The sequence below is a fragment of the Dromiciops gliroides genome, chromosome 5 (genome assembly GCF_019393635.1).
Source record: "Dromiciops gliroides isolate mDroGli1 chromosome 5, mDroGli1.pri, whole genome shotgun sequence".
In the NCBI taxonomy this organism is placed as follows: Eukaryota; Metazoa; Chordata; class Mammalia; order Microbiotheria; family Microbiotheriidae; genus Dromiciops; species Dromiciops gliroides.
In genome coordinates this window covers 87,323,971-87,386,787 of record NC_057865.1, presented here as the reverse complement: position 1 = coordinate 87,386,787, position 62,817 = coordinate 87,323,971, and the positions used below count along the sequence as shown (strand labels likewise).

The 62,817-nt window shown below is 39.1% G+C and overlaps 1 protein-coding gene across 1 annotated transcript; it reads right to left on the bottom strand.

Annotated features, from left to right (window-relative positions):
- Nucleotides 1-37,411: 37,411 nt before the first annotated feature.
- On the bottom strand, nucleotides 37,412-45,262 carry CNPY1 (canopy FGF signaling regulator 1). The gene is made up of 4 exons (XM_043968589.1): nucleotides 45,023-45,262; nucleotides 44,202-44,402; nucleotides 42,308-42,404; nucleotides 37,412-38,169 (listed from the first exon to the last, which is right to left on the bottom strand). Exons 2-4 carry the CDS (start codon nucleotides 44,340-44,342, stop codon nucleotides 38,129-38,131), a joined length of 279 nt encoding a protein of 92 aa, XP_043824524.1. The 5' UTR covers nucleotides 44,343-44,402; nucleotides 45,023-45,262; the 3' UTR covers nucleotides 37,412-38,128.
- Between the last annotated feature and the right edge of the window lie 17,555 nt (nucleotides 45,263-62,817).

Below are 62,817 nucleotides of genomic sequence, written 5' to 3'. Positions count from 1 at the left end.
CTCAAGCCCATCTCTAAGGCACAAAAGGAATTTAATATTAAAGTTTGCCTGGATTCTTTTGTGAGATGTTTCCTAGGGTGGCTTCTATTTCCAACAATGGGTGTGTGGAGAAGAGAAATTAAGAATTGTTCTTTCTTTTCAGTTTGTTAGACATTTGATGTTACATTAAGTGAATGTTTCCTGCCTGGGGATTTTGAGAAAAGGTGTTCTTTTTACAATTTCATTATAGACTTGAAGATATTCCTTGTTAGATTTGTGACTCATCCCAGGATCAGGCAAGGATGAATGGCAGGTTGTGTTCCCATAACATATTGAAGATATTAAAACATGCCTCCTCCTTGCCCCTCATCCCCCACCTCCCCAAGTCAGTTTCTCTTGAACTTTACATAGATGATTCATTCATTTGGCTCTAGAGGAAATCTCAGGGATGGTTGGAGAAATGTGAATAAAATATGGGTTGGAAGATCAGGACTCCCAAATAGCAAGTTTATAGCTACTCCTAAAGGCAGATTCCTTTTATCCTAAAGCCAGGAGTACTGGGGCTCTATATTTAATAAAACTATTGGTAGTAGGGATCCCTTTCTTTACAATAAGATTTACAGAAAATTTGATATTCTTTACCTAGGAGGGTATATCTAGTTGCAAAGAAAACCCCTAATTAAAATAACCAATATGATGACTTCTCAATACAGTGCTTTGAATGTTGTAGGACTCTAATAAATACTCATTAAATTAATGAAGATCAGAAGGGCTTCAGAATATTTTGTTTCTCAGTTTTCCATCAAGAGGGATGGCTCATCTATGAGATGAGTATGAATAAATGATCTTTCCCCAAATTTATACAGAGTTTCTCAACAAGCTGCCACCACACAATGCAAAAGAAAAGGGAGATATGGCAGTGATCTAGTTAATTTGATCAATGTGCACAGCCAAACCCCATAATCCAGGCCATAGCCTTGATCCAATTAACCAGATAATTGCCAAATCTCTACTTCCATTTGAGCTGGGCAGATATTGTCATAGAAAAAACGAAAGTAGGCTATTTGACTGATGGATAGTGAGCAAAGGAGTAAGTGACCAAGCTCTATGCTGCCCACCCTTCCCCTTACATATACTGGCCTCTCTGGGAACTTAGTGGGAATTGTGCCTGTATGAGCAAGATGGAATCAAGCCCAGACAGCAGAGATGCAAAAGAGTGGAAAAGAAAAGGAAAAAAGAGGGGAGGGGATGTATTGGTGGGAAGCAACTCTCTGCAATGAATAACATCTTAATTCATAAAAAAAATCATTTTCAAGGATGGTGCACACATTGAATATTTACGTTTAGCTGTGTAAGGGTGGATGCTGTGCTCTATGTTTCATTTCAAAAGGAAAATGGAAATTTACATGATCAAGAAGGAATAGGTAGAGAGGGATTGATTTCTGTCTTTAAGTCTGCATTCATCAAATATGACATGGCAGGACTCTTACTTCTGATTCTCCCAAATGGTTGCTCATGTGGACACTATTTGAAAGTATGCTGAATCACACTCTATAGGAGAGATCATCCTGAATTGTTTTCCCATGGAAAGGAACTAATAGTCTTTCTCTCCATCCTTTGTCACCACTCTACCCTCACCTTAGAGCAACAAACTAAGTGCTCTTCTCATTTCCATTTTTTACATAGAAGGACTTTAAAATGAGAGAATCTTTAAAAAATCATCTGGAACTAATCATTTGGGGATTCTTCTACCTCAAAGAATTCAATCCAACCATTGTCTCCCTTGTCTTCCCAATGAAGAGGGGGGAAAGTGTTTTTGGAGCAAAGGTCTTTCTTGGTATCCTTTAAAAATTGTTTTTGTTCTCTTTTGTCTTTAATCGTGGAATATATTTTTGCATGGTACCATCCCACTACCAAAATTAGGTTCAGCTCACAGAAAAGTTGACATATATCTAAGTAGGGTGTTAATGTCATTCATCTAATTCATTCCCCAAATACCACCAAATGAACCTGGAAACTAGTGCTGCCAATTCTTGTTTCTTTGTACTGATGGGAACAAGGGGTGGTATGAACAAATCGAATCCACAGAATTTGGTGATTTTCCCACCCACTTGGCTCAAAAGATTCCCTGTTCTTTTCTAACCCCTAAACTCTTGGCCTGGGAGTAGTAGGGGTGGGAAGAGACGATGACCATTTATCCATTTATTTAGTAAATCTATTGAGTATACTGAGTACCAACTATGTAAATGGGAAGTGAAAAGAACACAGTAATTGGAGCCAGAAAGTTTGAGTTCTATTCCTAGTTCTGTCACTTATAACCAGTGTGACCTTGGGTTAGTAACTTTACCTCTCATTTTATAAAATGAGGATGTTGGACTAGTTGACCTCCAAAGTTCCTTCCAAATCTAAAATCCTATCACTCTGTGACCTGATTTTATGTGTTCATTTCCTCCTCCCCTCATCAATTTCACTCTTGATATCCAGCTCTCTCGTACTAGAACATGACATCCAGTTCTGCAGCATAAGCCATGAGTAGATCAGAAGGATTTCTTGTTCAGAACTCCTCCAGCTCATCCTCATTCAGTCATTCTACCAGCAAAGTTTGATGTAATGCACATATAAAATTTTATGACGTTGGTCCTGTTCTCAAAGAGCTTATCATATAGTAAGGGAGAAAATGACTTCTACAAATATCTGGAGTACAGATTAGAATGTGTGATAAGTATTTCATAAGTGGTTAAAAAAAACCTGTGCATCACAACATGGATTACTAAAAAGGGCTCTTGAATTTTTTACTTAAGAGATTTGAGAAGGCATAATGGAATAGATGACATTTGCTTTCTTTCTTTATTCATTCATTCATTCATTCATTCATTTATTTATTTATTTGTTTGTTTGTTTATTTATTTATTTATTTTTGTGGGGCAATGGGGGTTAAGTGACTTGCCCAGGGTCACACAGCTAGTAAGTGTCTGAGGCCGGATTTGAACTCAGGTATTCCTGAATCCAGGGCCGGTGCTTCATCCACAGTGCCACCTAGCCGCCCCCAAGGTGACATTTGTACCAAGCCTTAAAGTATAGGTAGAATTTTGATGTAGAAATAGAGTATTTGGGGCAGCTAGGTGACACAATGGATAAAGCACCGACCCTGGATTCAGGAGGACCTGAGTTCAAATACGACCTCAGACACTTGACACTTATTAGTTGTGTGACTCTGGGCAAGTCACTTAGCCCTCATTGTCCCACCCTCCTCCCCCCAAAACCCCCCAAACAACAACAACAACAACACCTATTTAGTTTCTTTTTTTCTTTTTTTTTCTTTTGTTGTTGTTTGAGGAGCAATGAGGGTTAAGTGACTTGCCCAAGGTCACACAGCTAGTAAGGGTCAAGTGTCTGAGGCCAGATTTGAACTCAGATCCTCCTGAATCCAGGGCAGGTGCTTTATCCACTGCACCACCTAGCTGCCCCAACAACAACAAAACCAAAAGAAAGAAAAACAAAAGAAATAGAGTATTTAAGCCAGAGAGATAAATGGCATAAACAAAGATCCAGAGTTAGGAAAGCACAAAGTGGATTTGAAGAGAAAGAAGTCCAAATTTGTTACAACATAAGGTTTATATAAGGGATCAATGGAAAGATAGATCGGATCCAAATCATGAAAGGCTTGGAATGCTAGTTGGTGTTAGAGCAGAGGACTGACATGATCAAAGTAGTGCTTCAGGAAGATTGATTGATGGCAATGTGCACAACAGATTGGAGAAACTGGAGGCAGGGATAACAATTAGGACAACAGAATTTTAGAACTGAAAGAGACATGAAACATCACCTGATCTATAACCTTTTTTTGTGTCATGGACCCCTCTGGCAGTTAGGTGAAGCCTTCTCAGAATAGGGATTTAAAATGCACAAAATAAAACTTACTGGATTACAGAGGAAAACAATTATATGAAAATGCAGTTATAAATTTTTTTTACAGGGCAATGAGGGTTAAGTGACTTGCCCAGGGTCACACAGCTAGTGTCAAGTGTCTGAGGCTGGATTTGAACTCAGGTACTCCTGAATCCAAGGCCAGTACTTTATCCACTGAGTCACCTAGCTGCCCCTAAAAATATTTTTAAAAACACAAGTTCATGTATGCCCAAAGGGCTACAAAACTGTGCATACTCTTTGATCCACTCCTAGGTCTCTATCCCAAAGAGATCAAAGAAAAAGGAAAAGGATCTATTTGTACAAAAAATAATTATAGCAGCTCTTTTTGAAGTAGCAAAGAACTGGAAATTGAGGGCATGCTCATCAGTTGGGGAATGGCTGAACAAGTTGGTACATGGTTGTAATGGAATGATATTTTTCTATAAGAGATGATGAGGGGGATGGGTTTAGAAAAACCTGGGAAGACATATTAACTGATGCAAAGTGAAATGAGCAGAATCAGGAGAACATTGTACATAGTAACAGCAATACTATAAATAAGATCAGCTGTGAAAGACTTAGATACAATGATCCAAAACAATTTCAAAGAACTTATGATGCTCTTCACTTCCAGAAAGAGAACTGATGAATTCTGAGTGCAGATTGAAAAATATTGTTATTCACTTTCTGTATTTGTCTTGCCCTTTTTTGGCAACATGGCAAATGTGGAAATGTGTTTTGCATGACTTTGCATGTATAATAAGTACCATATTTCTTGCTCTCCATGGGTGGGATAGGGGCTGGGAGGAGAGGCAGAATTTGGAACTCAGTGTTTAAAAAGAATGTTAAAAATGAATAAACAAAAAAATGGAATATAAAAATGTTACAATCATAAATTCATGGACTGCAAGTTAAGAACCCTGATTCTAGCTGTGTGACCCTTGGCAAGTCACTTAACCCTCATTGCCCTAGGTTGGGGGGGGGGGATAGCCCTGATTAAGTCTAACCTTCTCATTTTATAGATGAGGAAACTGAGATACTGAGAAGTGAATTGACTTGGCCAAGTTGTATTTGCTAGTGAGTAGCTTGGGAAGGATTTGAACCCAGGTTCTTCTGCCTTTAATTTACTGAGTTTTACATGGGAAATCCTTAGGAGACAAATGTAATAACCCAGGTGTGAAATTTTTAGGACTTGAAGTAGAATGGGTGGGGACATTGAAAATAGAAAGGAGCAAATAGATGCTAGAGGCAAGATTTGATAGGACTTTGGATGTCTGTGACTGAAACTATGAATGTAGGACAGGCAGGTGGCACAGTGAATAGCAGGATCTGGAGTCAGAAAGATCTGAGTTCAAATCTAGCATCAGATCCTGTGTGAGTCATTTCACCCATATTTGCCTCTATTTCCTCAATTGTAAAACGGGGATCCTAATAGCACCTACTTCCCAGGGTTGTTGTGAAGATCAAATGAGATAAAAATTGTAAAGCACTTAGCACAGGGGCAGGTAGGTGGCTCAGTGGATAAAGCACTGGCCCTGGATTCAGAAGGACCTGAGTTCAAATCCAGCCTCAGACACTTGACACTTACTAGCTGTGTGACCCTGGACAAGTCACTTAACCCTCATCACACACACCCCTCCCCGAAAAGCTCTTAGCACAGTGCCTGCCATATTATAGTCACTTCATCAATGCTTGTTTCTTCCCTCCCTCTTTTCCTTCTTTCCTTCCTTCCTTCCTTCCTTCCTTCCTTCCTTCCTTCCTTCCTTCCTTCCTTCCTTCCTTCCTTCCTTCCTCCCTCCTTCCTCTTTCCTTCCTCTTTCTTTCCTTCCTTCCTTTCTTCCTTCCTTCCTAAATACTTTATAAAGTGACTCATTGATTCTAGGAGGCAGGGGTTAGAGTTAGCAGGAGGTAGAAAATGACTCCAAGGTTTTGGGACTGGGTGACTGGGTGTTCTTACTAGGAATCAAAGAGGAGGAATTGTTTTAGGAAAGAAAAGGGTGGTGCTTGATCCTCAACTTGAAGGAAGAGAGCTATTCCATGAGATGGAGGGAAGGAGGGGGTGCATTCCAGGTATGGAGGACAGTCAGTAGAAAAGGCACAGAGATGGGAGGAGTATTATGTGTGAACAGAAAAAAGGCCAATTTGTATGAAATAGGAATAGGAAGTAATGTGTAATAAGCCTAGAAAGACAGATTGAGGACAGATCAAAGGGCTTTAAAGGCCAAACAGAGTTTATATTTTATCCTAGAGACAATAGTCTAGGTAAGAGGTAGTTAGGGCATGGACTTCAGTGGTTACCATATAGCAAAGAGAAGGGGTCATATGTGAATGATGTAGAGTAGAAATAGCAAGATTTGATAACTGATTAGATTTGAGTGGTGGGAGTGAGGAGTAAAGGTTAACACTGAAAGAGGAGTAGAATTATGGTGTCCACCAGAAATAGGAAAGTTTGGGTTGGGGGTAAAAGTTTTTGGAGAAAGAGAATAGCTATACTTTGGACATATTAAGGTTGATAGCATCTTTGGGACATTGGGAGAGAGACTAAAAGTGGGGATATCAATATGAGATGATGATAAAACCCATGGAAATGAATAAAGATCTCAAGAGGGAGAAAGAAGAGAACTCAGGACAGAGTCTATTATTGAGGGTAATGGTATGGATGAGGAGACAGCAAAGGAGATTGAGGAGTGGTCAGACAGATAGGAGGAAAACCAAGAAAGAGTAGTGAGGTGAGAGGAGAAAGTATCCAGGGAGAGAGGGTGGCCAATAGTGAGAGGTCAAGAAGGATGAGAACTGAGAAGTGAGCATGATATTTGGCAATTAGGAGATTCTTAGTAACTTTGTAGAAGGCATTTTCAGTTGAGTGATGGGGTCAGATTTAAAAGAATAAGAGCCATTTCCCAGTTGATAAATTATCAAAGGACATAAGCAGGTAGTTTTCTGAGGAAGAAAGCCAAGTTGTCAATGGCCATAGGAAAAATGCTCCAAATTATTAATAATTAGAGAAACACAAATTAAAACCTCTTTGAGATTTTACCCCACATCCATCAGACTGACAAACTTAACCAAAAAAGGAAACATTTATCTAGAGGGATTGGGGGGAAACAGGTACATTAATGCATTTTTTTTTTGGTGCAACTGGGAATTGGTCTATTGTTCTGGAAAGCAAGTTGGAACTATGCCCCCCAAATTACTGAACTGTGCATACCCTTTGACTTATTAATATCACTACAAAGTCTTTACCTTAAAGACATCAAAAAGAGGGGAAAAACCTGTATGTTCAAAAATATTCATATCAGCTCTTTTTGTGATGGCAAAGAACAGGAAACTAATTGGAGAACAGCCAAACAAGTTATGATACATGAAACTGATGGAATACTACTGTCCTCTAAGAAATGAGGTAGAGGGACATTTCATGGAAACCTGAGAAGACTTTGATGAGTAGATACAAAGTGAAGTGAGCAGAACCAGGAGAACAATTTACACAATAACAACATTTTAAGGACAAACCATTTTGAAAGACTTAAGAACTTGATCAACACAATGACCAACCACAGTTCCAGAGAACTCTGCTGAAACATGCTATCTATAGGGCTTCTGATAAAGAGATAATGGATTTGATTGGGGTGCAGATTAGGCAAATTTTTTTTTGCTCATGGCCAATGTTGGAATTTGTTTAGCATGACTATGCATATTGTTACAACTGTTTTATTTTCCTTCTTTTTCAATGGTGGGAGAGAAGCGTCAACTAGATAGAACTGGCCTCTAACCTATGAATGGCTGGAGCTCAAAAGAACAGTCCAGAATCAGGTGAGTCAGGAAGTAGAGAGAAGTTTTACTTTCAAAGTGAGGAAAAAGGCTTACAAGCAAGGAGGAGCTATAAACACGTCCAGGCCCTGCCCCTAGTGGGGGGACCCGAGGCAGTGTGGGGAGATTCTCAGTATTTATACTAGTATCTGCCCAGTGAGCTGTAGCCTTGACAATGATGGAGCAGCAAGCATGTGACAAGTTTGATTCATTGCAAGACTTTCTAAATTTGTCCAGTATCTGTCTTTGATCAGAGAACTCCTGGTGAATTATGAGACTAGCCCAGAAGGTGAGATCATGCAGATGGTGATCACAAAAAATTGTTGTACTGCCAAGCTCAGGGTACAGTTTACTTGCTGGGCCTTAGGTCTGGAAAACGGGGAGGGGGCTCCTAATATTTTATCAGAAGGAGGGAGGGTAGGGATGGGTGGGAGAGAAGTTGGATTTTCTTTCATTGAAGAAACTAAATTAAAATTTAAAAAAAGAAAGCTTTTTTTTTTACATCACAGTTGCCTTGATAATAATTGAGTCCAATTCTGTATCCATGGATAAAAAGCTAGAATGGCATTGGAAAACTCTAGGTTTCATAATATTTGTTTGTGTTTCTTTCTATTTGGGTAAGGGAGCAAATTTTCAGTTCTCCCCATAGACTGAAGAAGCCAAGAGAGTCTCCTCTCCTGGCTTCTGAGAGTTGTCGCATCTTGTAGAACAAGAATGGTGAAATCAGACTATTTGACAGTATTAGCAATAATAATAGTCAATCAATAAACATTTATTAAGCACTCTAATTAGTACTCAGTAATACCTATGACTGTGTGAAAATGAATTCAAATGCCCTCCAAAAGGTGTGTCTTGATTCCATATTTTCTCAAAAACACTACTTTTTTTTTTTTTTTTTTGGTGAGGCAATTGGAGTTAAGTGACTTGCCCAGGGTCACACAGCTAGGATCAAGTGTCTGAGGTCAGATTTCAACTCAGGTCCTCCTGAATCCAGGGCTGGTGCTTTATCCACTGTGCCACTTAGCTGCCCAACACCACATTTTTTAACGCTAGCATCTTCTTTTTACAAATGGAGGGGACAAGGGGCAAGAGGAATAATACTAATCGTGCAGTGTGTGCCCTTGAAGTACAAGATCATCCTGAGGAACTGCTGTAAATCTATAATATAAATTCTGCCTCAGGCACTTATGCAAACCACATCTTTGGCCACACAATCAGCTTTTTATTAGGAGAAAGATGTTTGACCACATCTGTGTGGCAGTACTTACCTGCCAATGCTAAACGACCTTGTCCTTTATCCAAGTACTACAACAATAGTCGTGCTACAGTAATGTAATACTTCTTAATTTTCTAATAGTCTGAATATCTCCATGGCCTTTGGGTTCAGGAAAACAGTAGCTCTAATAACACTGATTTTTAGCTTCTTGATCAGCCCTGGGTTGAAGTCCTGAGCTAAAGTGCAAAAGGACATCTTGTCTGTACTCTCTTCTTTTTGCAGACTTATAAATTTGAGTACCCAAGGCAGTGCCTTGTCTAATGATACCACTTAGGTGGCTCTTCCCTGCGGTGTCACGGGGCACAGTTGTACCTGAAATAGGTTAGTAAGGAAGGGGGCTGGATCCATGACAGAATAGGGGTTCTTAACCTGGGGTTCATGAACTTGTATTTTTAATATATTTTGAAAACTGTGTTTCAATATAATTTATGTTCTTGGTAATTGCATGTGTTTTATTTTAGTCATTTAAAACCCTCCATAGTCTTCACCAGACTGTAAAAGGGGTCCATGACCGAGAAAGGGCTAAGAACTCTTGCTATCCAGATTTAAAGTCAACCTGGTATTGCATTCCAAAATGTACCTTCATCTTTGGTATATTTTGATGCATTTGGGAGTTTAGAAAGTGACTGATGATACCACCATCTCAGAAGAGGCTGCCCTGATTTAGCCAGAAGAGGAAAGTTGGGAATTTCTCAAACATTTCTTATATCGTGTTAAAATGTACATATTTTATATCCATTGCTGATATACATAGGATGTGCCCAGAAAATATTGGGACCAACTAACATTATACCCTACATTAGTTTATTACGTTATTTCAGACCTAGCAGAAAGTAGGACACAGAGGGAAAGGATCAGGAAAATTTTGATAGGGACAGTGGAGAGATGGGGCACAAGTGGAGAGATTAGCCCTGGGTTGGATGAGCAGTCAAGAGCCAGCAGGTGTGTATATAAGTGCATGTCTCAAGAATGAGTTTTACTTGAGATATGTTTTTCCATTTTCATGGTAGTGCCCATAGCTTGCTTGCCAGGCCCATCCTTGCATCAGCACAGTAAAGACATGTTCCTGGTCATGGAGACTGGAAGGCACCATCCTTTTCTGCTCATCTTTTGGTCACTAGAAGAACAAAGTCTTTTTCTGTTTGGGTCTCAGGTCCAACTCCACTGGCCTCAAGTTAAAGGGGTCTTCTGTAGTCCATACTAGAATCTTATCACATCACAGACACATAAGGCAAGCACTTGTCAAGCAGTCCTAATTGGGAAGTAAAGCAGTCTTTTCATATCCTTAGTGACTTCTGGAGGTGATGGCTCAGGGAACGGGGTCGAGGCTCACCTAGTATCCTCTAAGGTCAGGTTTAAACTCACATACTTGGAGCAGGCTCCATATTAGTCATAAGCAGGAGGGTAAAATAAACAGGCTTTCCCTCTATCATTCACCACAGAATTGTTGGCTTTCAGATATCTGAAGCTGTTATCCATTGGCTCCAAACTGTCAGAGCCCCTTACCTTCTTTTTTTTGCCCCTTACCTTCTTTGAAAAAACAGGACACTGGGGCAGCTAGGTGGCACAGTGGATAAAATACTGGCCCTGGATTCAGGAGGACCTGAGTTCAAATCTGGCCTCAGACACTTGACACTTACTAGCTGTATGACCCTGGGCAAGTCACTTAACCCTCATTGCCCCACAAAAAACACCCAAAAAAACAAAAACCAAAAGCCAAAAAAAACCCCCAAAACAAAAACAGGACACCACCCCAGCCCCAAAGGGCAGCTTCCAAATGAGCTAGGTTCTCATTGCCACCATTAGCTAGTGATAGCAGAAGGAAAATGCTGCTGTCATCATTTAGGGCATGTTCTCCCAAGCGATCCAAGGAGAGATCTCATGAGGTCTTTGAATTTGGATTGGAAAAAATATTTTATTTTATTTTTTCTAATTTCCCTTTCATTGAAATTTAGCATTTCTTTCAATTATTTAAAAACAGTATTCTGAGAAGAGGTTTATAAGCTTCACCAGGCTGTCTGCAACACACAAAAACGGTTAACTATGAATTCCTGATTTGGGGGCATGTAGAGCCTTGCTGCTTTGCCAGCTTTCTTTGCTCTGACAATCCCCCTTTCCCATCCCATTTGCTGCAGTATCCTGGATGTCATCAGCTCCTGCTCCTTGGAATCATACAAAGTATTCCAATACTTTAGGACTTTGAGGATCTCTGGTCTTGTAGGGATGGGCAGGCCTCCCTGTGTGGTTCAGGAGATAGGATTCCATGCCTCGGGATGAGGAGATTGAAGAGGATTTGAAGGTGAACAAAGCATTTGTAGATATGAATCAAAGGCAGCCCACACTTCATAGCACTATGGGCCAGGTTGGAGACATCAGTCAATCAATCAATCAATCAATCACTCAATCAATCAACAAGCATTTATTAAGTATTCACAGAGTGCCAGGCACTTGCCTGAGCCACTAGGGGGTAGAGACAAAAGATGAAATAATGATTGCATTCAAGGAGCTTACCTTCTAATGGGAGAGCCGAAATGAACACCCATGGATAGTGTTAACGTTAAAATTCCAGCTAGTCTGTCTAAAATATCTAATGAGTGGTCGCCAATAAATTGTAAGCTTTAGCAAGAGTTAGACTTTTAAGCATTTATTAAGGAGAATAAGAATTGGGTAAAGAGAGAGAGAAAGGCCTACATTCATCGATCTATTAAAGGGAGAGCGCATTTCTCGCTCCCTTCTCCACTGGAGTCCTCAGGAAAGAGAGAGAGAAAGAGTGCCAGGCTCCCCCTTCTTCCTCCCACAAGCAAATGTCACTTCCTGACGCCAAAGGAAAGATGCATGGTCTTGCCCTCAAAGACCTTGAACTCTTGGCGGAGCTTTTCTACAGTAAGTCTCCAGCAGGTGGCATCATTCCAATCGTTACAATAGATAGCCAATATATACAGAATGATGAGGAATTCCCTCTACCAACTTGGAATAGGGTTGCACAGGTAGTATGTATCAGATGTCAAACTTGAACTCAGCTTGAGATACATGCCTTATTTATGAGAGGACAGTATCATTCACACATAGGAAAGAGGATAATCAGACAAAGGTGTTTTGTGACCTTGAGTATAGTGTGAGAAGAGCAGGAATCAGGAGACCTGGGTTCAAGTCCTAGTTCCATGGGAAATTAATTTTGGAAAGGAGGGCCCATCATAGTATCCTTCTCAGGTTCCCCTTGTCTTTCTTTCTAGTTGTTTGCCCCAGCTACACACTTGACTTCTAGGGTCACTCTTTTCTTATCCATTCTCCCTACTTTGACCTCTCCATCCAAGGCTTCAGTAGAAATTTCCTTAACCCCACTTTGAGTCCTTGGAAGAACAGGGTTCTTTTAGATTTGGGTCTCAGGTCCATCCTCACCTTGGCCTCAGGGTAGATCAATTTTCACAGCCACTTGGACTCCACCCCAATATCATTGTTTGGGCTCTGCCCACAGATGTGCTTATCTTTTCCCCTTAGTTCAGGGGAATCAGCATCTAGGGAGAACCTGGAATGGTAGAGGAGAGAAGATATGCTCTCCTCTGCCCTCCAATTTCACATGGCTACCTTCTGAGCAATCTCACGACCCCAGTCTTTCTGCTCTAATTAGATCAGCTGCTCCTCATTTTGCTTATCCCATTCATTTCTGCACCTATCTGCCAATTATGGGGTTAGGCACACAAGGACAAAAATCCAGACAGCCCCTTATTTCTCCTAAACTCATGATTTCTCTAAAAACTCACGCTCCTTACAAGCCCCTCTCCAGATTCATCGGTCAGTCTATCTGGGTGGCCCAGAGCTCCACATAGTTCATTGTCTGCACTTGGAGAACATTTGCATAAACCAATAGGGCACTTGCAATGAGATTATACTTTAATTCCTTTGTCTTCAGCCCCAGGGACTAAGCCCCACACTACACAATGATTAGAAGGCAGAAGGATCTTGCTCCCTCTGCCAGCCCAGAGAGGCCATCCTGGGAATCAGGAGACCTTGGTTCTGTCCTAGTTCTCAGACGTTGGGCAGTTTATTTAAACCTCTTCAAATCTCAGTTTCCTCATCTGTAAAATGGAGATAATCAGACTAACATTACCATTCTCTTTTCTTTTTCTTTTTTTCTTTTTTTGTGTGTGAGGCAATTGGGGTTAAGTGACTTGCCCAGGGTCACACAGCCAGTAAGTGTTAAGTGTCTGAGGTCAGATTTGAATTTAAGTACTCCTGACTTCAGGGCTGGTGCTCTATCCACTGTGCCACCTAGCTGCCCCCTTTTTCTTTCTTTCTTTTTTTTTTTTGTGTGAACATTACCATTCTCAACAGGGTAAAGCCAAATTCCACGTGGATTCCATTGCTCCTCATGACACCTTGGTGCTCCGCATGCTGGACACTGCCGTCATGATCACTCACATTGTCTGTCAGCTTCAGCATTTGCAAAGCACTTGACATGCATTGTCTCATCTGAGCCATAACAACACAATGAATGAGGTGCCCCAAGTAGAATTATTCCCATTTTAGAGAAGGGGAAACTGAGACTCTGACAAATAAACTGAGCGGGGGCACAGCTTGTTAAGTATCAGCGATGGGATCAGAGGATCCTAATAAAGGGCAGCTGGGTGACACAGAAGATAGAGGGTTGAGCCTAGAGGCAGGAAGACTTGAGTTCAAATACTGTCAAAAACACTTACTGGGCAAGTCACTTAACTTCTGTTTGCCTCAGTTTCCTCATCTGTAAAATGTCCTAATGGCACCTACCTCTCAAAGTTGTGAGGATCAAACTAGATAATAATTGTAAAGCACTTAGTACAGTGCCTGGCACATAGTAAACTCTGTATAAATGTTAGCTATTATTATTGTTATTATTATTATTATTATTTTGAGTGGGGAGGGAGCTTAGAGAACATTAAGGTGAGTCTCTGTCACATTACAGATGAAAAAACTGAAGCCCAGAGAGAAATGGTGATTTATGTCAAGCAGAACCAAGGTTCAAGCCCACTTCCTCTGACTCTAAACTCAGTGCTCTTTCCACTGGCCCATACTGCCTCTCTAATACGTGGTTCTTAAATTCATACTGTGAACACTAGAGGGTCAGAGTAAGTGATGGAGGATAGATAAAACAGAACCAAATGATCCCTGCTACTGTGCAGGCAACTTATCACACATGCCTTATTTCTGGTAGGTCAGTATCATTCACAAATAGGAAAGACAGAGTTATCAGGCAAAAGGTGTTTAGTGACCTAGATGAAATTAATTACTTGGTTGTCTTTGTGAATTCCCGGTGGATGTGTTCACACATCAGGAAAACTAAGACCACAGCTGACTGTTATTTGACAGCCTGAACAAAGGCCAACAGTTGAATGAGTGGGAAGACTTAGGGCAACTGATGGATGCAACCAGTAAAGTGGTGGGGCAGTGGCTGCCCCACGTGTTACAATAATGAGCTGCTCTCAGGGGAAACAGAGCCTGATAAAAGGGTCTCCATAATAATAATAATGCCGTATGAGCTCCCGGCCTCCCCCCTTGCCCTCAACATACAACACAAAGCCTCCACCTCTATGAGAGGCAGCATGGCATCCAGAGTTGACAGAGCTGGCCTCAGAGTCAGGAAGCTTCCGATCTAGGTCCTGTTTCCTGTTTATACCACCTACTGCTCCTGTGGCCCTGTCCAAGTCAGCTCCCCTAAGACCAGAAGTTTTGGGGCAGGTTTAGTCATTTTTCAGGCATGTCCGACTCTTTGTGACCCCCATTTGGGTTTTTTTTGGCAAAGATACCAGAGTGGTTTGTATTTCCTTCTCCAGCTCATTTTAGCAGATGAAGAAACTGAGGCAAACAGAAGTTAAGTGACTTGTCCAGGGTTACACAGCTAAGTGTCTGAGGTCAGATTTGTACTAAAGTCTTCCTAAACAACTAAATAAAGGTGCCAGGAGGGCTCTCTCCAGAAGTCTGAAGGTAAATGCTTTGGTCTATGAATCAGGCTGCAGGTTTGTTTGTCTTGTGGCCAGGCCAGCCGGCAGGGCATGGAGGAGGTATAGAAAAGGCTGCCCCTACCACTGGCTGGCCCTAGCATTCGGTCCCAGGGTGCTGGGGACCAAGTCTGGAGGGTCATGGGTAGCAATCATCAGCACCTCTCAGTTGGCTCTCCTTCCCTCTGGACTCTTTCCAAAGGCCCAGGACTTCAGGGAAAATGTAGCTGTGTGGTGTGGAGAAGTCTTGGGTGGTGGTTTGTTCTTGAAGAGGACCATGACATTGGGGTGATGTCATGACTTGCACTGAACTGGATTTAAGTGAGGGAGGGCTGTGCAAGGTCACCAACCTCACTCTTACCTCCAGAGCCATCTGGCTCCAGTGGCAATATCAATATTTAACATGTATATGCCAAGTGGTATAGCATCTGGGTTTTGGAAGGAGAAGTTGAATGAGTTGAAAAATCTCTAGGACCAGATGGATTGACAAGTGAATTTCTACCAAATTTTTAAAGAACAATTAATCCCAATATTATATAAATTATTTGAAAAAATAAAAACTTCAAAAAAGCTGGGAAAGACATGTATGAAATGATGTATTGGGAAATGAGCAGAACCAAGAGGATACTCTACAAAGAGACAGCAATATTGTTTGATGAAGACCTGTGAATGACTTGACTATTATCACCAATGCAATGATCCAAGTCAATCCCAAAGGAATATTGATGAAACATACTATTCACCTCCAGGGAAAGAACTGATATTGATGGAACAGATTGAGGCATGCTATTTTTCACATTCTTCCATTAAGTGACAAATATGGTGATGTTTTCCAGGATCATATATATAATACACACACACACACATATGACCCATATCAGATTATTTACCACCTCAGGAAGGGGGGAGGGGAGGGGGCAAGGGAGGGATAGAGTGTGGAATAGAAAAATATAAACAAAAATATTTAATCTGGAAAGGTGAGGGAGGGGTGTGCTAGGAAGGGTATAGGAGGTATATACATATTTATACACACACGTGCATTTATGAGTTATTTAGGTATTATTTATATAGTAATTAAATTTAAACAAATTTGTCATATAAATTATATAAGTTGATATATATTTTTAATTTATAAAACAGTTATTTGAGGAATTAAAATACTAAATTTATGTATTAGACTATATCTAGGTATATCTAAATGTAATAATGTAGAACTTTTTCATTATATATTTCATATATGTGTCTGTGTTTATTATATCTATGTTTGATATATGTATAAAATATAATTATATATCACAAATAAAATACAAATTAAAAAAAAGATATATATTAGGATGACTGGAGATGGCCCTGGATGTTTAAGGCAATTGGGGTTAAGTGATTTGCCCAGGGTCACATAGCTAGTAAGTGTCTGAGGTGAGATTTGAATTCAGATCCTCCCACTCCCAACTTTAAGGCCAGTGCTCGATCCACTACACCACCTAGCTGCCTCTATAAGAATGTAAAGATGAGGCTCTGAGAAGCAGAACCATGAATGTAATTCTCTGCCTCTTTCCTTCTCCCTCATACTTACGCCAAATGCTCCCAGAGAAGTAAAATAGACTTCACTCTGTGAGGGTCCCTTTCACTCTCTGCTTCCTTCTTCCTGCTCAGTTTCCTCTACCTGTTGTCACTCCTATAGCACCGGCTGTCTTCCTCGGCTAAAATTCCTGATGCTCATTCTTGGCCCTTAAATTTTCTTTTCTCTTCTTTCCTTTCCTTTTAAAAAATAGCATCTTCTACTCTTTCACTGTTGCCTTTATCCTGGTTGACATGAATATGACTCTAACATCAATATGTCCAAAGACCCCACCTAAGTAAGTTCTCCCCCAGCTTAGTAAAAAGCTTCATGAGTTTCTTTAAGCCTCAGTTTACCTATCTGTAAATATTCGATAAACTATGTTACTTGTAAGGATCAATTGAGACAACATATGGAAAGGGTGCTAATGGATAAGAGGAACTCGGGACTAGGTGAGACAGTGCATTCCTTAGAACCAGGAAGATGTGGGGTCAAAGCCTGCTTCTGGCACATATTGTCGGTGGGACCCTGCCAGGGCAAGTCACTTAACCTTTCAGTGCCCCGCATTCTGCAATTATAAGTTGCAGAATAGGTCTATACCTGCATTCAGTTAAGGAAGAGAGTTCCCAATAAAAATGAAATCCAAATCTGGTGCAAAATCCTTGGTTAGCTGCTCCCACTGGCTCCCCCTATTCTGGAGGAGACCTGGATTGTGGAGGAACAAAAATGACAAAAGCATATATCTATTTAGGCTCCATCCCGATCCCAAGTATAGCCTCCCAACATCTTTTCACCATTATTTTAAATTTTATTCTCACAACAATACCGTGAATCTGAGAGAGCTTCTGTTATTGTCCCCCACTCCATCCCTTTTAATGTTGTGGAAATTAAGGAATAATTCTTTTGCCTCTACCAAATGACCCTTCCTCTCTGTTTAACAGGCCACCCTGCCCCAAGTTATAGTCCTCCTAAAGCCTCTCAGACTGTCCCTTGCCCTTCTGCTCCATCTTCCCCATTGGTATTATCTGTTGATCCCTTTCCTTTGTTTAATGGGGGTATTTTCCACCTCCCCCTACTTCCTTCTTGATCTTTGTGATCAGATGCTTTTGTATTTTCTCCTTTTGCTCATCATCCATTTTCTTATTCCTACCTTCCAGTTTCTCCTAGGTAGTTTTCTGATCCCCAAGTGATTTCTGTAGTTTGTTCTTTGTTTAGTCATTTTTTAGTTGTGTCTGATACTCCATGACCCCATTTGGGGTTTTGTTGGCAGAGATACTGGAGTGGTTTGCCATTTCCTTCTCCAGCTCATTTTACACATGAGGAAATTGAGACAAACAAGGTTAAGTGACTTGCCCAGGCTCACGCAGCTAGTATGTGTCTGAGGATGGATTTGAACTCAGGTCTTCCTGACTCCAGGCTTGGCGCTCTGTTCACTGCACCACCTAGTTTCCTCTGGTGCCTTTAAATAGAAAGTGGTCCTCATGTTAACAAAATTCTTTTTTAAATGGGATGGCTTTCTGGTAAAGTGGGAGGTGGAAAGAAATAGGAAAAAATCTAGTCAACATCAAAACCAGAGATATCAATAAAAATTCATTTAAACAAAAGACAGGGAGCTCCAATTCCGGTTTCTCATTTCCCATTCTTCAGTACTAATCTGGATTCTCTCACCTTAGATCGGCACCTATGCCAAAAGGGGGGAGATTGTGTTGAGGAACATGAGGACCCCAGAGCCCTAAATAAAACTGAAGAGGAGGTGAATCTTATCTTCCTCTCTCTCTCTGGGCCTCTTGCTCTTGTCTTCTCATGTCCACATTCCTGGGTCCTTCAGGTACCCAAAGGTTCTCATGCTATCTTTTGTGCATCTAAAGACTTCCATTGTGGGGCCTTCACCGCATCTGCCCTCCCAGAAGTACGCTGGGCTTCAACATTATAAACCTCCTCATTATCAGACTCTACTTTCCTTCAAGTAAAAACACACATTCCTTTCGAAAGCTTTAAAATAATTGGCTTTGTTTGTTTGTGTTTGGTGGGATTAGGAGCATGGTCCAATGGAAAATCTGCTGGGCCTGGAGTCAGGGAACCTGAATTCCAGGCCAAACTTGGCCATTTGGTACCTGTGTGACCTTGAGTAACCCACTTAACCAAAGTGGGCCTCAACATTTTTTAATCTGTACAATGATGGGTACAGACTAGATCCAAGGCTCAAATTCAAGCCATTTTTAAATGTAATTGGGAAATGTTTAACAAAAATAAATAAAAACCTAATACCACATAGGTCATGTAAAACTGGTAGTTTTCTAAGTCAATATTTGGCCAGCCGGGATCCATTTCTATTTGAGTTTGATACCACTGGACTAGATGACCTCTCCAGTGCCCTTTAACTCTAAATCCATGATTTCATAGTGATATCATTAAAATGATTCACATGGACCATATGAATGGTTTAACTACTTTCACCTATTCCTGTTTAATATGTGGAAGAGCTTTTTGCAAGGAGTGACAGCCTTGACTTCTTTTTACTACTCCCAGTCACCGCCCTCTGTCCCAACATACACCTTGGGCCAGAGGTGAGCCACTGGGCACCCGAAACATTTTCACTGGTAGTCCCCCATGTGTGAAATCTTCTCCCTCCTCTTCTCTGCTTCCTGCCTTCCTTAGCTTTCTTTTTTTTAAAATTTGTTTGTTTGTTTTTGCAGGGCAATGAGGGTTAAGTGACTTGCCCAGGGTCCCACAGCTAGTAAGTGTCAAGTGTCTGAGGTCAGATTTGAACTCAGGTCTTTCTGAATCCAGGGCCAGTGCTTTATCCACTGAGCCACCTAGCTGCCCCCTTCTTTGGCTTTCTTCAAATCTCAGCTGAAGTCTTACCTTCTGCAAGAAGACTTTCCTGATCCTACTTAATGCTAGTGCCTTCCCTCTATTGATTAGCTCCAATTCATCCTGGATGTGGTTTGTTTGTATAGAGCTGTTTGCATGTTTTTCTTCCCACCCCCACCCCCAATCCCCAATAAGACTGTGAACTCCTAGAAAGGAGGAACTATCTTTTGCTTTTCTTTATCCCCTACACTTAGCCCAGTGCCTGGTACATAGTAGGTGCTTAATTATTGTTTATTGCCAAACTGAGAAGGCAGTGCTGACCTTCCTGCTTCAGGCAAACAGAAACAAAATTCTCATATCACCAGTATTCATAATTTAAAAACCAGAGTCCGGATGTTCTTGAGGTGATATACCTTGGACAATATCCATGAAAAAGCAATACTCCCCCGCAGCCTAGGACAGTGCTGAGCACCAGGTAGAACTGAGTTTAGAATTTCTGATGAGGTCACTGTGCTACTGAAACATAACCAAAATGGCAAATAAAGGAGAGAATCCTTCGGAACCACTTTCAGCCTTGATGAGTCTCGAAGAAAGTCTAGTTGGTTTCTAATACTCCAGACTTGGTATTCCTTTCATGGAACCACAGGATTTCAGAGCTGGAGGAACAGATCTAGGATCATAGATGTAGAGTTGTAAGGGACCTTAAAGGCCATCTGATCAAACTTGCTCATTTTACAGATGAAGACATTTCAAGGTTGGGGGTGGGGGGAGGGGGAAGAGATATGTCGGGAAGGGATTTACCCAAAGTCACAGAAGCAGTGTTAGGGACAAGATTTGACCCTAGTTCTGCTGATGCCTTAGCAAGTGCTCATCCCATGCTCTGGAGGAGAGACAATCCAACATTTGTTTTCTAGAGGAGGCAACTGAAATTCTGGGGAGTTCTGGTCTCTAGATCCAGGGGCCCTTACTCTTTGCTTATGGGCAGATTTCTTTTTTTTTTTTAATTTTTTTTGTGAGGCAATTGGGGTTAAGTGACTTGCCCAGAGTCACACAGCTAGTAAGTGTTAAGTGTCTGAGGCCGGATTTGAACTCAGGTCCTCCTGAATCCAGGGCTGGTGCTCTACCCACTGCGCCACCTAGCTGCCCCTATGGGCAGATTTCTAATGCAATTTGTACTACTCCCCTGCAAGAAGAGAGCCTGGCTTACCTATTCAGATTTCTTGGTTTTGCAGAACCCTAGGCAGGTGGGCGACCTGTACTCCATATGGGCAGAAATGTGGTGGTAAGGGAATTAGTGCTACAGTAGTCGGCCCACAGCTCTGGATGAACTTGACATTATGTGCCAATCTGGAGGTGGGATGAGACAGAGCAGGAGTGGTACGAAATGGTCCAGAAATCACATTTGCCAAAAGTACACAGTGCTTGGGCAGAGGGTTCTACTCTTTTTAGAACAGTGCTATAGTTGAATGGAATCTGCCATTGGTTAGGCCAAGGTTCAGGACTAGAATAATTTTTTATTTTTCCCTCTTGTCTAAGCTGATCTCCACAGTATTCCTCAATGATAAGTCTTGTAACTTACTTGTCTTTTTATACTCTTCTCTTTCATGCTCAGCAAATCAGATTTATTTTTATCTATTAAAGCTCCATTTTCACGGGGAAATGTCACAACTGTCTACCTCGTTCTGATGGGTCCTCCTCTCTGGTTTTAGGCCAGTAGCTCCACCCACCCTATTAGGATTTTGTTTCCCAGCCCTTTTCTCCCAAACCTGAGCACAAGACTGAGCTGATATCCTCCCTGTTCCCTGCATGAGCATGTCAGAATTTTTTTTTTTTTAGTGAGGCAATTGGGGTTAAGTGACTTGCCCAGGGTCACACAGATAGTAAGTGTTAAGTGTCTGAGGCCGGATTTGAACTCAGGTACTCCTGACTCCAGGGCAGAAATTTGATTTAACTTAGCTCTTCCTTTTAGAGTGTGGCACAAGGAGGTCAAGCTTTATGGGTTTGTTTACTGCAAGGGCCACCCAACTCTGTTCTGTTTCATGACACAGATTTATTTCTGTAACTCCATCAAACTGGTCTAGAAAATGGATCATTGGGTGCAGCTAGATGGCACAATGGTTAAAGCACCAGCCCTGGATTCAGGAGGACCTGAGTTCAAATCTGGCCTCAGACACTTGACACTTACTAGCTGTGTGACCCTAGGCAAGTTGCTTAACCTCCATTGCCTGCCCCCCCCCAAATGAAAATGGATCATTGGTTAGCAGGGGTACCCAGGCAGTGTGTGGCAGACCCAGCCCCACAACTGGAAGCACAACTCATGGCATAGAACAGTGAGCCCACCACATTGTCACTATGGATAAAGAACACGGCTTTCTTTTGGTTTGTTTGTTTGTTTGTGGATACTTATTTGGGCAACCAGATCTGGGCTTCCAGCATATTCATTCTTATACCAGTTACTGAATGGAACTAGGGATGAAGTTGGTGAATACTGTGGTGTAGGGGACATTAAATAGAGGAGCCCCCCCCGGGGCCCCATTGGCTTCTCGGCCCCCCACTTGCAGCACAAGGATTGTCTTATGTGCCACTGACAAGGACTTCATGGTTCAGAAACCATTAGAAGGGAGAGGGTGAGACTTTCGTTTCCTGAATGGATTCATGTAAGGCTGTTTCTGAGAGCCTTGGGAATGAGCTAAGTGTAGCTGAATGGTCGCTGTTGAGGACTGCATGCTTGGTTGCATTTTTTGTGTGTGGTGTGCCTTTAAAAGTGGGAAGAGCTGATGAGAGAGAGAGAGAGAGAGGAGAGAGAGAGAGAGAGAGAGAGAGAGAGAGAGAGAGAGAGAGAGAGAGAGAGAGAGAGAGAGAGAGAGAGAGAGAACATTTCAGGAAATGATTGGGGTACATCTGGTCATTGCAAGAGCATCTCTTTTAAATTTATAATCAGGACCTAGGGCTGGGAAGTATCCTGCCCTTGCCCACAGGGGTTGGCAGGGGACAATAAGGCTAACTCTAGTGGTGCCTGGGGTAGCTCTCTGCAGTGAAGTAAGGAAAAGGACCAGATATCAAGAGTCTGATCTTTTCCAAGATGGAAAAAGAAAGGCGAGAAAAGCTTATAGTGGTGAGGACAGGTTGTAAGGGCCCAATTCTCCCTTAATGCTTGGGATTTGCTACATGGGTAGCTTTTCTTTCAAATACTAGACTGGCAGGGGATTATTTCCTTGGACCTGTGTGGATCATTTTTTAATAAATGTCAATGAAAAGTAAGGTGCTATTTCAATGAAATTAGAGAAGTTCATTTCCCAGCCTGAGCATCATTCAGTCTTGCAGGCTTGAATGGTCTAAGTGTCTATGATTCTGGGCCAGGTTTCCGACTGTGCATCTAAGGAAGGCCTCCTTTATTCTCCAGGGAGTTCATCTGAGCCCTTACTATGTGAAGAGGTGAAGCGGAGAAGTATTTGCTTCCCGGTGTCTTTTGCTCCCACATGCCCCTAGGAGGCCAACACCATCACCCCCTACTCCCCACCCCCCATACTTCTGACTGTTGCCATGGTTAGCTCCAGGCATCCAAGACTGGTTACAGGAAAGACAGTTGTAGGACTAGATACAGAGGAAGAGATGGGGAAGAGTAGAAGATTTGCTAAAAGTTGTACAAGGTGCTTAAAGCACTCAACAATAACTAGCAGCAGCAATCAGCAAGGACAACAACAACAAAGGATTGAAAAGAAAAGAACAAAAGAAATTGACAACAGGGCAACAAACAAGGTCAGGCAAGAAAAGGAATCTTTAGCAAAATGATGCTGAACCGACTGTTGAAGCCAAATTTGGCTGGGGGGGAGGGGGGGAGGGGGGGGAGAGAAAGAATCAGCAAATAGGATCAACAACTCTCCCCCACAACCCCAACCCACAACCAAACAAAAACCGGAAACGGGAATGTGAACAGAGGAAATAATTCATAATGTCCCAAACTGATGAAAAGTCTCAAAGGATACAGACCAGGAAAAGCCCATCAAAATTATCTTAGAAAGAAGATCCAGTAGGTTCTTAGTTTAGTATATGCTAACCTGGGAAATTTCAACAAAATCAAGAGAAGAGGAGTCAGATTGGGAAGGTTTGAAGCCAATAACAGAACAAATAATAATTCCCAAAATAGACAGAATTTCCAGGTTATTTAGTGGATAGAGAAACAAAAAGAGATACCAATGTAAGACCAAGAGAAATGTTTGTTGAAGGGTGAGCATGGGAATATCGAAAGAGAACTTAGAGGTCATCTAGTTTAACCCTTTCATTTCATTGATGGAGAGGCTGAGGCCCAAACAGGGGAAGGAACTCGCTCAATATAGATGGCAGAGCCAAGACCACCACTTAGGGTTTTGATTTTTAGTTCGGTGCTGCATCCACCACCAGACAGGTTCTTTGCTTTTTAGACACCTGAGCATGCTTGAATCCAGAAAGAAATCAGAAGGCAGAGGGAGAATAACAATGAGGGAGAGCGAAGGGTTAAAAAGGGAATAAAGAGGGTAGGCAACAAGGAGGGAACATAAGTTGGACAGTGAGGGAGAGCTGAGGGGGGAATAGTAATACATGAGAGAAAAGGAGTCATGTTATTTAGCAAGGAAAGGGGAGCACAGCTGAAGGAGGAGAGAGCCAATTATAGGGGATTTAAGTATCATCTTTGTATACGAAGGACAGCCCATTAAGCCGGGATGATCCCACATCTTTCTCTATCCATGCTCTCTGTGGAAAAGAAGCAGGAGTGGAAGGGGAAAAATGATAGGGGTCACCCAGTGCTAAGGTTTGGAGGTGCAGAGCAAAAGGCAAAGGCATTAAGAGAAGAGGCATGCATGATTTGGGGTAACACCAACAGACCACTGGGGGAAATGGAAAATACAAAGAGAAAATCAACAACACCAGTGAAATGGAAAGGTGAATAATTATCCTTCGCTAAGAAAAAGTTAAATTTTCTTCATTAGTCAAACCATACCTTTGTATTGGGAAGAATAGGGACTCTATATTTATTTTTCAGCATTGAAACAGAAATCTTGGTATTTGAGCTAGGTAAAAACAAAGATTTTTTTTCAAAATAAGATTTATGAGAATTTTTACTTCCAATTGATCAAAAATGGAGAGATTCATCCAAGTGAACATACAAAGCTTGAAGCCATGAGTTGTTTTATCTATCTATCTATCTATCTATCTATCTATCTATCTATCTATCTATCTATCTATCTATCTATCTATCTATCATCTATCTGGATCATTGGTTTTAGTGGGAGGGTAATCCTGTATTTTGGTATTTTTGAATGGTGTTTTCTCAGAAATTAAAAAAAATTAATTTCCCTATTTCCCATTTTTAACTAACTATGACAATAGTGAAGCTGAGGAAATAAGGCTCACTTTCTTTTTCCCATACCAAGACATAACAACGAACACTCCTAGCAGAAGGGTGATTTTGTTCTAACTTTGGAAGTGTCTTGAGGGAAGTCCTTAAGGAGTAGATTTGTCTTTGATTTTTACAGTGCTTTCGAAAAAGATATCAGGGATGTTTCAGTAAGGTTTTCTATGACAAAATGAATCCTATTATTGTTTTCTTAATTGACCATATATATTAATACTGCCTGGGTACATAATTTGGATATGACATTATTAAAATGATCCTTTTTTTCTTTTGAATTTCACTTAAATCCCCCCCCCCATGGCCTGCTTCCCGTCTTGCCATTTCACCACTAGGGCAGTCAAATCAAATAATCTTTTTGGAAAAAAATCTTAGAAATAAGTTTCTGATTCTGTGAATTGATACTTAGCGTGACACTGAAAGCTAACACATTAACAAGGAAGTGAAAGTCCAACACATCTCACAATACTCAGCAGATGGACCCTGAACACAGGAACTCTACGAAATTTGCACCTTGACTTTGGCCACATTAATTAACTTCTCTGGGACTCAGTTTCTTCCTTTGTAATTAGACTTGCTTTCACTTACTTTAGAGAAATGTGAGGATAAAAGAGATTACCCACAGAAGGGAATTATAAATTCTCTAGGGGGAAAAGGTGCTAGTTCAAAGTATGGTCTCTTGGTTTTTTTGGGGGGAAAGTGAGAGGTTTGGATTTGGTTCCAGTGTGGAAACTTCACCTACTGATAAATATAAGCAACTAAAGTATTTTTTAAAAGTAACAAACATTTTTTATTTATCGTTTTGGGTTCCAATTTTTGCCCCTCGTTCCTTCCTTCCCCTTCCTCTTCCTTCAGGTGGTAAGCAATCAGATATAGGTTATAAATGTACAATTATGTAAAACATTACCATATTAGTCATTTTGTATAAGAAAACTTGAATAAAAGAAAAAAATGAAAGAAAGTGAAAAATAACATGCTTCAGTCTGTGTTCCATCAATATCAGTTCTTTCTTCATAGGTGGATACAATGATCCAAGACAATCCCAAAGGACTATTGATGAAGCAACTAAAGTCTTAACTATAACCTATAGGGTATTGAGAGGTTAGGTACTCTTATTCATGCAGCGAGTTATGCATTAGAATTTTTTGTTGTTATTGTTGTTCAATAGTGTCTGACTCTTCATGACCCCACTTGGGGTTTTCTTGGCAGAGATATTGGAATGGCTTGCCATTTCATTCTCTAGCTCATTTTACAGATGAGGAAACTGAGGTAAACAGGGTTAAGTGACTTGTCCAGGGTCACACAGCTAGGAAGTGTCTAACAGCCCTATGGACTGTGACCAGAACACAATTCTTCCTAATTCTGAGAAAGGTCTTCTATTCACTTCTATGACACAGTGCCTCAAATGATAACATATCATACTAGACTATCATATTTATTGCTTGAAAGAACCTTCAAGAACATATAATCCAATCCCTTTATTTTAAACATGAAGAATTTGGGCTCCGAGAGATTAAATAACTTGCCTCAAATCTCACAGATAGTGAGTGGCAGAACTTGGATTTGAACTCACGGTCTCTGACTCTGAATCAAATGCCTTTTCTATACTGCTCTGCCTCCTAGATATTATAGTTAAATTATATATAAAATACAATTATATCATAACTAAATATTATAAAATATATTATACAAAATATAATTTATTCTAATTAAAAATATATAATAGGGGCAGCTAGGTGGCACAGTGGATAGAGCACTGGCCTTGGAGTCGGGAGTACCTGAGTTCAAATCCAGCCTCAGACATTTAACACTTACTAGCTGTGTGACCCTGGGCAAGTCACTTAACCCCAATTGCCTCACTAAAAAAAATTTAAAAATTAAAAAAATATATATATAATAAAGTGTCACACTTTGGTATATCTCTACTCAAATAACTGCAGTGGCTCCCTGTTGCCTCTGTGATTAAGTACTAACTCTTCTGTTTAACTTTTATTTTATTTATTTATTTATTTATTTATTTATTATTTATTTTTTAATTTTTTTAGTGAGGCAATTGGGGTTAAGTGACTTGCCCAGGGTCACACAGCTAGTAAATGTTATGTGCCTGAGGCCAGATTTGAACTCAGGTACTCCTGACTCCAGGGCCGGTGCTCTATCCACTGTGCCACCTACCTGCCCCTTCTGTTTAACTTTTAAAGCTCTTCACATTCTTTCCTTAACCTACCTTTCCAGCCACATCATATATGATTCCTCTTCTAACATTATGATCTAGTCATTCCCACCTTTTCCCTTTTCCTCTGTCTCCTGTGTCTGTGTCTTTGCATTGATCATCCCTTATGCCTAGAACATATTCCTTTTTCACCTTCCACTCATGGAATTCCTCTCTTCCTTCAAGGTGCCCCTCAAATACTACATTCTACATGAAGCCTCCAATAGTGCCTTCCTAAAACCACCTCACATTTAAATACTTTGTATTTTGAGGGGTATCTATTCTCTTTATACTATTAATTCTATCTCTCTATATATTTACATATGTATATATAATCCATATCCAACACAATTCATACATATGTGTATACACATACATATGTGTAGATGTTTATGTATATGTATACACACACACATTCACACTTTTCCCCCATTTTTCAGTCATGTCTGACTGTGTGACTCCATTGGGGTTTGTTTTTTTTGGCAAAGATACTGGAGTGGTTTGCCATTTCCTTCTCGAGCCCATTTTACAGATGAGAAAACAGAGGCAAACAAGGTAAAGTGTCCAAGATGACACAGATAGTAAATGTCTGAAGCCAGATTTTAACTCAGGCGAGCACACACACAATACATACATCCTTATTTGAATGTAAATTTCTAGTAAGCAGAGGTTGTTTTATTCTTTGTGTTCATATTCTCAGCACAGTCAGTATAGTCCCTGACCCATAGCAGATACTTAATAAGTGCTTGTTGATTTATTGATAGTATTACTATTTATTTTTATTATTATTATTATTGTCATTGCTTCAACAAAATCGCTTTGTTTGACTTAAACGATGGAGTTCATAGCCCTATTCCCAAATGATTTAGATTTAGGAAAAAATCCAGACAGCAACTATTCACTGGTATTAAAAGGCACCGGGGAGTCTGTGTTGGCAAACTGGGACACTGTTATGGAAACCATTGCTGTCCACCACCCTATGGTTTGACAGTGTCACGGCTAGGTGACTCTTTGTATGTCCTGTGATACACCACGAGATGTTTGGAAGTCATGCTTTTACTAGTGTTTTGACAGTTTGCAGCTCATCCCACTCACCAGCACAGACACACACTCACACACACACACTCATACATACCCCCTCAGAGCCAAATACATGTTCATAGCTATCCCCTTCAACTTCATGTTGTCATACATTTTTATTTGCTGCTCTTCAAGAGAGATGTCAGTCTGTGGATGAGACTAGACCCATGTCCAGCCTGTTTTAATGAATAGTAATTCTTTATCCTAAAAGTCCTACCCTATGTGAAAGGTTTGCTCCTCAAGTCAGTGCTAATACCTCAATTTCTTTTTTTCCTTTAAAATGTTTTGTTGATGCTCTTTTTGTTGTTCTCTTATATCATTGTCACTTTCTTGTGATTTTCCGCTCTCCCTACTCCCCCCGTAGCTTTTTCTTGCAACAAAAAACTACAGTCAGCCAAAAAATGAGCCATCAAACTGGCTATGCCTGAAAATGTATGCACCTCTGCACTCTACACCCATGGGCCACCACCTCTCTTCTCAGAGGCAGGCAGAGAAACGACTCACTAGCAGTCCTTTGACATCATGATTGGTCATTGACCAGAATTCTAAGGTCTTTCAGTGCTTTTTTCCTTCACATTTTTTCCTACCACTTCATTTCCTGCCTATTAGCAGAAGAGATATCTTCCATCCTTGAGGACTCAGGACCTCGAGCTGACAATCCAGCTTTGAAAAGATGCTATTTCACCTTTGACTTAAAAGAATAGACTCAGAGCCGAAGGTGACCTTGGAGCTCAATGGCCGAGCCTTTCATTTGACAGATGAAGAGACTGAAAACACTGAGTTATCTAGTGACTTGTCCAAGATTGAAAGGCTGGTTAAAATCAGAGCCTGAACAAGACTCCTGGTTTCCTAACCACGGCTGGTGTTCCTTCTTTTATATGATACCACTTTTCCATCAGCAAGGCTATATTCAGTCAGAGAGAGTACCATGCACATAGCAGGCACTTAATAATTGTCTACTAAATGACTTGCCAACCTTCTGGTGTATAATTAAATAGATTCATACCGGTGTCATGCCATGCCCAAGGACATTTTCAAGGTCAAAACTTACTTTTGGTTATCTGCCTCCCTCCCTCTCCCCAATCTTAGGGAGCCTCCAAAGAACACTGGGACTTTTATCGAATGTGGGACATGGAGGCATAAAAACAGGGATTCAGAATCTGGCCTCTGATACTTGTGAGCTAGGTGAGCTTGGGTAAGTCATTTAGCTCCATTTAAGCTTCAATTTCCTTATTTATAAAATGAGGATAATAATACATGGAATATAGCTGGCCAGGCTTGGAATCATAAAGACCTTGGTTCAAATCCTGCACCTGCCCTATGCTTCATGGACAAATCACTTAATTTAAGTGACAGCCAAGTTACTGCTCTGTGTCAGTGGCATGAGTTTCCACACTGCAAGTTCTCCACACCAGTGACATAAAGACCTGTATCCAAAATGGTCTGTCCTCCCGTCAGCATGACCATAGACATTACCATCTTCATAGCTTTGCCTTCCTCAAGATTCCCAGCATTCTATCGATCCCTGCCTCAGGGGAAATGTGGAGAAAAAAGATGTCTGAGAGCATCCTGTGGCTTCAGAGAATCATAGGATTTAGAGGTGGAAGGGACCCTAAAAAATCATCTTGTTTCACATATGAAGAAACCAAGACTGGGAGAGTGTAAGTGACATCCCCAAAGTAACCCAATCAGTAAAATAGAAGAGCTGGAGTCTACCTAGGTTCTCTGATTCCCAATACAATGGGAACATTGTATTTCCCCTCCCTCTAACTGGTTGGGAACAGACAAGACTTTAGAAGATCACTGATCTTTGAGTACTGCTAGTGAGAAGGATTTGAAAATATTCACTTAACTAGCATGACATTGATCAGGGAGATTTGCATCAAACCCAAGGAGCCCAGACTATGGCATGCCATATAGTGAAATTTTGATTAACCAGAACCCAATTAAGCAGAACTCTCAAATTAACCAGATATCTTTCCCCTTGTACCATACTTTTTGGAAAGACTTGAGAAGCCAACAAGCTGGAATTAGGTATTTCGATAAAATAACATTAGTTCTTTAAACACGCAAAGTGTATGTCCTTGGGGTTACTACAGGTTTAGCTTTATATAGTGTCCCTTCTCCATCTTCAGTCTTAGACAACAAACACTGATGTTCATACTTTTAGGTATGGTATGATCCTTCCTTGTTGAGGAAAGATAAACTTGCCTCTTGTATATTATATTTATTAATGCAGAGAAATAGTCAGGCAGATTTTTAAAAAAGAAGCAAAAAGATAGGACAGATAATTTTCTGGTTAACTGGAAAATTCAAGAAACCAGAAGCCACCAGAATAAACACCTGACTTACCAATATTTCCCATCCTTGTTGCTAAAATCGTATATTTTGTTTTTAGTCTAGTCACTCCCACTTTGCTTACTATTCAACCTTCATCCAGAGATGCTGGAAAATTGTCCAATCTTCTTGTAACACCAAGTACTGACCATCTAAGAAGAGGAAATAGAAGTATTCACACCAGATTCCTAAACAAAGCCTAACCTGAGAAACTCTTTGCATAGACTTTTGGGATCACCAAGGAATACTTCTGAGAGAATGATACCACCCCAGTTACCAACAAAGACACAGCTCCTGGCAGGGTCTGAGGCTTTCTAATCTCACTGCTGACTGGCCTCCACTTTGTAAGGTTTCTGGGAGCAGGAGACACCAAGATTTTTGATTATTTTCCTCACATCATTAGATTTCACAGCATGTCTCCCTTCCCTCACTCCTACCAAAGGTCACTCACCAGAGAACACATTTTCCAAATTAAAATTCCCTTATCTGCAGTATTTTGTGTTAGCATTTCTTTATTACCAGCAGCCTGAGTCTCTCATTTCTACCGCCCCCACCCGCACCTCCCTCCACCCTTCCCTCTCTTCCATCCTCAGCAGTGACTATTGATTTCCATGAGAGGAATCTGCCCAGCTATTGAGTAAGATGAGGACTGAGGCACCAATCGCCCTCCCCAACATAAAGACAGTACCATATTTTACATTTACATGCCAAGGTTTATGTAAACCTTGTTTCCTTTCTTTTTTTCTTATATCTCTGTTCCGCACAACCGTTGTCATTCATGCCACACCTAACTTGGAAATAATAGTCTTAATATGACTTGAATTCCATACATAAGCTAGATCTAGGGATAGGGGTATTATTCCTTTGTATCTTCTAACGTGCTCTCTATTCCCTATATCGCCCACTACACTGCTTAATAGATACTTGTTCGTTTGATTTGTCTGCCTATGTGTGTAATCTAGAAGACTAAGTTGAAATAGTCATCAAATCGATGGGTTATCAGAAGTATAAGTTCAGCTATTTACATGCAGATGCATTATTCAAGTCTACATTTTCAAAGGCCCACTGGGAAACTTAAGTTTAGGGAGAGAAGTAATAAAAGGACAGGGAGGATGGGGGAGCAGGGAAGAAAATATCAATCGCTACGAAATGAATCCAGACAAGATTCTGGATATTGTGTAGTCATCTAAAGGCTGATCTGAATTGCCCTCAAACTCTGGCAAGGGAACTCGTTGCGATTACCTTGAGGTCCCTCCCAGCCCTATTTTTCAATGATGCTTCAAGGTAGTTTATGTTAAGATAATTTGGAACGGGAAACATTTCCCCTATTTAGGCATATTGATAACTTAGATCTAAATATGAAGCCTAGATTTACCTAGCCAACCCCAGAGTTACTGCAAAGAGCCCTGAGGTTTGCTTGGGGCTTTCTGAAGTATAAATCAATTTTAAAACAAATGAAAAGTAGGGAGGGGGGCGCAGAGAAATGCAGCTCATAGACTCTTTCTTTAGACAATGCTTTGTTTAAGCCTAACTGGTGAGCTTCAGTGTTTGTTCCTCCGGGATCCATATTGACTAAGCTAAATGGAAGGGCAGCAGTGCTCAAGGGCACTGTGTTGTTCAAAAGAAAAGAAAGAAATAACATCTGCATCTCAAGTGCCAAGGACAAACACAAACACCACTCATTTGAGCCTTTCCCTCCTAACCTGAGCTTTTGCCACCCTCAAGAATCGTGTTATTCACTTTGGGGGGCTGCGCTAAACCAAACCCTAAGCCTTTGGTTGAGTGTGCCATTGCAAATTACTTTGGTCATTAGCCTGGTATTGCTTCTATCATCCATATTCAATTGGAGAACATAGATGCAAAGGCAGCTCTTTTATGGGGAATTCCCTGGTCTTTTTATCTTTGGCTCCAAGTAATGATGAAAATGGACTTGGTTACTTAGAAGAGATGGCATTAGTTCCCAAGTCTAAAATTTCCATCTGATTTTAGAGAAATGACTGGAAGCTATAAAGGAAGGCCAAATAACTAGAAAAGCAAAAGATTCTGTGGTTTGGGAATGACAGAAGGAGAAGCAGAGAAAAGAGAAGGGTGATTCAGATCCTCATTGTTCCTCAGCTGCTTCAATGTCCAATGTCCTGACACAGACAGGAAGGGTAGTGTTGGTACTGCCATATTAAATCTGATATATAATTTAAAAAGCCACAAGCTAAACAAGTTAAAGTTAGTTTCATATTCCATCCTCTTTTCCTATCCCTCTTTGTTTATGGAAATGAGCATGCTTTGATGGCTACCAAGTTAATAATAATTTTTTAAAAATTAAATGCTCCAAGCCTCTAATTCATATACTGATCCCCCCTCCCCAAGAAAATTGGCCTTTTCATATCTGATTCTGTTTTAAGTGATGTTTTGGTTTTTAGCTTAGATGGTACTTATATTTGTCCACACCTTCCTCCCGATCTTTGCAATGACATGTCTATAGCTGCAATGCCTACATTACAGCCTAAATTCAATCCAGTAGGACGTCAGGATAACATTGGCATAACGATAATGCCAATGATAGGCTTTTAATTTTACAGTTGGAGGCACCTAGGTCCAAGAGGAAGGGGTACATGATTTCACAATAGAGTATAGTGGAAGCCGTGGTTACAGATGAGGTCTTTACCACCTGCAAAACTGGCTGAAGTTTAGGGCACTGCAAAGTAGAGTCTTATTATAGAGTACACTAGGTCTGTTTTATTTTCTCTTACAGTTTGGGGGTGTTTTTAAAGGAAGAAAGTAGAGGCAATCTTCAATATTTCCATTTGATAATGACTTCCAAATGAAAGGGGCATCATTTTCCTACTCTATATGTTACGCAAGGGTATATTTCCAAATGTAGACAAGAACAGGTCTGATATGATTAATAATAAAAGTTATTAGATTTAAGATTATACTAGACCTCACTCTGTTTCGACTCATCATTTAGGAGCGTATTCCTTTAAACTGGGTCCACTTGGATGAACATTGAAGTCTATTTTGGGGAAACCTTTTGCTTTCTTCTGTACATCATGAGTACATAAAGGAGATTAATCAGTACCATTTGAGGAAGAACACAGGCAATAAAGATTTCTTCCTGGTAGACAATGAGAATCACCTGATTGAAACCTTGTCTCTCTTTTTGTTAATGCCCATGTCACCTCAAGGGTTATTATCATTCTTTATAAGTTGATGTTGGATGCGATGTAGGGAAATTCCCGATTGTTCAGCATTGCTGTGAGGTTAACGGCTAATAGAAAATGGCAGGAGTACATTCTAACTCTTCAATTGCCATCCTACCTTTTCATAAAGTTTGAAATTGGTATTAATATTTTAACTTCTCATTCACAAGATCTTCCTGGTTCTCAGCCATGCTTAATTAGCTGACATTTGGCTCCCTGTATTCTGTTACATAACTTGGATGCAGGTTTATTAACATTCCCAAAAGGAGAAGGAAGTTACCAGAATCTTTATCATCTCAAAAATAGAAGGCTGTATGCTACTTGAGATCGGCCAATATAAGACCGAAATCTGCCTAAACAAGCTGACTGTTAGAGCCGGCTCCTATTCTGTGCACTTGTTTTTTTTTCCAAATTATTATTTCACTATTTGTCCTATGGTTGGCCAGAATCTGTGTACCGTAGTTATAGACTACGTAATGGAGTTTAATAGCATAATATGAAATAAACTGGTGAAATTCTACTTTCTCATTCATTTTTTGTAAGATCGAGTGATTTTTTTCTTGTCTTTTATTTGCTTAAAAGTCTGGAGACATTCTTCAAGATCATCTGCATAGGACTACTTAGGACTTTTTGTTTTGTTAAGAGTCAAATGAGCCTATTTCCAAATGCTCTGTCTTTAAGCAGACATGATGCTCAGGCAATTAAAATGTTCTCAGTCACATTTTTCTATGTTCAAGTCTCCCTGAAAGTACCAAAAAGGTAGGCAAACCTTGATTTGCCTTGGGCTACTCCTATAAATTTTTCTTTCTGAAAGCAGCCTACTTCCTGCCATGTGTGTATGTATACATGTATACAAACACGCACACATATATACATATTATAAGGGTATATATATATATATATACACACACACACTTATGTATATGTGTGCATGCATGTATGCATATATGTATGTATATATATGTATATATACTGGAAATGGAAAACAGATCAAGAGAGTAAATATATCTAGCCCTATCCTTCACTCAATTAAGAATTTGAAGATTATATGAAAAACAGTGAATTCTTCCCTTTAAAGAAATGTAATTTTGTTGGGGGTGGGGCATGGGGAAGGAGGAGATTACTAAAGCTTCAAGAGAGGATGATACCATTTATTCTATCTTTTCTATGTCTAACTAAGAATATGGATTTTTTTTATCATCTCAGTACTCCAATTTCGTTTTAGCAAATGGTCTTCCAGCTATTACTTAGTTCCTCATTCTGCAGCAAATAATCTAAGGGTGATTGGTTTCACAATTACCTAGTGAATGACAATTAACAACTTAATTATGTGCCCCCAAATCAGAAAAAAAAATATGATACAGCTCTATGTAGGAAACTACCCAATAAAAATACTGTGTGGTTGAAGTCGCCAAATCTTGGCTTAGATTCCTTTATTTGTAACAAACTCTATAGAGCCCATAATACCATAAAAATTAATGGCTTATCTTCATGGTCAATAATAATAAACTGGAACTTTGAAAATTAATATGCAACGTCTAAAACTATATTTGAATTAAGCTATTGCATATATGATTATTATATGTTTGCATTGTTTATATATGTGTGCACATTTGTATTTATGAAATATATGTTTATATGTCCATATACACATATAGCACAATAAATGTCAATCTAAGCAGAGAAATAGGAATTCAAAAATATGACCAGTTATTGACCTTTTTTGGTGGGGAGGGGAGTTGTCTTAGTAAATAAAGTATTGATCTTTCCCATTTGGGATTTTGGCTCAATTCCACTCTCTACTCCTAAGTGAAATGAATTCAGTGTTCTTGGCTTATTCTTAGCAAACAGTAATCCACATAACAAAAAATAATCAGTTTATCTCAGCCAATTTGGTCTTTATTTTATGAGAAGAGGTTCACATGAAGCTTCCATAGAGACCAAAATAAATCACATCATAAAAAGTACAATTTCAAACTATGTGTCCCCAAACAGTTCTATCCCCCATAATTTAATAAGTGCATTATTCTCATATTTTCCTGGAATTTTTATTTAAATAAAATAAGTTTTTATTTTAATAAAATTGGATTATCTTCTTATTTCTTTTGCTTGACTTTCTTCTCACCTTGAGAACCCAGTTTTTGGTTAGTATGTATCCATTAAAAAGTGGAAAAGTAGTTAAGAGGGCAGTTAAGATGGTCTTCAACAACTCTCTATTATAATTTATTTGCAAAAGTCTAGACATGTCACAGTGGCCAAGAAGAGTGAAACTTGGATTCATAAGAAACACATTACTTTTTGTATGGCACAACCTTTTTTTAATGAACAGCTACAGATATTTTGATGGGTTTAACAAAAACTTTAAAAAACTTACAAATTACTCAAAATAATTGTTGAAATTTTATAGACAGGAAATAAGCAATACCAATTATGTGAGACACCAAGATGTCAAGACCTTTGCAAGACACTGAACCACTTTCATTGGGAAATTCAAGAATAATGTGTAAATGGGGGGGGGGGAATCTCAACAAAGCAGTATATGGTAGCTGTGCTAGTAAAATATATCTATCATCTCCATCTAAAACAGAAGCATCAACATCACAATAAGGTGTACGTTAGTCAGTCTAAGGGAAACGGGCTTCCATCTAGTGAGCACAGGGACAAATATTACAATTTTCCAGGTTGAAAAAAAATTCTGGTTTGAAGACTTGTTAGAGTTTATCAATCAGGGTGCATAAAGTATCCCAGAAACTTGCTGGTGATTTGGAACAGGTTAATATTTTTCATAAAAATCTTGGAGTGGGCCAGAAACCATTTGCTAAAATGATATTTTAATACAAGGCTAGTAAGTACTCTTTGATGTGTACCATCTTTCCATGAAGGTAATTCATTGGTAAATTGCCTTACAAGTTTATATTCCTATCCAGAATATTCACTAAGGAAACCCAAGTCAGGAAAATGTTGATGACAGTGCTTCAGATGCTAATTAAATTTTAAATGGACATGTTTCCATGTAGATTTAAGATAGAGGGATTTATGATATAAAAGACAAGTTATAGTTCAGCCTCCTTATTGAAAAACAGGTGATAATTATTTATTAATCCTGTTTTTATTTTATATCTATTATAGTCTGGCTATAGGAGTTCAGACAGATTATGACATACTCATTATGATTTGTTGAAGAAAGAAGAAATATAACAATATTTTAAAAATAAGATTTGTATATTTATATTTCAAAACTGAAAACATCTTATGACTGATAAGGTTGTTTGTGGGCACAGTGTCCACACCAAAAAAACAATGAAAACTGGAACAAAAATTCTTTATTCATTTTCCTAAACTTGAGAAGTTTTCTTGCCTGTGGCCCAATTACATGGCCAAAAATGTGTGTTTTCTGAATAAGTATGCTACATGTGAAGTTTCTTTTTACACAGACAAATAGTTTTATCCTCAGCCCTATTGGGCATAGACTATGGTCATTCTCGGTGACATCAATGAGCATTTCTCTTTTACAATGAGTGAAGAAGACGTACAGATGTTGAATAAAGTAGAATTCCATTGAATAGAAATTATATAGAAATAGATAACAGTCCAATAATTAGACTTTTATTATTCATTCAAAAAGCACTTATTAAGCATTTACTATGTGCAAGGAGTAATAAATATCTGTTGAATTTAATTGAAGGCACTGTGCTAAATATGGTTGAAAATTATATCTTCCACACTGATAAAACCTTGCCTTTCCCTTTCCAATAATAATAATAGTAATAATCAATAATAATAATATCCACTGGACAATTAGTTTCAAAAATTCTTTTCACTGTAAAACAATTTTACTTAAGCAAGATATTCATCAGTAAAACAAAGCATCTCTATTGATGGGATCTTTTGAGAGTATATTGTGAAATTAGCAAGAAATAAACTTTTTCTATCATTTGAATTTAGATTTGGATATTTTAAAACTTACAGCAAAGACCTGACCCCCATTATGGTTGTAAACGAAAATGATTAACTTTAGATTTGTTCTATTCTTTCTTTTTTTTAAAAAAAAGTTTATAAGCTTAAGGTAATTATGTTATTGAAATTCATCCCTTATGAAAATCAGGGTAGACAATATTAGCCCTGAGCTAGAAAGGTTAAGAAACTATTTGCCAGTAATTATTGCTTGATTTCATATTTCCAATCAGCTGTTTGAGTAAAGTTTCATTCTAACCAAAAGACATCTATTGATCGTGCATAATTTGCTAAAACTTATTAAATTCTTATTTGTGCTTACAGATAATCATCCTCCCACAACCCTCCAAGAAAACATTTATCTACCAAATCACACATTATCAAAAGCAACAGAAATGGCACAGATACTCTATAACTTTACCTTCAAAAACTATTTAGAGGAATGAATTCATCATTACATTTCTCATTTTTTAAAAATTTGCTCAATTTTAACCATCAAATAACTTAGCAAACACATTTAAGGCAATGGCATGAGTACTGATTATGGTGATGAAAGGCGTGAAGCGACAGAGAACACAGTCATTGACCTTTGGGGGAGGGGAGGGATTGTCACCTTACTTCTCTTTGTAACTAGTAGCTCATTCTTCTTAAAGCTCAGTGTGACTAGTAGAAGAAGCATCACAAAGATCTAGAAAAAGAAAAATGAAATTACGTTACTGTCATACTCAGTCAGGTGGACATAGTTTTGGAGGCATGCTGAATCAAAACCTTCCCTGACATAAGTTTACCACTTGCCATGCTAAAAGGTACCATGTTTATTATTTCATCAAAGCGGCAGTGATCAAGAGGGGATGGACATCTTGGTACCATATCCATTCTTCATTTGAACTCTGTTGGTCCCAATGATGTTTAGACTGTTCTGGCCAACAATTCTAGCCCTGTATTTCAGGTTTAAATAGTTTAAAGCTGGCCTTTGCATGCTGAAGTGAATTCTTTCCTATGCTGTAAATTAAAGGCAAAACTAGTTGGAGGCTAAAGGGAGTGAACGCCAAAGTGTATTTTTATTTAAATGCTTAAGTATACTTATTGGAGTTCTCTCCCACATTCTGTGTCTTGTCTTTTCAGTTGGTCCATGAAAAAAAATCTGTCTGGTCATTTGGCCTTTTGTGGGGGAAAGTGATAGTACTTTAATTTTTTTATGCTTGATGTTTTAAAGCTATTAATAAATTATTTAAAGTTTGTATTTTAAGAGTGTTTAGCACATATGTCTATACATACACATACATACATATATACATACATACTTACAATGTATACTGACAACTCAGTAGACACAAGCCTTTTGGATTTACGATGAACTAGGGTTTGTTCTCTACCTTTAAATGTATGACTTTAAATTCTGTCTTTTTATCCTATTTAGATCAACCAGAAATTATTAGGAGAATCTTTCACCTTGACTGTGTTTTAGGGTCACCTGCCCTGCAAATTATTGACTTCTGACCAGCAATATATCTATCCAAAGAGCATAGGGTTTTGTGCCCACCCAAGAATTTTATGAAGCAAACTCAGTAAGTTCTTTCTTATTCTTTGGCTAGGAAAACATCTGTCTAATGAGAAATGCCCCTATAATCTTCTCTCATGGCCAAGATCAAATTGTATTGAATATCCTTTCCTGTTGATTGGAAGGGTAGTAAGTAACAACAAATGAAGATCTGAGCGCAAGCTCTTAACATTTCAAAATGATGGCAAAATTATTGTAGAGATCTAGAAATGCTACTCCTGACCCAAAGTTGACATAAGGTTCATTTCTTCTTTTCCCCTTATTAATAGGAGATGTAATTGTAATTGCTACACATGGACCTTATCTTTACTGACAGATGTTTATGTTTATCAACAGTGAGGTAAAATGAGCCACTTTCCCAACACTCTTCTATCTGAAGGTCAAAATTCAAAATCTATAGATATGCAAATCACTACTTTTATTCAATTTTAATGTCAAAGCTTTGTAAAAAATAGCATTTTTGTTTCTATAATTAATCTTTAAAAGACCAACAATCATACATTTTTAATAGCCCCTCGGACAGTGTTCTAAGCACATAGTAGGTGCTCAACAGAGACATCTGTTGATTGATTCAGTTTCATAAACATAAAAGCATGTTTTCCTGTATGTGGGAACACATGTTCAAATAATTATCGATTTGGAAAATATCCATATTTTGGAAACTGCAGGATTAAGAATATACAATATTGACAAAGAAGTTGATGGGATGCTTTTATAAAAAACAGTATTGCTATAATAATATCTATTAGATCAATTAAGTCATATGGATCTTTAGGTAACAATTTAAATGCAGTTAGATTTTTTTCAAAGGACACTTTTCTTATCTAGAAGATAGGACCATTTTTGAAATCAGCCAGGAATGTTGAAGATGGTCTATTAGCTATAATTTTCTGCTATGCCCATCATTGCTATGCTTTGTTTTTATTGTGCTTTTTAGGTATTTACCCTTCCTCCCCACTAAAAATAATTTTTGGATTTTTAAAAAAATGTCACTGATAGTATATTATGGATGATTAACCTTAAATCACTTTAAAAGGTCGGGGGCTAGTATTTTAGCATTATGCTCTCCACTTAGGTGTAATATATTCTGCCTCTATTTTTATCAAGATAATTCATGTTCATACAGAAGCATACATAGAAAAATCCAGAAGTATATTGGCAGGTATAGCACTAATATGCTATCCTGCATTTTGATTGGTTAACTTTCAGTTTCTTTACTAGTACTCATACTTCTAGATAGTCATACCTGTGTTTGGCGTGGCAAATGTTAATTGGAGTAAACTTTAATTTTGATTGAATGCAATTAAGGATCGTCTATCTGAATACCTTTTATTTTAATCTTCTAAAATAGCAATGATTTCAGACGTTTACTAATAAAAATGTTATTTTCTTAGCTGCATTGAAATCTTTCAGTTGTATATATGAATATATAGATACATATTTACATATATATGTGTGTAAATGTATATATATAAGTGTATATATGCATATATATATATGTATGTATGTATGTATGTATGAGATGTGAAAGGGAAAAGATCATGAAACATTTTTAAGCCCAACAAAAGTAACTTCAGAGAAGGTTCTTTCCCCTCCATTCTTTCTAGTTAGATGGTTGCTGTGAATATTTCATGAAACTGTCCCAATCCCTACTATATCATAAGATTGGGTGTGTGTGTGTGTGTGTATATATATATATATATATATATATGAATATTTATATTATGAAGTTATGTAAAATACAAATACTGTAATAAGCAGAAAAGTACAGGTGAACAAGTGTGCCACAAATCATGAATATTTTGTTCATTCTAGGATAAATAGGTCTTTGAATGATTTAGAAAACTTTTCTTAAAAAAAAAAAAGCCATCTGTCTTTAGGAGAGCTCATGGCACAAAGTTATTTATGCCAGTTTCTTCTGTCACTACATAATTTATCTCAAAGTAGTCACAAAAATTCCGAACTGCCAACTAGTTCTGACTTCATCACTCCCCTCCCCTCGACCCCCACTCCCAATTGAAAGAAAACGACCAAGCTGTTTTCGTGGGGGGGAGGGGAGGAAATCCTGAAATATCCAGCAAGTTGGGACTTCTAATCTATTTTATTATTGTTTTAGATCATAAAGTCTATGCCTTAGTAGATAAATATCTGTAATCAGTATTTGAAGAAAGCAGCATCAATGAGTCATCTGTTTACAACTTTTTGGCTCTTTTGCTTCAGGGTCATCAGACTTTAGCATGAACAATCTGTTAAATGGTATTTTGACCTTCCAGTGGGGCATACTACCATTGCAGCCATTGATTTAAAATCATTAATGGCTTCATGCATATTCTATCGTTGTAGTTAATAAAAAAATTTTTAAAGGTCTAACTTCGACTATATTTTTATGAAAGTATAGAAAGGAATTAAAATTATGTACTGTTGTTTTACATATATATATATATATATACATACATACACACACACAGACAGACACATACTATACATATTACAAAATCCATAGAACAGATATGGGTATCAACTTACTATATAGCAAATTAGATATTTGAGATTTTTTTTGTTTTCAGAATTTAAAAAAAAAGAACATATGTTTCAAGAACTGTTTTGAGTATGTGTTTCAGAAATTGTTCAAGCAAAAATGTTTTGAAGCACATTTCCTTAAAAAAAAAAGACACCCACACAAAAAGGCTCTCACTAGAAAACAAATAACAACAAAAAACTTTAGAAGTTCTTAATAGTTTCGGGTTACATCTCATTACTGATTCAGCAACTGGCTACCACTAACGTCATAAATCTTCGACAACTAGGAGACAGCACAGAGAGATTCTCTTTTCCTGAATGGAAACCAGTTTCTAAAAAGAAAAGGAAAAAATCATGCCTGGGATTTTTGGCTAACACCAAAAGAGAAAGTGATAGGTGATATTTTGAGTGTTAAGATCCTGGTGAAAACAAATGTCCGGTTTAAAAAAAAAAAGTAAATAAGCAACCGTGCTGAGATATCTTAACAGCCTTCATGGATTTGGGTTTTGTTTTGTTTTGTTTGCTTTTTAAAAATCTCACATGGTGGCATACCCGATTTAACTACATCAGAGTTCTCAAAATCAATTTGTTGTACCAAAGCAGTAGACTAGGTTTGAAAAAAAGAAACCTGAAATGGAAAGAGAGAGAGAGAGAGAGAGAGAGAGAGAGAGAGAGAGAGAGAGAGAGAGAGAGAGAGAGAGAGAGAGAGAGAGAGAGAAAGCACATGTTACATCAGACACAGTACCTGATTTTTCACTGCACAACTTGTCAGCTAGATGGTCTGCCTCCTGGGCGATAAGTGAGAATATTTCATCTTCATATTCTTCTATTATAGTTTCACACTGCAAAAATATAATAAAAACACATGTGTACAGACACACATACAATATACAGACAGAGCTCCTTGTTAGAAAAGACCTAGTAAAATTCTCATTAGACAAGGTTATAAACCTATATTATCAAGATAGTCTTTTTTTTTTTTGTGCTACCCTTTTCAGTGGAGTAGATCATCGTATTGGGTTAGCATCCTTCCAAGAATGTTAATGACATCATTTTTATGATGATATAACTATAGGGTTTGGGGAGGGAGAGGGAATGGAGTTTATTTCTTATTTAATTTTTTTTCTCATCTTTAAATGGATAACTCATTAAAGTAGCTGAAACTAGTCATTTATAATTGTAATTTTTCTTTAAAAACCCACCATGCTTAAAAAATTGTAGCTTCTTTGGTCAAAATGCTTCTTTAGATTTAACATAATAATCCACTTTGTGGTTTTCTATAAAGTGAAGACAATTACAATCCCTTACCAATCCAAACAAACACATCTTCAATTTCACTGTGGATACCATATTTGAAAGCTACTTATGGAAGCTTCTTTTTACCCTGTTTTTTAAAAAAGCTAACTGTAATTTCACCACTGGAGGAGTGGGGAGAAGTCTGACATTTCATAACAGGGAGAGATGGGGCTCACACTTGTCTCATGCATTTGGCTAGCCTGGAGTTTAAATGCAGCATATCTCTGAAGTCCAGAAGCACATTTTTTTTTTGTCTCCACTTCCAGAACTTGGGAATATGTTTCACTAAAGTTTACTATAATCTTATTCAAAATTTCCTGTTTACTGTTTGAAAAACCAAGAAATAATGGCATTTTGGGAAAATGGTTTAAAATTAATTACAAATATGTTTGTTTTATAATGTGAAATGAAAAACCATTAATTTCCATTCACACTCCCAGAGTACTTTTAGCACTGAAGTATTACCTTTACGGTTTAATTAAAATTAACTCAAGGGCATGTACAGGCCTTAATTTCAGGGTTTCAGCACATCGGAGAGTTTTGCCAATAAGAGAACCAAATAAACATTTCAATCTGACTTCTCTATCACTTTGTTTCTGCATTGTTAAGGGCAGAGAAACATAGTGGTATATATTTTTCAAGGCACATTTTTGCAAACCAGAGAAGGTAGCATTCTTGTAAAATAAACATTATTTGAAGAAGAAATTGGCATAAAGCCAACTATAGTACTTAGACCTTTGTTTAACTAAATTCTGTGCCAGAATATTTGAATTAATTCAGTAGAAATTTCTCTTTATTCTGCAAGGCCTTAGGTAAAATTAATGACACCCCATACTTCTCCACCCATAATTTGACTATAAATATTTGAAAATGACATTAGTATTAATTTAGATTTTAACTGAGAAGAATAGGCCCTGATATCTTATGTGAGAATCTGTAAGGAGACTGTCTTGGCAATAACCAATTCCTGGAATCATTCCTCCAAATGAATCAAACAATTTTGAGTACTTTCAGTTTTGGGGAAAAAGTTCAAAACTAGTTAATTTGTGAATAATGCTTTTAGTTAGTATACCACCTGAAATTTCCTTTGGGTTTCTCATAAGGCATGCTTCAAATTGAATTACTAGACTACTTTGCAAAGGCAGTTGAATGACAAATTACGTCTAAGAATGGTTGAGGACTTTTTAGTGTTATAAATTCAGTCTCTGGCATTTCTGCTCAGTGTTATTAGAAACTTACTACCCTACCATGCTGCAAAGTGTCTTGAGATTCATCAATTAAAAACCATGAACCAGCACTATTTCCATGGAAAGCCCAACCTGGACTCTAAGAGGATCGCTTACCGCAAATTTCAAAGGTCTGTAAGCATCAGAATAAAAATAGAATCGTTTAAATTCTTTGTATATTTTATCCCCTTTCCTTGGAGCAAATCTCTTGAACGTCTTTGTACTGGTCTCAGAATCTTCAAGTTTGTAGTCATTCATTCTCTCACATACGGTCTCCAAAACTTCTGTTAAGAATGCCTCTGACTGGGCTAAGGGAATCTATCATTAAAAAAAAGGGGGGGGGAAGGGAAGTATTTCTTAATTTTAATATTACTCAAGAGACCTTTGGAAGTCAGATTGCATGTGGAAACTGACATATGTAAACTCCACACACAACTAGGCATTAATCTCTAAGTCTACTTAGCTACTCAAAAAATGACATACATAATTTACAAGGTTAGCTCTTGCTTATGTAGCATTTTGCTTTTAAAGAAAGGGAAAAAATGCACACATTGGAAAACTCAGAAATCTTTACACTCCATTTGAACAATAGTATTATATACACATATGTATATTCGTCCCTATTTATGTATATTATATGTACATAGCACACAACAAGCAGCCTACAACACTAAGCCCACAGACTCTAACTGATACTCTGTTTCTCCATGATGACAAGAGTTTTCTTGTTTCAAATTCTGCACCATTTTAGCTTAAGCAGAGTTCTAGAAAAGCTCTAAGACGACCCACAGTCTGATCTCTCCCTTGGTCCTGCCTTGCAGCTAGCTGGCTGTTCATCAGCTCTGATGCAGCTGTTTAATCCTTCCCAAGAGGTTTTGCAAGAGGGGTTGGGGTTGGGGAGGGAGGGGGGGAGAAAGAAAAGAAAAATAATGGCTTACGCAATTTAACTTCTCCAAGGTTCTACTATTTCAGCTTTATTTTAGAACAGCTGGTCCATGTCTTTGTCCGTTCCTTTCCCTTCAGAATTCAGCAAGAATTCAGCAGAAACATTTAGACACTACCTACATACTTAGTGAGGGTCTCAACAGCTAGTGCTCTAAGGGTCAAAGAGCACCCCTCGCCCTTGGTAACCGGGACAAAAAAACTTCTCTCCAGTCTAGACAGGTCAAGGTGCACGATGCTCTGGTCCCTGTTGCTCCTTCCGGAAGGGGGCGTGAACTGAAGCCAAGTGCACAGTAAACAACAGTGCCGCATCCTTCGGCCTTTAGAAGATTTTTTTTTCCTCTCTCCACCCTCTGCTGATCAAAGTAGGAAGTTTTCATGACAACCATAGTGAAAGGGGCTGAATCACAAATGAACTCGATTTCTGCAATGTTGATATATCCAGTCTCTATTGTCTCTTTTCAGACACAGTATGAACCCTTCCGGTCTCAATGATTACATTACAGAAGCACTTTCACATGTGCTCCCCATTTACACAAAGGCTTTCCTTGCTCCACCACCATCTGGCCACAAATCAGATAAATAAAAGCTCGAGAATTAAAATTGAAGCCAAGTTTTTGTTTGTGGTGTGTTTGTGTGTGTGTGTTTTAAAAACTCGGTTCCATTATGATTCACACTCCTACCCCTATCCAACCCCCTTTGCAATATGGAATCTACCCCCCTCTTTTTTTTTAAAGTGGAACTCTGGAAAAGAATGCAAAAAGACAAACATTGCTGATAAACTATCCACCGTCCCCCCTACAATTTTTTGAGCACATATGCACAACTTGTAGCTCCCTCATGCTCCAAAACATGACTTTAAGTTTTTGGTTTAGAAATACTTCCAGGTTTATGCATTAAATCTTGTAGAAATATAGTTCTAAAAATAAGACTCTGCCAGGAAACTCAATTCATTCTCTGGAATATTAAAAATTCTAAAAACTCATGTGAATTGTTTGGGGTAAAGAAAATCAGTACCAGTGTAGAGTACAAGTAGCTAAAGTGGCTTTAAAATACGTTCTCCAGCCACAAAGGATGTTTGGTTTTATCTTTGGGAAAAATGCACACACAACATGTAAAATATTATGTATGTTAATTTCAATTTAGTATCAATAAATGGTATATTAAGGGCCTATTATGCACAAGACATCTTAAGATAAAAATTATGCATAAATTTACAAATAAAATAGAATTTATAGATGAAGTAGAAATGTAGTTTAAATAATCATATTATAATAGCTAAGGATTAAAACGTGGTATGTTCATCACTAGGAAGAAGCTATAAATTCAGAACTGAATAGGTGAATTAGCTGACCAAGGGAGCCCATCAACAGAAGGATTTTCCTGGTGGATATATTTAAAGTATACTTAAGCATTCACTGTCTGGTTGCCAGCAAGACAGTATTTTAGTTTTAAGTTGTGAAGAGCAGATCCCACCCCCTTTTAAATCCAAATGCTTTTCAAGAAATCTCACACCTCCTCTCTCTCTCCCTCTCCCTCTCCCTCTCCCTCTCCCTCTCCCTCTCCCTCTCCCTCTCCCTCCCTCCCTCTCTTTCTCTCTCTCTCTCCTCTGTATAACTCTCCCCCTCTTCCCCCCTTCTTCCCTCTACTCCTCACACCCAATCAGAGAAGCTAATGCAGTAACTTTGGGAAAATATATAGAATGGCATCACATGGCTGACAAGTATAAGATTTTTGAAAGAGATCTCCTAGAAACTTAGACATCATCTCAGAATAGAACATAACTAACCAATAAAAACATTTTGATGCTAAATAGAAGCAGTATTCCCCCCCCAACAAACCAACTTAAATACCTACTTGGTTATTAAATTGACAAACCCAGAAGCTATTAAAAACTTGGAAAATGCACACATACACATTCCAATAGTATATGTGGAAGTCAGCATAAGTTGTTTTTAAAAGAGTTCTGTTTATCTGATGTATGTGCAAAATTATTTATCAAAGGACACCTCCCCCCATATAACTTATTTGTTATCCTGAGTTTTCAAACATAATTCCTAGATCTTTAAATAAAGCAGGATATTACATAGCTTAAAAAATACATTCTCTTAAACAGGTTCCATATGATATATTAATGTGAGAATTCTTAAAGTAGCAAGCTGTCAGTGTATTTAGTTGGTGCAACAGAACATCATAGAAATGACTCGCAAAGGCCTTTCTGCCCAATTTTTCCTTAAGAGAAGTTACATAATTATTCAGTGCTCTATGAAACTAAGAGAGAAAAACCCCCCACTAGATAACTTCCTTTGATTTGGTCAATTGCATAAATGATTTCATTTTGTATTGTCAATAGCATCGAATTTGGGAATATATACAGTAATGCCCATAGTCCATGCCTTTCAGCTCTCAGAGATATACTTAGGAGAACTTGTACGACTGGAGTTTAAAGAATTGTATTTTCCTGAACCGTCCTGAGTAAATTTAAACAATGTTCACTGAATAATTGAGCCTCTTTTTTTTTCTTGAAAAGTGTTTTGATACCAAGAGAGTAATAAGTATTGGACAAGTGGAATAAGACTAAGTCTTTCTTTCTATACTGTGAAGATTTTGAATAGTACTTGTCAATAAAGCAACTCCTATTGTAATCTTACCGGAGACATGGGCCTCCACCCCTAAAAGACCGTCTCAGAGATACTAACCTCATTAAAATATGAATGAAGAAGGCAGCCATCATTGTAATGAGAGAAAGCCATTTTACCCAGCACAACATTTTCTTATCTGCTGTTGCTTTTATGTAAGGTACCTATGTATTACATGATCTAAATCCAAAATTGAGCTCTGGTCTAACATTAATTGCAATTATAGTATACCCAAGATGAAAGTTAATCTTTAGTATTTTAACTTTTCAAGTGAAATCTCCAATTCTTGCTTAGTTTTCATGTATATAATATATAACTTTTGGTTTTAAAAATATAATTTTATATCTATTTACAGTCATTCTATGGAGCCTTTCCAGGTCAAGTGATAATCAAAATGAGAAGCATCCCTTGATCCCAACTTTAAAATGGAGAGAAGTCATGGCAACTTTCATCTGGCTTTTAGCCTGCAGAAAACTACAGCCTGTGAATTTATTACAGACCACTATGACAACACTTCAATAACAGGCAATTACAGGATGCTTCCCATGTTTGTTCATTACTATGTCTCTGTTAATCTTGTAGTAAATTTCTTGGTTGATAGCTATCACAAGCATCACCAGGAATACAATTATGTTCCAGGGCACAATAATAGGTGGGAACTGTCATTGTGGGAGAGCTGGCTATTCCAGGCCCAATCTGCCAAGCTGAAATAGATTTCAACTCATTTTTAGAGTCCCACACTTCCATCTTTGGAATATTGGGCTGCTGTTTGCACTATTTGGCTACTTAGAACCGATCTGATACCATTGCCAAGAGTTAGTCAATGTAGAAATTTTAATTGCATTGAAGAGAATGTTGCTTGCAGTTTAATCACTAGCTTTTCATTCTTAAAAACACTGAAATCATTTCTGATATTAGTTAAAAGTCAATATTTAGAAGGGAAAATTCAAAGCCCTCCTTTGCTCTAGGCTACAGCAGAGGAAACATGAATTCTGAAACTCTCGCAAGGCTGATGAGATATATAATTAGCTATTATGTTAATTGAGTCTGCTATGAGTTTGTTGTATGAGATTTCTTCATATAATATGCAAATAGCATCGAAGGTTTAGTTTTATTAGGCAATATAATTAGAAATCTTCTAAAGGAGTGAATTTCAATGAGGAATAATAAAGGTTGGTAAAATTTCAGTTTACTGGGGAACAGAGAAATTGCAGCCCATCTGGACTTAATCAATAAAAGAGGTTTTAGGCAGCATATGTTTAGAGAGCAAAGCCAAACAGTGTACCAGATACAGCAGAACTGCTCCATCCATCTTTTCATCATGGATTCTCCATTAAAAGGAAAACGAGTTTCTTTCGCAAATGAAATTTGGGGTCAGGATTTCTGATTTTGGTGAACTGACTCAACACAAATACCGTGACAAGTTTATAAATATCACCTAGCCCAAACCCAACAGGACTTGGACAACTGCAAAATGACTCATTTCTACAATTTCATTTCAAATCAAGGGCTTTCGAAACATCTCCCGCTTCTGTTGTTGACTGGCAACGAACTACCACCAAACTAGTTAGGTACATGCCTAGGCTGTTCAGACTACCAAGACCGGACCAACATTCCTTCTGAAAATTCAGCCACCCTAACCCTACAAATGGGGAACGTCTAACAACTGCCAGCTTCCAGAAATTTTCTTTTTAGAAGAACATTACCTGGGGGGGGCAGCTAGGTGGCGCAGCGGATAAAGCACCAGCCTTGGATTCAGGAGGACCTTAGTTCAAATCTGCCCTCAAATACATGACACTTACTAGCTGTGTGACTCTGGACGAGTCACTTAACCCTCATTGCCCCACAAAAAGAAAAAAGAAAAGAAAAAAGAAAAAGAACATTACCTGTTCCTTGTTATAAGATACAAAATTGGTTTTTGTAGTTTTTAAAATCTTCAGTTACTCTTGTTTTAAAACACAAACAGCAAAATCTGTAATTGCATAACAGAGAATTCAAGTAAAATCAAATAAATCAGTTCCATCCGAGGAAAGATACTTTCATTCCCAACCTAAGAACAACCATTGTCTTGGATTTTGGGTCCATTTACATAAAACTTTTTTGAGCTTTTACCCTCTAGACAACATGCACCCAGACACCAAGTTACTGGTGAATCTTTTAAAAAAGTACTGCCATTGTACAAACAATAAAGGCAAGAGGACCATAAAGGGTGTGAGCCTCAATTAACAACACACACACACACAAATACACACATGTATACATATGTATTTATAGATATTCGTATGTGTTACAAATGATCTTAGAAATATAGTTCATACTAGAGGGATCTTTTCCATTATTCTATGTCAGATTAAAAGAATAGCCCCTTCCTTGGAGCTAGGCACACCTGGTTAGAGGCAAGATATATACTATGTAGTGATGGGGACAGCTTTATTTTTTCACTTGGTTTGAATAGAATAGGGAACAAATGGTATGCATGGCTTCATCTTTGAGCATATTTCACGATTCATGGTTCAAAGAAAATTGGTGTGTCTTCCCCATCCTTTGCTCCATGGAGTGACCAGGAACTCGCTGGTGGTTATCAGAATATAATGTGGAGACAACCTTCCTTTCAGGCCACCTTCCCAAAGAGAAAGAGTGAAAAGTCACATTCTTGGAGACTTCCCTGGCATTCCCCAGCACTGTCATGTGTACATATGGCAACCAGGAAGAGTCTCTGTGAAAACATTAGGGGGTCGGGAAGAAGATGGACAAGTACATTGGAGAATCAGATGAGAAAATGTTGTTCTATCACCACAGATGTGGAATCACACACACACACACACACACACACACACACACACACACACTCCAGGTCCTGCCAGACTTATGTGCACATTATGCGTGTGAGCCAGCTGGTCACATAGCTGACAAACAAGCCAGAAAACTTTGTATGGCTTGAAGGTGAGGCCAGAGACAGCTGAAAGGAGGACATTCTGCTCAACTTTACCCATTCTTTATTCACAAGAAATAATGCGGAGCTGCAGGTGCCCCGGATTCTACTCCTTTCCAACCTGGTCTCAGCTAGGCAAGGTGCAAATGTCACACACCATCTCTACCCTCAGTCCACTCCATCCCACCGCTTGCTGTCTTTCTCTCAGGAACCACTGGGAGAACACTTAGTTCACTGTTGGCTTTGGGTTTCTGGCTTGGAAAAATAAAAAAGGTAAGGAAAGAAGGAAGATCCCTGATGTGTTTGCATGATATTCCCCACCTCTCCAGGTTACTAGGGCCACATCTGAAGAAACCCTTGTTTGCCACCTGCGATCCATGATCCTTTTTGTGTATAGACCTCCACAACATTGGAAGTCCCCTTCAATGGTCACCTAAGATGACATTAACAGAAGCTGAACTATAAGGACACAAAGGTCTGCAAAGTCCTTCATGTAGATTATCCCATATGAGCCTCACCATAACAGTGGAAGGTTGGCACCCGTTTGCAAGATGAGGAAACAGACCCAGGCAGTGAAGGGACTTGCTAGTTAGTGAGCACCAAAGCCCAGAGGCGCCCTCATTCCAAGTCAGCACTCTATCTAAGCCATAGTCCCTCCTCCTCACTCACTAGAAAACCAAGAGTGGAGTTTTCAGTCCCCCAAACCGACAAGCTCAAAGAGGCATTAATTCTAAAATTATTCTAATGCTTAACCAGAAGGCGCCGATACATGACCTGTAAGATACTGCTTGGCTCTGAGTCCTATGATTTTCTGAAAAGGAACCAGAGAAGTTCTCTGCATTTGGCAGGGGCTCAAGGTAGATGGTGATGAGAGTAATACTGTCTCCAGAGTATTTGTGGCAGGACTTGGAAAAAAAAGTGAGGTTATAATACATCACCTGCATGTTTAGATATGGCTTTAAGATATGATAATATGTAAATATCTCACCCATATATTTCAAATTATCTATATCTTATTTAACCCACACAACAAACCTGAGAGGTGGTCAGATCTTGAAATCCAAACTCTGTCACTACTAGTTACATGACTTTGTGCAAGTCAGTGCTTTGTGCCTCAGTTTCTCCATCTCAAAATTAGAGAAAAAATACTTGTGCTTCCTACCTTTACAGGGTTGTGGTCAGACAAGTGTTTTGCAGCCCTTAAGGAGTTCTGCAATTATGGATTGTAACTATTAGTGAAAATATGATTATCTTTATTTTTCCTGATGAAGAAAATGAAACAAAGAGGTTAAAATGATTGGACCAAGGTCACACAGCTAGGGCTTAATCCCACATCTTCACATTCTAGGCCAGTGTTCTTTCACCTCCCTTGTATAGTTTGCAATTAATTTTAGCTAGAAAAAAAGGAAGTGAAATGAAACGATTTCACTATCCTTAGGAAGTTCTTTGGGCAGCTAGGTGGAGCTGCAGTGGATAGAGCACTGGGCCTGGAGTCAGGATGAATCATCTTCATGAATTCAAATCCAGCCTCAGATACTTATTAGCTGTGTGACCCTGGTCAAGTTACTTAATCATGTTTGCCTCAGTCTTCTCTTCTGTAAAATAAGATGGAGAAGGAAATGGCAAACCACTCTAGCATCTTTGCCATGAAAACCCCAAATGGGGTCACACAGGGTCAGACACTATTAAAACAACTGAACAACAACAACAAAGGAAGTCCTTTAAGGCAAGACAACTTAATGATAACAGGAGGACTTAGGGGCCTCCAGAAAAGAAGTGGGGTAACATCCCACTTATTCCCATCCTTTCTAAAGCCTGAGTTAGTTCCAAGGGAGTTGATGGTGACTTACTCTGAACATCTTCAGTGGGGATGAACCCCCAGTCTTTGCAAGGGTGCTTGGCAATTTTTTTAAAGAGCCTAAAGCCATCTAGAGTCAAATTTGGAGAGTTAGCTGGGTAATAAGCCCCCCCACACACACACTTTTTAAAAAAAGTGATAAGGGAGCAGCTAGGTGATGCACCGGCCCTGGATTCAGGAGGACCTGAGTTCAAATCTGACCTCAGACACTTGACACTTACTAGCTGTGTGACCCTGGGCAAGTCACTTAACCCTCACTGCCCTGCAAAAAAAAAAAAAGACTTAAAAAAAGTGATAATAAGGTAACCAGACTTTATTTTCTCTTGTGGCTTGTAACCCAGCTGTGAAATTCTGATACTGTCATGAAAATATTGGTTTCATTATCTTCTCTTCCCACCTCATGAGCCTTAACAAGAAAAATTAGTTAAATTTTATGTGACACAGCATTGGGCAGGTAAAGAATGTAGGGTTCTCATACTATTTCTTTTGTTTTTGGTGGTGTTGTTTTTCTTTTTTGAGTTTTTTCATTTTTGCTCAATTCTTCTTTCATAAAATGACTAATGTAGAAATATGTTTAATGCTATTGTACATATATAACCTATATCAGATTACTTGCTGTCTTGGGTGGGGGAGGGAGGGAGAAACATTTGAAACTAGAAATCTTATAAAAACAAATGTTGAAAACTATCTCTACATGTAACTGGAAAGTAATAAAATACTTTTGTAATTTGAAAAAAAAAAAGAATGTAGGGTTCTAGAATGGGAGGCCAAGAACATGGCCAGGTCAGATTTTCCTATTCACATCTCAAACAATCGCCTGTAAAATAGACAGGAAAGATATTTGTCATTCCTATGTAATAGCAATCGCTAGCAGTTATGTAGCACTTTGAGGTTTGCCCTCTCATTTGATCCTCACAACAATCCCACAAAGTAGCCTCTATCGTTATCCCTGTTTGACAGATAAGGAAGCTAAGGCTGGAAGAGGGAAGTGACAGGGCTAACATCTGAGGCAGGATTTCAAATTCAGACCTATATCTTCTAGTTGAAAAAGTTGAAGGAATAGGCATTAAGCTCATGCAACTGGTTAATAACAAAATGGAGACCAGAAAGCAGCTCAGTATTTATTGTAGAAATAATGCCAGATTTGTCAGCAGAGGCCTTGGGTTCAATCCCAGTTCTGCCGCCTAACAGCCATGAGACCTTGGACAAGTCACTGAATATCTCTGTGTCTCAAGTTTCTTCACCTGCAAAATAGGCTCAAAGGATCTATCCAGCTCTAACTCCATGCTCATGTGATTCTATGATCTCTCTGGGCCTCCATTCCCTAATTTCTTTTCTTTTCTTTCTTTTTTTTTTTTTTTGGTGAGGCAATTGGGGTTAAGGGACTTACCCAGGGTCACACAGCTAGTAAGTGTCAAGTGTCTGAGGCAGGATTTGAACTCAGATCCTCCTGACTCCAGGGCTGGTGCTTTATCCACTTTGCCATCTAGCTGCCCCCCATTCCCTAATTTCTAAGGTCAATCATTTATTAAAGAAACATTTATTGACACTTTTCTAAGATTTGGGGGATATAAAAAGAGGCAAAAACCAGCCCCGGCCTTCAAGGATCTTGCAATCTAACGGGAGAGACAAGATGCAAACAAATATGTACAAACGAGCTACATTACAGTATAAATAGGACATACTTAAGAGAGGGAAGGCACTTGAATTCAGAGAGGTTGGGAAAGGCTTCCTGCAGAATATGGGATTTTAGCTGGGATTTAAAGGAGGTCAGGGAAACTAATGGGCGGAGTGGAGGAGGGATAGCATTCCAGGCATGGTGGACCCCCAGGGAAAGTACCTGGAGCTGGGAGATGTTCATGGAACAGCCAGGAGCCCAGTGTCACTGGATCAAAGAGTACATGGAGGGATATAGAGTGTAAGAAGACTAGAAAGGTTATGAAGGGCTTTGAACCCAAACAAGATTTTGTTTTTGTTCCTTGAGGCCAGAGGGAGCCACCAGCGCTTATTGAGTAGTTTGGGGAGGCTAGGGGGCTGAAGTGTAGGAAAATCACTTTGGTGACTAAATGGAGAATGAATTGGAGTGGGTAGAGACTTGAGGCAGGCAGACCCACTAGCAGGCTATTTCAGTACTCCAGGCCTAAGGCGATGAGGACCTGCACTAGAGTTGTGGCAGTGTCAGAAGAAAGAGATGGGGCATGTTTCTGAGATGCTGCAAAGGTAAAATTGATAGGCCATGACAACAGATTGGATATGGTGGGGCAGGGTGTGTGCGTGCGTGCGTGTGTGTGTGTGTGTGTGTGCGTGCGCGCGTGTGCACGCGCATGCGTGTGCATGCGCACGAAAGATAGTGAGAGGGCAGCTAGGTGGTGTAACGAATAAAGCACCAGCCCTGGTTTCAGGAGGACCTGAGTTCAAATCTGGCCTCAGACACTTAACACTAGCTGTGTGACCCTGGGCAAGGGGGGCCTTGGCCCCCCCCCCAAAAGATAGTGAGTTCAGGATGAGTCCTACGTTGTCAATCTGAAGGACTGGTAGCATGGTGTTACTCTACAGTAATAGGGAAGGTGGAGAAGGAAGGATGTTCTTTGGTCCCCCAAATCTAGTTTACTCTAAAACCAATCTCGTTTACTCTGAGATTATGAAGTTTTCATCTCCTCTTGACTCAGGATTTTCTAGTCTAGGAACCTTTACCAAGTTAATACCAGATGGGGTCTAGAGATAATCAGCAGCAGACAATAGATCAAACAGAACACACTACATAGAGAGGAGCAGCCATAAGTTCTTGTCAGCTCTTTGTATATTTAGGGCCATACAAATGTAAACATAAATATAAATGGGCTATAATCTTAATCTCGATTAAAAAGAAATTACTGGGGCAGCTAGGTGGCACAGTGGATAGAGCACCGGCCCTGGATTCATGAGGACCTGAGTTCAAATCCAGCCTCAGACATTTGACACTTATTGGCTGTGTGACCATGGGCAAGTCACTTAACCCCAATTGCCTCATCAAAAAAAATTACTGGGTAGTCCAAGCAAGGAAGATAGATGCTTTGATTGGCTAGCCAGGCAGCTCAAAAGATACCATTGAGTTGGTGTCCATCATCTTTGATGTTCTAAGAAAGCAGAAAGACTCATTTAATATTAATATTCTACATTCCCCCCCCCACTTTTTTTTAGTGAGGCAATTGGGGCCAAGTGACTTGCCGAGGGTCACACAGCTAGTAAGCGTTAAGTGTCTGAGGCAGGATTTGAACCCAGGTACTCCTGACTCCAGGGCCGGTGCTCTATCCACTGCACCACCTAGCTGCCCCTACGTTTCCCCTTTTTGATAGTGGCCATGCCTGGGAACATTTATTTATATTTACAAATATAGAGAGATATCTATATCTCTTTGCCATATATCATGGCTGAAGTCAAAGCCAACTAATAAGAGACATTGCAAGGAAGGATACTCACCAGATTCATGAATTACACTTTCACTGACACGTCTGTTATTGGGGCAAATCATGTTTATGATCAATCAAATGACCTGCTTTATTCATTTTGTCTTGCTTTTTTTCCCCATTTGTATCCCCAATGCTTAGCATAGTGCCTTGCACATTGTAATAAATTAATAAATGCTTCATTCATTCAAGACCATCAGTGACCATGAATCAATGAGAATGTTATTTAGTTTTTACAGACTTATGAGAATTGAACAAATCTAGGATTTCACAGCAGAGTCCAAGGAAAAGTGTAACTCCTAGGAGGATTCATAGGGCCTTGGCACACATTTGGTACTTAATAAGTATTTCCTGCATTGAAAATGTGTGATAATTTTAGGACAACTTCTCTAAATGCATATTAATATTCTTGTTTTAAAAAATAAACCTAGAAAGAATACTTTGCTTCATGGTGTGATATCACTGGGGCAGCTAGGTGGTGCACTGTGCCAGGTCTGGAGTCAAGAAGACCCATCTTCCTGAGTTCAAATCTGGCCTCAGACACTTACTAGCTGTGTGACCCTGGGCAAGTCACTTCACCCTGTTTGCCTCAGTTTTCTCATCTATAAATTGAGCTGGAGAAGGAAATGGCCAACCACTCCAGTATCCTTGCCCAGACAACCCCAAATGGGGTCGTGAAGAGTCAGACACAAATGAAAAGTGATCATCATCTGATCATAGTATCATAGGAAGTACACTGAAAAAGCAGGAAGCCTAGATTTTGGTCCTGGATGGGTCACTTACAATGTGACTTTGGGAAAATCACAAATTCTCTATGTCTCAGTTTTCTCATTTCTAAAAGTGGGATAATAATAACCATTGTGCCACCCCCTCCCAAAGAATATGTTACTGGGCATGGGAAGTTTAAAATTCAGTACTGCTCCTTTTCCCTGTCCCCTAACCCCTATCCCTGCCCTGGCCCAACTTGTCCAAAGCCCAGATATATAGTTTTCCACAAATTTTCAATATCATCATAATAAATAATCATAATAATAAAGTATAGCTTACATTTACATAGCCCTTGCTATGTGCCAAACATTGTGCTAAGCACTTACAAATATTAGCTCATTTAATCCTCACAGCAACCCAGAGAGCTTGGTGCTATTACTATGCCCCATAGAATAGGAGTAATTTTTTTTAATTAAAAAAAAATTTTAAAGGAGTAATTTTTTAAAACCTTGATACTGATATCAGGGTTGTGAGAATTGAGTGAGATAACACATTTTTATTTTAAAAATGCTTTGAAAAGTATTAAATGTGATGCAAATTCAAAGTGATAGGCTGTATAGCCATTCAACTTAGAAGATGTTGTGGAAAGAGGAAATCCACAGACCTGAATTCTGGTCCTGGATATTCTACTAATTACCCTATGAACTCAGGCAAATCAGTTCACCTTTTGCATCTTAATTTCCTCATCTATAAAATGAAAGTGTTTGAAGCAGATTGTCTCTAAAGGACACCTGCAGCTCTGAAATTTGGATTCTCTTATCACATTCAACCTCCTTGTTTTAAACATGACAAAAATAAGGCCCATGGTGGTGCAGTGACTTGCTTTAAATTGCCCAGGTTAGTTAGTTGCAAAGCCTGGAATTTGGGTCTCCTGTTTCTTCCTCCTATCCTCATTTCACTTTATTGCTCTCAATTAGTCAAATGAAAAGGGAAGACTAGTTCCTTATAATTTCTTCCAGTTTCATAATTCTATAATTTTATGATTTGGGATCTTGAGTAGACCTTTTTTCCCTCAGCATTTTCACACTTCCATTATTTATAAAAACAATATTTAGGATCTGGATGTGAAACAAAATCAATTATTAAAGTCTGTTTATTTCTGTTCAAGGATTCAATCTGTTAAAAAAAAAATCTACCCAGGGTCTCTTTCTCAAGCCATAGCAAAAGCATGCCCCTTGGCACCTGTGAATGTAAAGAGACCGCTCTCTTCTGCTCTTTCTCTCCCCTGAGCCATAGGCCTGCGTTGAATTAGTCCTGTTTGTTTATCAAAAGATTCTGTCCCTGCACCTTGGGTTAAATTACTCTTAAGATAACTTTTTTTTTTAGGCAGTATGTTTAGTTTTTGAATGTTTGTTTAGAGAGAGTTTGCATTCCCTCTAGCAGTTTTAGGATGGGTTAAGAATAGCTTAAGGCATCCAGCTCAATTAAAAGTTAAATCTTCACAAGGTAATATTTTAAAGAAAGGCTACAAGATTCTGCATGTGAATATGGCATCTTGGCCATAGATGTCATGTGCAGACTATCACAGCTGAACCTGGGCCCAGGAAAAAGAAAGGAAAATAGAGAAAACCAGTCTAATCTCATTATTATACAGTGGAGAGAGGTTACAGACCCACATTAATAATGATGATGATAATGGGGATAATAACTTACATTTATATAATGCTTACTCACTTTACAATTGTTATCTCAGGTGATCCTCATTACAACCCTGGGATGTCAGTGATATTATTATCCCCACTTTACCAATGAGTAAACTGAGGTAAACAGCGGTCAAGTGACTTGCCCAAGGTCACACAGCTAGTAACTGCGTAAGGCTGGATTTGAACTCAGGTCTTCCTGACTCTGGACCAAGCATTCTATCCACAGCATCACCTAGCTGGCAGGAGGAAGAGCTTCTGTCTTAAGGCACTTTATGCCCAGTGTTGCTCCTGAAGTTCTGGTCCCCATCTTTGTGATCAGAGCCTCCTCCTATCCTTTCACTCCATATAGATTCTTATAGCTTTCCTTTTTTTCAGCTACATGTGTCTTCTCCTCCATTAGGAGATGGAGCCCTCTTTGAATACCCAGGACTTTTAAAGGTTACATGGGTAGCAGAGAGATGCCGTTACTTAGAAGCCTGGCCTATCATTCTTCATCCCATCACAGTTGCTTCCTTTCTAAATTCACTCAAGGGACTTGTTCATTTCTCATAAGGGGATTACCTGGTCTGGCCACATTTTTATCTTAATTTAACACTTGATTATCTGGTCCCTTTTCTGTGATTAGATCTAGGAAAGAGAAAAGGAGCAACTCCCTTACGTGTAAAATGGGAGAAATGATGTCTAAAGTATCTACCTCACAAAAACATTATAAGGCTCAAATTCTGAATGTCAAAACTAATAAATTTCAGTTATCATTATTATCATCACTATTGGCTAAAATAAAGCTTGGGGCTTATCTTTGAAAAGTTTTCTTTCCCTCTGTTGTTCTTCCTTTCCCTGTTTTTCCACTCCCCAAATCCCATGGATAAATGAGAGCTTGCTGCTAATACAACAGTTCTCTTCAATAAATATAGGATCAGGGCAGCTAGATGGTGCAGTGGATAGAAAATTGGCTCTGGAATTAGGAGCAACTGAGTTCAAATTTGGCCTCAGATTCATACTAGATGTGTGGCCTTGGACAAGCTACTTAATCCCAACTGCCTCCAAAATAAATAAATAAAAATAAATAAAAGCAAATCAAGAAATGACAATAAAAATAAATGGATGAATGAATAAATAAAGATAGGATCATAGTTCTAGAGCTAGATGCAACCTGGAAAGCCATTTAGCCCAGTGTCTGAGGACCATGTTAGGGAAGTGACTTACAAGGGAGTTAAGCATCAGAAATGTGATGTGAACATTTGACTCCATGACTTTCCAAAGAAGATACAAAATGAATTTGTATAGAGTAGGGTGACCCCAAGGTTTCTTTCTCCCTACTAAAGTTGCCAGGGCTCATTATAGGTAAGTAGATCTAGGTTGTCTTTTGCATTCCCCGTCTCCCCTTTCAGTACTTTTTTTTTTACCTAATACCCCAGGGGATACAAGGGAACCCCCAAACACCCAGGGAACCCTACCTTAGTGTTTCATTGAGGCCCATGCTCCCTGTGGAGAAGATGGAAGAGCCCTAGGTCTACTATCCAAGGATCTGACCACTTATTCCTTATGTGACCACAGGGAAATCACTTCATCTCTCTAGATGTCAGTTTCCTTTTCTGAAAAAGGAGAAGATTGGATTAGCTCACCTCTATGGTCTCTTCCAGATTTCAATATTTGCTCCTGTGATGTTAGACTAGACGTAGTGTGTGACAGAGTGAATAGAGAGCTGACTTTAGAGTTGCAGTTTGACCTGAGTTCAAGTCCTGTCTCTGACACATAATAGTCATGTGGGCAAATCACTTATCTTGGCAGTGGGCACAAAAATTCTGGTCCATTTCTGTTGGTTAGCAAATGCTTCATTGTGGCAGGTGACCTTCACAAGGTCACAAAGCTGGGAATAGAACCCTTGATGAATTACATGTTCTCTTAGTAGAGGCATAACTGGAAACTTCTTTCAAACATTGTTAAGAATCTTGGGGGCAGCTAGATGGCACAGTGGATAAAGCACTGGCCCTGGATTCAGGAGGACCTGAGTTCAAATCCTGCCTCAGACCTTGACACTTACTAGCTGTGTGACCCTGGGCAAGTCACTTAACCCCCATTGCCCTGCAAAAAAAAAAAAGAATCTCTCGGGGGTTGCTCGGTAGTGCAATGGATAAAGCACCAACCCTGGATTCAGGAGGACCTGAGTTCAAATCCAGATTCAAACACTTGACACTAGCTGTGTGACCCTGGGCAAGTCACTTAATCCTCATTGCCTTGCCAAACAAACAAACAAACCCCAAAAGAAGAATCTCTCTAAACCACATCACTCTGTTATCTCATATGGTGTATACAGTCCAATGAAGTTGGGAACTGGAATTTATTAAGTCCCTACTATGTGCCAGGCCCTGTGCTGAGTGCTGGGGATTCAAAGAAAGTAAAACACCAGTCCCTCCTCCCAAGGAGCTCATAGTCTCGTGGGAGAGACAACACAGAAACAATTGTGTACAAAGTATATACAGGATAAATTGAAGCTGATCAATAGAAGGAAGAACTGAGCATTGGAAAAGTTCTAAGTGTGTTTTTCTGTGATGATTGAGAACTTTGTAAAACTCCACTATTTTACAGATTAATGTCCATCATCTGGAAGCATGGATGGTGATGAGTAGGTATAGGAAATTAGGCTGATTCTGACCCCAGGAAATACACCAGAAGCTGTTTTTTTCTTCTTTTCTTTTCTTTCTTTCTTTCTTTCTTTTTTTTTTTTTACAGGGCAATGAGGGTTAAGTGACTTGCCCCAGGGTCACACAGCTAGTAAGTATCAAGTGTCTGAGGCCAGATTTGAACTCAGGTCCTCCTGAATCCAGGGCTAGTGCTTTATCTACTGTGCCACCTAGCTGCCCCCTTCGCTAACTATTCTTGTTAGTATCAGCCTGTTGCTGATCATTCTAAAACGTCTTTATGATTATCTCTGGGAATTCATATATTTTCCTTTGAAAAGAAAGTTTGGCTACCTTCTTTGGGGGACAATTAACTGGACTCCTGAGACGTCCCATCCATTTTTATCAGTTTATGTCACAGACTCTAGCCTGCTGAAGTTTAGACTGGACTGAGGGAAATTTTGTCAAGCTGGATGTGAGGTTTTTGGTCTATTCCTGGAACTTTTTCAATAGTGATGTTTCCTCTCTATTTATGATTTGTATGTGAGTCTCCTCTCTAAAGGGTGACTAGCCAAGTAGAAGTAAAACAGGCAATTTCATGACAGAGATCCTTAGCAGATGCTTCTAATGCTTACCACTGGTTGTCTCATGTCATTAGAACATGTGAATCTAGCAATTCAGCCTTTCTGACTGTGTGACTCAGTGTTACAGAAGTTTTTGGCATACGTGCACAAATAATATCTGATTAATACACATGAATTAGGGCGATAAGACCAAACCACTTGCCCATTGTTATAGTTGTATAATTTCCTGCTACTAGTTATCTTAGAAGGGCTGGTTTGGGTAGTAACTAAGAATTTATCGTCATGTTTTTTTTTTTTCACATGGATATCTGATTATGTTGGCCATTGTTGGAAAACAAAAATCCATTTGTTTAGAGAAAGTTATAATTCATACTGGACAACTCCAGTTATTAATGGGTTGCATACTATAGAATATATGTGATAATAGTACTATAGGGTCATCACAAGAAGCATGCACTAGAGCTGAGAGGGGCCCTCTAATGGAGAGGGGGAGAGTGTAAGTCCTCTGGACCCAGTACCAATTTTTATTTTTAGACAGGGGGACCTTGTTCATATAGTTGATTTTCTTCTTCTCCTTCTCCTCCTCCTCCTCCTCCTCCTCCTCCTTCTTCTCCTTCTCCTTCTTTTGGTGAGGCAATTGGGGTTAAGTGACTTGCCCAGGCTCTATCCACTGTGCCACCTAGCTGCCCTAAGTTGATGTGCTTCTAAAAAGTTGTAGACAAACCTAATTCTTGCTGAACAATTCATTGTTTAGAAAGATAAGAAATTTGTAAGTTAAAAGAATCCAGGGTAGAACCCTTTTGCCATGAGAAAAACAACCCCTAATTTATCTGTTTTGTAAATTTAATTTCTCATATATCATGTTTTTTTAAATTTGAATTTACTTGCATGTAAATTTCAGTTGTTTTCACACATATTTTACCACCTGAGCACTTTGCGCATACTCATGAGAATAACAAACCTGAGGACAGCCAGGTGGTGCAGTGAATAAAGCACCAGCCCTGGATTCAGGAGGACCTGAGTTCAAATCCAGCCTCAGAAACTTAACACTAGCTGTGTGACCCTGGGCAAGTCACTTAACCCTCATTTCCCCGCCCCCCCCAAAGCCCTCTTTAACAGAAGACACAGGTTTGAGCTGAATATGAAGGGATGATATCTGTAAAGCATTTATGTTTTGAGAATAACAAACCTGTGACCTCTGACATTTGGGGGGGGGGCAGGGCAATGAGGGTTGAGTGACTTGTCCAGGGTCACACAGCTAGTAAGCGTCAAGTGTCTGAGGTCAGATCTGAACTCAGGT

Coding starts and splice junctions, on each gene's coding strand:
- CNPY1 (XM_043968589.1), bottom strand. CDS start 44,342: ATGAATGACTACAAACTTGAAGATTCTGAGACCAGTACAAAGACGTTC. Junction 42,405..44,201: donor ACAGACCTTTGAAATTTGCG/GTAAGCGATCCT, acceptor ATATTTTTGCAG/TGTGAAACTATAATAGAAGA. Junction 38,170..42,307: donor GTTGTGCAGTGAAAAATCAG/GTACTGTGTCTG, acceptor TTCTTTTTCTAG/ATCTTTGTGATGCTTCTTCT.